Here is a 70,913-nt window from a genome sequence, read left to right as displayed (position 1 = left end):
CTCTGCCAGCTACAACACACGAATGGTCCACAGAGAAATGGTTATCCCTTACATAGGAGGGACACTTGCACTCATTTCAAATGAAACTTTGTTTGCTAAGCTGTCCTTCAAAGATTTAAGAAAGACGCCATGAAGAGCTGAATTTACAGTGTTTATCCTGACTAGTATCCGGTTTCCTCAATATTGTCACCTTGTCAGTTTCTCGATGATGATTGATACATTAAGACAGTGAATATTTTTATTGTTGTGACTCTTCTCCAACACATTAAATTTAGAATGTAACAATGATTGTTAGATCGTGTAGTCCCTCATTCGTCCAGGAGTGGTCCATCGTAGAAAAGGTTTCAGTCGTAGTCATCTGGACACTGTTTTCAGAATCAAGACGTTTCGGCTCCCATCTGGAAGTCATTCTCAATTGTGACCTAGGTCAGTTTCAGGTGAAACTAGGCAGGGTAAACAGCACTCAGAAAGACTCCTTCCTGAGGGCAGGGCTTAAGCAACACAGAGTAGCTTAAATTTCTGAGTCCTCAGACCATTTTCACAATTGAGAATGACTTCCGTATGGGAGCCGAAACAAGTTTCTTTTGTAATTTAAGTACAGTATAGTGGATGATTTTATAAATACCAAATACAAAATAAATAGATAAAATAATTTCATTAACTTCTGAAATGTAATAATTTAACCTCAAACAGTGAAACAATTGAACAGTTAAAATGGCATACTGATCGGAGAATATTGTGAGTGTGTACTTCTTATCTTGAACACATCGGCATGTGTGCTGTGTTGAATTCAATTTATTTGTGAGTGCTTTGAACAAAATAGGTGCATCCCAAAGTGCTTTAGTGCTTTACAGAGCAATAAATGACACAAAAGCAATTACTTTATGAAGGGAAAGATGCAGAGATAGTTAATCTGGTCTGGTCTGGAGGGCTTCAGGGATTTCTCTAGGCTGTGGATGGATGTGTTGTCGAGTCTAAGTGAGCAGGAATTACCCCTTAGGAAGAGAAGCTAATAGAATATGTCAAAGAGAAGCTCCAAGGGTGGATATTTCATCTCACTGTTGGTGGGGACAATAAACAGCTGCTGCAAGAAGAGCCACTGCAGCAGCATGCAGGTGAATAATTTACAATATAATAGATTTGTGTATATTTCTCACTTTACCCCTGATGGTCTGAATAACTCTCTAGATTTGTCGCTAGTCGCTTTTTAGATATAAAGTTGCTAAGAGGGTCTGAAAAGTCACTAAGTCTAGCGAGAAAGTCACAGAGACTGCAATGTAAACTGTGTGTGTGTGTGTGTGTGTGTGTCTCTGGTACCCACGTGTGTGTGAGGGGGCATGGATAGCTATCTTTGCCACAAAAGATTCAGTGGTTGTATGAGCTCATAATTCATATATTAAATATTTTGGCAGTAAAGCCCTGTAGTTAAAGGAAAAAGACCCGTGGCTATAGGCAGTTAGTGGACCAAACCACTGCGAGGGATATGAGGGGGGGAGGATGTAATCTTTCAAAACTTAAAAATGCATTGGACTCGTAGCAGGATCTGTTAACCGTTTGTGTACCACATACATTGACTAGACACTGACGGACAACAGTGGTTATTTTTTCTTATATATACATTTTTTAATCGAAATTACTGCTAGGGACATTTCAGTGGTTGCTGGATATTGGTACCCAATTCTACGTCCTTGAGTAGTTGAGGTCTAGTGAAGCCTTATAGTGTTTGTGTGTGTGTGAGAGTGTGAGAGAAAGACAGAGAGGGTGTGTGTGTGAATACAGCATTATTCATTACCTTGGGCTCCTTCAGGTAGCAGTACATGGCTTGAGTGACATCGGCAGCGTGAACAGCATTGTGATAGGGATTCTGGGAGTGGTAGTCCTCTTGAACCATGCCTGGCAAGACAGGACACAAGGTTAAACACCATTAAACGTTCACATTTTTTTGATCAATTACTAGATTCAAGTTAGAAATTCTGCCAATAACAGAGCTTGTCTAAAAATGTATGAAGTTGTTGAAGAGTCCAGCAAATCCCTAAAATCAAGAGCCTAAAATACTAGGATGCACTTTTACATCTCTTTTTGCTGGAGAACAAAGCGGGGCAGAGGGTGGATGGGTATAATCACTGACACTTCCTTGCAACTTACCAAGAAACCTGTGCAGTTTAACCATGTCCAGCTGGAAGTGGTGAATGAGACCGTAGACATTGAAGAGATGGCACATCAGAGTCACCAGGCTGTTACCTACAGCACACAAATGAATTCATGAAAAAACATTTTTAGTGCAGTAAGTCAATTATCAGAATTACATTTTACAGTACACAATGTATGTAATAACTATATTTAATATTATATTGTAGTAACTTTACTTATGACGCAGAGAAAAAAAATCTCTAAGTAATACAAAAAGCCATCTTACCATTTGTAAGACGATCAAAGAGGAAAATGTCAAAGTTCCATGTGCCTACTTTTGATAGCATGTGCTGTAACGAAAAACAGAATGCTTTCAGAACTGATTTGTGATTCACATCTGATACATACACAAGACAGAGAGCTGGAGACACAGGGCACCTGTACCTCTGCACATTTGTTGGGAGTTTTCTTACCGCAGCTTGTCCCAGGTAGTCATCGTCCAGCAGGTGTAGTGACCCGGGGGTGTGGGGCACCAACCCCCTGAACAGCCTGGAGGTGTGGCAGTATCTCTGAAAGCTCAGCAGACGCTTCACCTTTCTCCTGGTGCCAGACTCTACCTCCCCCTCCTGGGCACTGGCTGAAATTACAAAGTCAAATGATTTAAATGGTAAATGGACTGTACTTATGTAGCGCCTTTCTAGTCTTTCTGACTACTCAAAGCGCTTCAACTACATATCACATTCACCCCATTCATACACATTCATACACTGATGGCAACTGCTCATCAGTTGGATACTAATCATTCACACACACTCACAATTTGCAATTGGGTTCAGTGTCTTGCCCAAGGACACTTCGACTTGAGGGATGGGGGAAGCTGGGATCAAACCGCCGACCTTGGTGGACGACCCGCTCTACCATAAGCCACAGTCACCCAAATTTACTTTACCAGACCATGCAGAGTACCTGACAAATGTTATCTACATGTGACAAAGCAGTGTAGCAGTCACAGATAAGCATCTTAAAAACAGTTTTAAGATTTCCCGAATTGTATGTGGCTCTGTCCCAGGACTAGGATTTTTGGTCTTGAGCAATTAAGTGCAAGTTCATCCTCCATCAGGCAAGTAGACAATGTGCAATAAATATTATACATGTGGGTAAATTTGGAAAATATATAAACATTATCATATGAGCTTTCTTCTTATATTTTTATCAGGTTATGTCTCTTAATTTATTTACAGAACTACTCAATATAACGACTTTATTCCTTGCAGTTTCCCTTTATCTATGTACACTCAGTTGCCAGTTTATTAGGTAAACCTAGCTAAAACAGGAACACCTCTCTGTATAACGCGGTCTCATTTTTAAGAATGGAAAGAAAACCAAGAAATGTGCATGAGCTTCATTTACATTTACTTCTTCATAAGACTGAAGTACTATTATGCAGGTGTCACATTTATATCAACATTTATTATTGCAGTATGGGTATTCAGCATTTTTTTTTTAATTATTAGGCAGGGTGTGTTACTGTAAAACCATTAAAATTTAAATAAATGTAATAATTAAATTAAATGTATTTAGACTTTATTTTTACTTCCATTTTGACACTTGGTTTAACACATGCATTTACTTGTATAATGCAAAAAACAAGATAAACTGAATGCACAGAACACTCAGGTGGATTTAATACATTTGTTGTAATCATTAGTGTTCATAGTGTTGGAGAGTCTGAATGGAATTCCTGTTTTTGTTGACTAAATAGTTACTTTCTAGAAAAACAAATAGATGAGAGTTGTGTTAATGGTCTGACAATTGCTCACATTAATTGCCAATTAATGTATATTGTTTTGTATTTAAATGTGTCAGGAGACTTACTTTTGAGGATTCGCAGGTCAATCAGCGGGTAGGAGCCTCGTCTCTCAACCAGCAACACACCAGCATGACCAGTGTTCAGTCTGCCATCAGCTGCATACGAACAGAGAAAGAAAGAGGGGAGGAAAAGGAGAGGATGGAAAAAAAGAGGAAGATGGATGAACAAATATAAATATTTGGTGTTATTACTGATGTTCTGTTGTGGCCATTTTTGGCAGACATGCCCCAAGATCCATGAATCAAGTTTTCCAGGAGGAAGGAGAGAGAGGAGGTGAGTGTTTAGACTAGAGCAGAGGAAATAGAAGAAGAAGGCAAGCAAAAGGTTGATGGCTGGACGATAAGTCGAGCAGCCAGCAGGGTGATGAACAACAGAGCAAAGTGTTCCCCAGTGCTGTATATAGATGTTCAACATAATCAGCCTCATAAAAGCAGATTTAGAGTCGTTCTTAAATCAGCCTCTATGGAACAAGAGGATCTTTGACATCGCTGAATCACCAGGACATCATGCATCTGGTCTGAGTTTGCCCAAGGAGAATGGGTTTCATGCCACGGTGCAGCTGTTATAGTACATGTCTGAACATTTTTTATTTATCAGATTGGTGCTGCATTGACTGCATACATTCTGCTCATACAATAATTATTCTAGTTTTTACTGTAGTTTCACATTGATGCTGATCAGGTTGAAGTGGTTCATTTTGAAGCACAGGTATGAGGGCTCATAGTTCATAACCTGTGTCAACCAAGGACCAACCAGAAGGAGTTACTTTTTTGATACAACACAAAGGTGTTCAGTTTGAAGAGTTTGCTTCTAAAACATGATATCCACCATTTAAACAACTTCAATGTTTTCTCGCAAAGAAAAGAAAATGTGTATTACTCATATGTTTGAAGTGCCCATGTATGCTGACAGCACATTTTCTCCTAAACGGATATCAAGCGTTTTTGCCTACTGTATGAATTCTTTCCACAGGAAATGTCTGCAGAGTCCCAGAAGTAACCTTTTGGGTTTTTAATCCTTGCTGTGTGAGCACCTATCAGACAGAGACAGACAGAGAGGGAACACAACAGCACTATGGATCCCTGAATACTATCTCTGTTTAAAATGCGCAATTCACACACCCTGAGGCCAGTGACAACAAGACACAACAGAACTAGATCCTAAGTCACAGCGCACATGCACACACATGCAATTTACACTTGAATAAACTAAATGGGAATACTGAATAATTTACAGATCCGATGTGAGGAACTGGAGCGTATTATGTCCCCGAGGTTGCCAATTCACATCACCTCTGTGACTCCTGCTTACGAAAGCAGCTAAACTACCTGTTAATGGGGTTGGAGTCACTGTGGTAACTCCCTGGGGTTGCCAGATCTTGCCTTGGGAGTGCGGGTTGCCAAAGAGGCAGGCCGAGTTTGCAGGCAGGTATTGTGGTTTTGGTAAATGTGTGTGTGTGCTGCGTAGGCTAGGCAGCTATACATAAAACATATGGTGGAAAAGTGGCATCATTCCCTATTTATGCTATAACTATAGCATATAACTTATAATCCAACAAACAAATATAAACCGCTTGGAGGAAGTGACTCAGCCTGTGAGGCAGAAGAGTCCTGCTGGCCTAATTTGAGCAAGACAAGGAGAAAAAGGGGGGGAAGCCTCTTTGCATTTTTATCATCCTGCGTGCTGGTGGGCGAGGAGAGGAGGAAATACATCATCTGAAAAAAGCACCACAGCAACACTCAGATCACCCCCCCTCCAACACAGACACACACACACACCAGCCTCTGGCTCTCTTTCTTCACTTGAGCTATCTCTCTATACTTCCATTTTATGTGTCACTCCATCCTTCATTCCTCCCTTACTTCTGGCTCCTGTCTCTCCACATCCTTCTCTCTCTCCCTTACTACCCCCTCAACCATCCCATCATCCTTCATTCCTTCCTGTTCAACACCCCCTCTCCCCGTCTTGATCCATCATTTCGTCTCGCCCCCCACCCCCCTCCTCTTTCCCTTTCTCTTCCTTTAACGCTCTCTGTGGTAAATAGGTCATTGTCTCTCCACGGAGAGAACTGGGTCATTTAGGATGAAAACATGAATCAGTTGTTTAAAGACACGGCAACGCACATGCACCTTGTCAAGCACCCGTGCAAGAACACTCATTGCACATATGCACACACTTGCGCATGAGGTCCCTGATTTCAAATGTGAAAACAAGATCACACACTTGACACACATTACCCACACACACGAGGTACTGATACGAATATGTTCACTTGGGTTCACTTGAATCTGTGGGTGTTTACGGCACAAATTGTGCTTTGGGGTTGTTTTCCTTCTCAAAAAGAAAGACAAGGCAGCGCCAAGGCGCGAATACAAACACTTTAAAACACACAGAGGCAGAAGATGTTTCCTGATGCTTGCAGCTGCTGCTTCATTATCTGGATACATAGATACATACAGTGCATCCACACAGCTGGCTGGAATCTCCAGATACAGTTAACTCACTGGCAGTGCTAACACTTTTCTTTTTCTGTGTGATTTGACAGTGACAGCAGCCAGCTGCGAAAAAAAGATATGTGACATCAGAACATTGTGATGCTTTGTTCACAAACCATCTGAAAATCCATGTTTTACATGTGTGAGGGTACACTCCAAAGATATGTTTTACTGATTTATTTTTGCTTACACCACCTTTCTATCTAAACGCAAACAGGCAGAAAGATTTTAAAGAACTCCAGAACTTAAAGGAAATGTGGTTTCATATCTTCTTTTATATACATTACATGAGAAGTGAATTTTTGGCATTTTTGCTTAGAAAAATTAAAGGACGATTAATAGATTATCAAAATAGTTGGCAATTAATCTTCTGCTGATAGACTAATCGATTAATTGACTAATCATTTCAACTCTGTTTATATTCTAATGGTTTATTTTTCATTATCCCAACTATCTAAATACAAAAGAAAGAACCTGAAAGGATATATTTTGGGTGAACTGTCTTTATCTGCAGCATTGCAAAAATTTTACGTATTTCTACAGAAAGCTCCTCTACGTCAATGTTTTGCTATTACAAATGTCTTAATGTCTGAAAATAAGAATTTTTAATACATTTTAATAAATGTTTTGAAGATGAACAGTTTTTGAGTTGTACTTTTTCTACCTAAATTCACCTATAAATGCTGGTCTTTTTCAGCCCTTTTCAGTCCTTGCTATGGTAAATGTCAGAATGACTCACTATCACCGCTGACAAGTTATCTCACAGTGTCTCGACACATGTTGTATGTGGTGAAATCAAATATTGCCGGATAGCCTTTCAACCTCTGTAAGGAGTCATCAGATGAATATGGTCATCAGGATGCAAAGGGAAAGTCACAGGCAGTGTGCAACAGCGTACATTTTCCCATTTTCCACCTTATGAGTGAGTGCTTGCGCACAGGTAAATCCCCACAGTGTGAATCATCACCTCGTCATAACTCTTCAAAAGCACATTTAAGATGTATATGTACAACGTTAAATTTTTGTTATCAGCTGATCACTGATTAAAGTATTACTCTGTAAAGACAATTATTGTCAAACTTAGTATTCATTACTCTTTTTTATGTGCTAATATCAAATTCAGGTCTTCCACTTATTTCACTAAATGGTGACGAGATTACCATTATCACAAAACATTTGAGAGCTTCAGTCCTTGTGTCAATCTGACATTACCGACACAATGATATCAGTGTATAAGGCAGAAAGCCTGATCATCATTTTAATGTCAAATCATCCCTTATCTATTGAAGTAATTAATTCACATCAAAATGTTAACAATGTTACTTTGTGTCACCAGCGTTACACTGAAGACAGATGGACAGAGGCTCAATTTTCATGTCAGTGTCATCAGTACAGCTGCAGCTCAGCAGATGGTAACACAGCTTTATTTAATGGACACTCTTGGGCTTTACAGGCCAAATCCCTCATTTCACTGTCTACTCTGCCTGGGTGTCTGAACCGCTCTGAACCTCGTCTCAACCCACATCAGTTACGAACATACACACATCAAGATACGGCCAGAGGCGTGCTTGTCAAAGACAATCCATCACGCACACACACGCACACACACAAACACGCACCTACACATGTTACCCAGGCATGGTCAAACATTCAAATGCAAAAATTGATGCACAAAAACAAGGCCAGAAACCCTTATTCATGATCTGTGACCTGCCAAAAAACATGAAGATTATTTTAAAGAAGGAGATATATGAACAATAAATTATACACAAATGATTACACATCGTAAAGTAATGTTGGTCTGCTTTCTATAATGAATGTGTTTTCACGTAGCATACACAGTTGCCGGGTCAAACGAAAAAGGAAAACATATATTAGACGTTAAACATTTATCAGAAATCTAACTCCCAAAGCTTTACTGTACTTGTAACACGTATTATGTGCAAGTTACCTTCCAGATGAGCGCTCCTATCCTCTATGCCATTCTTCACCTCTTCTACCTCTTCCTTCTCTGCTTGCACCCAAGTGCTCGCCTGACTTCTCTCAGGCCCCAGGGTGCCTCCCCTGCGAGCCCTCCAGGCCGCCCTGAGCTGCCGTATGAGAGCTGGAAGCTCCAGGGCCAGCAACAGTCCACCGCAGGTAACCGGAGGCATCCTGAGAGGCCCCCAGACTGGCGAGCGGGGAGCCTCATCTTGACAGACCCCGACTTCGACCCCAACACCAAGACCAGAGTCCCGCATGCTGAGTTCTGGGCCCCAAAGCCCATCCAGCACTGGCATCCTCACTCCAAAACAAAACAGATGGATGACGGACAGGTGCAAAGAAAGAAAAGATCCAAATAAAGAAGGGGGTTGAAACTGAGGAAGGGGAGAAAAAGAGAGTGGGAGAGGAAGAGCGTCAGCGGACGGAGAAGCTCACTGTCAGGTAGCCATAGGTGAGGAGGACAGACAGAGATAGTAGCAAGTCGGGATGTAGGACAGAGGGATAAAGACAATAGGGAGAGACAGAATCAGTAGCAGGAAGGACAGAGAGATTGAAAGCAAATGGGTGGCAGAGTGATAAAAAAGACGCAGGGAAAGGAAGCAGGGAAAAGCCAGAAGACAGAAGTGAGAATCCGTCTCTATCCCTCTCTCCCAGAGTCGGTCACGGATGGTCTGCTGCCTCCTTCTGCCGCATTCTCTCTCCCCTCTACAGTCTCACTCGCGTCAGTGATGTTGTGGAGTCTAAAAGCCCCTCCCCTCCCCACTCGGAGCTCGCTTACACACTCTCTCACTCTCTGACTATATGCTGCTACACCGATGGCAGACCAATAGGATTTGTGCAAACACCTGTGGGGCTTTCAGTTCACGGACACAGCCTCTGTCTTATGGTCAGGTCAGTGGGAACACAACACATACACACCGAGTCACACCTTCCCCACATGAACTTCTAAAAAATTTAATATAAAAATTACGATCTAACATTAAGTCTGCAAAAATTTCAATTATTCGACTATTATCCTCACATTTGAGAGGCTGAAACTATTTGCCATGTTTTATTAATTACATAAATGTTTAATCGATCAATTAATCTATTAAGTGTCTAATTGTTTTAGTGCTAATTGCGCTAATAGTAAATACTAATAGTTTATTTAACCTTTTTCCAGGCACACTGAATAAATAACAGTGTCACAGGAGGAGCCTCCAACAGAACAGAATAATAAACTTATTCTGCTTGAAGGTAAAACAAGAAACATGCTGTGAGTCAGCCATCATTAAGGCTTCACTGGCATAGACACACAGCGAGTTTGTTTGGATTTATTTGTTCTGAATTCTCCTGTCCAGGTGACTAACCAGCCTTGGGCTTAAACACAACTAGGATTTCTGATAGAAGCAGAAGGACAAGATTTGACTGAAACGTTAAATTCTTGGAAGATGTTCAAAGAAATGTCAATACAGAAAAATGGTTAAATTCATAATGACCACTGTATGAACACTAACTGTACCCAGAACTAATCTAATCTAACACTATTTGTGCTCAGCTGAGTCTCATAAAATGAAATGATTTAATGGCCTTAAGTGAATCGATTTTAACTCAGATGAACTGAATATTTGGTTGGGACTGAAACCACACTCTTCCTGTTGTCCTTAGATGTCACTGAAAACCAGATATTAATTACAATAATGAATACAATTAAAGGACCACCGTGTAGAATTTAGTGGCATCTAGCGGTACATGTCATAATGAAGGACGCAGTGCTAACCATTACATTTTTCCAGGGAAAGGTTCCCTTTGAGAAACAGTCACATGCAGACGAAAGTACTGAGACACACACACAGGCACAGACAGACACACAGCCTTGAATGTGACATATTAGACGCAAGAAGCCGATTGCAAGGAATCATAAGACAAAGAGCGTTAAGATTAACAGATACAGGCTGTGAGAAGCAGGCAGTGAGACATAATGCCCCGCCAGGTGATTCAGTGGAAATGCACCATGGTTATGAACTCAATGTAAAGTTGTTTTGTTGTAGCTGTGATCAGCAGTTCATATTATAGTGTAAAATATTGTATTTTCTTGTTAGGTGTAGTGATATAATGAGAAATACAGCTCTCTGTTTGTTTCCATCTTTTTCTCTTCTGCTACGTCACATCAGCTGTGCCTCTTCCCATCGTAAAAGAGAGAGATCACGTCTTGCCACGACAAACTCATACTTTAAAGCTGCAAGAGAACAGTAGCAGTAAACAAACATAGCTAAGATTTGTGACTGTGTGAATGTGTGAAAAGAAGGCATGTGACAGAAAGTGAGAAAAAACAGTGATAATAGCACAGAATGAGAGCGAGAAAGATATCAGAGAGTCGACAAGGTCAGTGGGAGTCATGATGAGTAAACTTGGGAGTCAGCCAGTGGACTGCTGGCTCCGAACGATCCCTCCTTCCCTCTCTCAGACACACACACACACACACACACACACACACACACACACACACACACACACACACACACACACACAAGATGCACAGTATATACAGTACGACTGAGATTCCACTCAGTATTCTGTATTGTGTGTGTGAGTGACAAACTCTTATTTTTGATTCTCTTTAATGATGCCACTGGTCACGTTTTCTGGCAGGTGGTGGCAGTGGGTCAGCCAGTGAATGACATTTTTTATCATATGTCTAAGGCTGCTTCAAACTTGCATGCGACTAAGCACTTTTTCAGGGAACTTTTAAACAACTTTGACATTAATATGGAAAAAATAACTTTAGCTACATTTCAAGGTCTGAATCTTCAAGGTCTGAATCTTCAAGGTCTGAGACTGTAGTTATGATAAACAGCTACATTTCTTATCCAGTCCAGACAATTCTTCACACATGACTGAGTAAAACACACGCATACAGGCTTCTCAACAAGGCAGGTTCATGACCTTTTCAGAGTTATTAAACTTACTGTATTGAGCACCACTGTTATTCAACAAAGGCCATTCAACTGGACATTGTAGAGCATATACAGAGATAGCAGAAATATGCCTGGGTGTTTTAAGATTATACTAAGCCAAACATTAGTGACAGCCTTAAGCACTGTTGCCAAATATTTGGACACATTTTGCACCATCAATTTGCAGCCGACTATATATATTAACCTTTTGCATTGAGGTATTCAGGTCAGTTAGCGTCCTTACCCAGCATGCGAACTTGTATGGCATTCTGCTCCGACCTTTTCAATGCGACTGCTCCACACCTCTGTGGCAGAGAGAAAGAGGGAGAGAGAAGGAGAGGATGAGATTAATATTACAACACCCCAAAATACACACTGCTATCAAAGAGCATCAATGAACCTCGCTAATAAATAGAAACTGTGCGAAAAGTCACGGTGACCCTCTTTGCAAGGCTTCACACACACACACACACGCGCGCACACACACAGACCTCTCTTGAAAGAGGTCTTCCCACAAGCTCTCAAAATCTACTGCAGAGTTTAACTTGATATTTAGTTTTCTATTCTTTTGCATGCAAGCAACATTAAAACCTATATAAATTAGTTTTTCCACTAAGATACTAATTCAGGTTAAGTGATTGTGGGTATAAAATTAAAATAACTGAATCTTGAGCCCTTAACTTACACATATTTATCATACTAGTCAGTGTAATTCATATTATTCAGTGTTTCATATCCTTTGAAAGTGTGTCCACTGAACAGTTACTATGGTGATGTTTCACAATTTATGTTAGGATCGTTGTTAGGATCATCTGTTTGGTTATAAATCACAAACTGAATCATGCTTTTGGAAGTGGATAAAAGGCATATGTTTAAAGACTATTCTTCATCTTAGTGAGTAAGAAAGGATAGGTGCATTTAGCGACAGTGGCATCTGCCGTTCCAGTAGCGACATGTCTGTGTCTTGGCCAACAACACTGAAAAAGTGGGTCAGGCAGCATACTGGCAACGATATGCACATTAATCACATGCTTCCACATGATTTGTCCCCATAGTCAGGGGTCTTAAGTCATCTTTTTTAAGTAATTTTCTATCAAAGGTGTGTTTGTATCAAGTTCAAGTTAAGTGTTTTTGTTTTTTAGAAAATACTGACAGACATACTATAATAGATCAAATTCGCAGAATTGTACACCACATTAAGTCAATATAATTTTTTCATCATAACCCGATCTTACTTAAAGGTTGTGATAGTGAAACGCTCACCATCATTACTGAAAGTTGCCGAAAAGTGGTTAAGGACAACAATAATCATGAATCAAAATTAGGGCTGCGACTAACATTTATTTTCTTTACCATTTTGTCTTTAAAATGTTCAGAAAATAGTGAAATATGCTCATAACAGTTTCCCAGAGCCCAAGGTGGCATCTTAAATGCCTTTTTTGTGTTAAAAACCCAAAAATATTCAGTTAACTATCAGATGATAAAGAACAGCAGCAAATCCTTACATTTGAGCAGCTGGAACCGACAAATGTTTGGAATTTCAGCTTGATTATCAAAATTGTTACTGATTAATTTTCTGTCAATTGGCAAATTGATTAATCCGCTGATCATTTCACCTCTGATTCCTATTAAGTGTCCATTTGTGAGTCCTGACTGATCAAGCATTCTGTAGTCTCACTCCAAGCCCCTGCAAACTAATGTGTGTTGACAGACAAATATTTTCCATCAACAGCCCCGCCCTGTTATTAGATTAACACCAACAATACATGTACCTTGCCCATCTCTTTCTGATGAGGTAAAATTGATAAAGTACAATGGCAGTGTGGTAATCAGCCCCTGATCTGAGGTCAGTTCCTAAATCTAACTGCAACCAAAGTCCTGCGCTGCAGTTCAGGCAGACTCAACTCAGTACATTTCCCAATTGAGGTCATCTATTTATAACAGCTAGTAATGGCTATAATAGTTATAATGGCTCAACATCTGTGTGCATAGTGGACAAGAGTGAAAGTTGACTGAGTACACTGAGCAGTGTCGGTTCAGAGAAATATGAAGGCAAAGACAAAGACATGTACACATTTGATAGAGACAAGGTACCCCAGCTGACCTGATGGATATGTAACAAATCATCTGTTACCTCTTATTACATAGCGTTCAGTGTTACCCCTCTGAAGGAAGATAGTCATAAAAGTGTACCTTGAGTGGGAGGATTTGCATCTAAATTAGCACAAGTTGTTTACTGCCGGGCAGGAAACGGGTGGATGGAGACAAACTAAAGGCAATGACGCTTCACTCATTCAGCCCACATGGTTATTGCATGGTTACAGGCCGCTCTCTGTCAAATGTTTTTCCATGATCTCACATCATTATTCACCTCAACTAGACAGCTCTCTGTCTCTCTCTCTCTTTACATTGGCCAGGTCTGTTCACTGTCTCCTGCATGTTCACCAGAGCTGGCGAAAAAATGTATTTGGAATATAGTGTACAATGCTGATGCACACTGTTACTGTGATGCTCTGTGCAATAAATATTTATCTATTTGCACACAAAAATACAAGAAATGTATATAAGGGGATTCAAATATGGCTGAGAGATTGCATAAAACTCGAATTTCAATTTTCCGGAAAGAAATAATAACACATTAATTACATAAAATTTTAATAAAAAGGGACAAAGCAGCAATTAGGGAACAAAACCACAAAGGAAGTGTGTGTGTGTGTGTGTGTGTGGGGATTCTCCAACAATCAAGTACCCTAACAAATGATTATTTAAAATATTAGACAAAAGTAAACCCTGCATATGGTATACAATATGCAAGTTATGCCATCTGAGCCATCTCCATGACAACTGAGCAAACTCGAAACCTAGAAAGCTAGTCAGTGGAGCTTGAGATAAATTGTTCAAACTTGTTTTACATAGCAGTCACTCTACATGTACTTTAACTGTAAAATAATATTAACAATAATAAACTCCCTTGTTTTCATAATCAAGTTCTTGCATCACTTTACCTGTAGGCTTACTTCCTGTAGGCTATGGATTGTGTGTATGAAGATATCTTATTAAGCATTCATAACTGTTTCATAGCTCCACTGCACCCTGCCCCTACATGTGGTCTGCAGTGTCAAGGCTGCAGGTTGACTGCTGTAAAGCTGTCACTACACTAACGTGACACATTGCATTAAAACACAAGGCCTACTGTAGTCCATCACTAAGGTTTATAGAAGAAGCTAGAAGTCTGCACCAAAAAAACTATTCCTACCATAACAAATCAAGGTGACTATAAATTCACTAACGTTACATTTTAGCCCCCATGACAATATATTACAACATTCATATAGGAATATCATAATAACGCCATGGCACACACAAAGTAGACTTCAATGCGGTCATTATAAAGTCTCTTTTGAGCACTAAAGACACTTTATAGGTCCTTACAGTAACATTATATGAATGTAACTGGTTTTTCGTTAGGTTTTACCAGGCCTATTCCAAAACAACTCTCTGTGTATAAGCCTGTGTCTGTGTCTTTGTGGAGGCACGCAGCCTGTATAGCTGTAAAAGTCTACATACCTCGACCATTAAACAGGACATTTAACCATCGTGGCCGCTCGTGGACAGCAAGTGAATGCGCAGGAAGCAGGCGCGTGCGGAGTGTTTTCATGTCACGGGAAGCGCACGAGTGAACCGCATACAGCAGGACGAAAGGTGACTGTGCCCTGGCTGACACCTGTTTAAAAAAACTAACTATTTCATTCTCCTCCCACGGTTATGTCTGACATTATTTGCACTGTAAAGACAGTGTCGGCGTTTTTAAAAAGCAAGGTAAAGTTGCCGTTTCCCCCAGCCGCGCCTGTCCGCGTGCCGTGTGTATGACTTGGTATTGCGCCGCAGAGAGAGGAGAGGGGAGGGGCTGGTTGTAGCACAGGGGCGGGACTTGTGGGGATACAGTCACTGATTTGAGTAGCCTCCAATTGGTGGTGAACAAATAAATTGTGCTTTAATTTGGAATATTTTACTACAAGACTGGAAGAAGAGTGTGATGGAGATAGTTTGCAAAGGATATTTCCCAAATGAAAGGTTGTTACTGACCTGGATCAACCACTAGGGGGGCAAAAGAGCTGCAGGCCCTTGCTGACCCCTCTATTTCTCAGATTCTCTGTTCATTGTATATGTATTAGTTAGTGATATGTAATTCATTTGTGGTAACAAATGTATTTCGGAAAATGCAGCATGCAAGTGAAATATATACTGAAATAATAAAGGCCTTAGGGCCCCTCTACAAGAATAATACATGTGTCACCCTGTCATCTTAAGGCCCCTATCATTTCAGTTTATATTGTGCTTTAGTGGTGCATACAATATTAACAAGAAAGTTGCCTGGTTGGTAATCCAGGCTTTCATGGAACTGCTTATTGCTAGAGTATGGATTGCAATTATCCAAATTTAACGTTGTAGTTATATTATGATGAGGGAGAGCAATAGGTTAGCTGGAAGCCAAAGTAGCCATAAAAAGAAGAAAAAACAAGACACCAGGAATACATTCAGAGTGTTTTCTCAAAGCTCTGTGCGTCTGAATGATGAACATGACTGGTATGTCCACAGAGTTTGGTAATTTCCATTTTATTATTCTGACAATAACAAAATCATTGTGCAAAACATATCTTTCTTGTCTAGATTCTGGGTCCAAAATTTGTAATTCTGATTTCGGCCTCCCAAGGACTTGCAACAAATTTCTTAAATCTCAATTCTATTACAATAAAAGAAGTACAATGTTTCGTGCCCAAATCTGTGCTGTTTTTTTTTAAAGGAAGTGTTCACTGTTGCAAGTCCTTGGAAGGCAGACGTCATTAGTTTTGTTCCCTGGAAATGCAGACATTCTAGCAGGATTCAAAGTAGACCAAATGGCATAGTGAATATGTCAAGGTTTAGTGAAATAACACTCCTCATCATCATGTAACATAAGAGAAAAACAGGCTTATTGCAAAACATGTTAGTCAAATGTGCGTAACACCATATCCCAAGACTCTGATTAAGAATCACAATCACAGAGCCAGAGGCTGATGGTGAGGTTCAAAACTGTTGACATCCTTGTTTGGGACAGAAAAAAGTTATTTTTTCTTCTTTTTCTTCGTATTTTTTCTAACTGCACTAACCAGACTAGAGTCTGTTAAATCTTTCAGAACTTTGGAAACAGAAAACAAATATCCTATATATGATATGAAATGTATGTTTGATGAAACCAAATACAGCATGGCCATGGGCTACATTGCATTTACTGTACCAGCTGTTGGCCATTCTCATTTAGATCATTTGCAGGTAAGGAGAAAAAAAAGTCAGAACAGCAAATCCATGTGTGTCTGTTTGTCTTCCTGTCTGTATTTTTATGTGAAGATGTACCTCATAAATGTTGCATAACATTTCCGCTAATGCAACATACACACAACAGAATGGATTCCATTACAATATGCTCTGTCTTGTCAGTCCCTGGGAAAATATAAATCTGAATGCATTTATCCCTATAAACGTGCAGTATGTGTGTGTTTTTATGAGTGCTTTTAACCTGAGTGTACAGTGTAATCCCTGATTAGTGCTGTCACATTAGTGTGTGTAATGCTACTCACAACAAAATAAACCTACTGTCATGATCCCACTTGTGTGTGTGTATGTGTGTGTGTATGAAGGTATTTGACAGTCACGGTTAAAATACTGTCAGTCCAATCCAACTGAACACTAGGTGTTTGACTGAAAAAATATCTGTATAGTTTACATGTTTCTACCTTTGTGGAACCAGATGAAAATGAAAGACAGGGAGACTCAACTGCAGCACTGCAGCAAGCTTTAATGAACTGAACTGAGGGTTGGTTTAAACACAATACTGGAACACACTGATACTGCAGTTTTAATGGTCATTTGGATAGTGAACAGCCCGCCATTACTTCCTTTTGAAGTACAAGAATTTGTTGTTTTATTTTTGCATTGTCTGTAAAAATGAATAAATAAATAAAAACACTTAGCCACATTATGCTGAGTTTGCACAACCCTAGAAATGTGGTAACCATGAAGAACAAAAACCTGCTCACACTCACATTTATCACACTTATGAACACTTGAGTCAGCATTTCAGAAAAAAGTCCAGTCCACCAAGAAAAATCTACTAACTAAAAAGCATTCATTTGTAAAATACTCATAAAAATGCAGTCAATTCAAAAAATGTGAAAGCATCGTCTTGATAAGCAATACTGACACCTGCTGGAGTTAAAGTTAGAGTACTATGTACAGTATCTCCTGTTATGTACATGAGTGAGCCAAGGTTATTCAAAGAACTAAAACTCGTACATTTAGGTGCTGGATGAACAGCTTGCACTATAGCAGCACTAGTGGGTGAATAAAGAAGGACACAGAAAATTCAAATTGTGATCGGTTTCCTTTTATTCATTTCCTCTATTCTACAAAAGATAATACAGGCTTATAGCATCTTTAAATAAAGCAGAACAACTGATGCATATGTGTCACTTCTTCAATTTTTCATTTTGCTGCACCATTAAGCTTATAATTTAAATGGTAACATTTATGTTTAATATTGTACATACTCCCTTACAAATAAAACCAAATAAATAAATCCAAAGGTAAGCAGTTATAATAATAATAAATATGAGACTTTAAGTATTTCAAAAACCCATCATTCTCAAAAGGATTTTTGTATTTTGTTTTAGTGGGTAGAGTGTATGTGGGATATTCTGTCACTAGATGGTTCAGTGAAGGGAAGACATCATGAAAGGACTAATTGGATCATACAATAGTACTGCATTGGTTTACACAGAATTACTACTAATACTACTAAGTTTTGTGCCCTGAAAAGTACATAATTGAGCCAACAAATATAACTTACAGTCTTTGCTCTTACTGACTATTTGTACGTTATTGCAAACTTTAAGCCATCCATCCATCTCATCTCAACAGGCTCATAATAAAAAAGAAAAAATAAAGAATTGTAGGTGTGTGTGTGTGTGTGTGTGTGTGTGCGTTACTTTGTGTGCATTTTTTAAATTCATTTTGCATAAAAAATATTTTTTACCTTAATTTGGATTTGGAGGATTTGCAGTCATATTCATATTCTGCTGTTATCTGCAAGTGTGAAATGTCATTTTGGTGAATGTGAATGTCCTCGATAGTATGTGGGGATCTTGTATAACATATATTTTATGTTTCCTTTGTATGTTGACAGCTCAGAGTGAAATGTCCTAGCAGGATGTGGGTAACAGCAGGCTGCAAAATTGTTCTGCTGATGATTTTATGTTGTTTTATATATCCTGTTAGGTAGAAATTCAAAGAAAGGTAGGTGGGTTGTATTCTTGAGAGAAGCATGGTGAATAGGAAATATGAAGGCATTAAAAATGTAATTATTGGACAAATCTTGCAGGAAAGTTTCAGTCAATATGTCCAAGATTTTTGTTTTTTAAATAGGGGGCCACAGAGCCCATAACATGCTGAGAGGGGCTGGGCTTATGTATAGAGATACTTTTCTTGTAAATCCATCCATTCAGCTATAAATATTCCATTGTGCCACTAGTTTGCTTTAGTACAAATAGAAAGAGTGATAAAGTAGTGTGATGAATTTAAGCATGACATTTTCTTTCTTGTATAGGGCTTCTGGTAAATACAGGGACTCCGTTGGGTTTTACTCTGCAGGTTTAGTATAGTATAAAAGGAGACTATGCACTTTTCAACAGATACAGAAAGTGTAGTGTGAAAGTAACTAAGTTAAGCATTAGGTCAAGCAAAGAGGTATGTTTTGGGCTGGCTTTGGGTTTTATAGATAAAATATATGCAGGAGAAACTGAAAAGGCTTCATAGATGTGCATTTGAATTTTCAAAAATGTAACTTTTATTTTCTAATGCCATTCAAACATCCTGAATGGGTTTCAGTGTTGATGAGAGCTCTAAATTAATCTATGATGGAGCATAACCTTGCAGAATTCTTTCTGCACTAAGGCATCCAAAACATTTGCACTTCAAGCACTGTTACCCACAGTTTTTATCTGTCATTTGCTGGAGAACCTCCAACATAATAACCCAGTGGGGATTACAACTCAGTTGTTAAAATATCATTGTTTTAGCATCAAAACATGATCTGAATGAGCACATTTTTCAAATCACAACAGCTGTGAGTGTTTTACAACTTACATTATACCATATGAGGGTTGTTAGTCAGATTTCAAAACTTTAGATTACATTACATTGCTAGAAAACTGACTGACTTTCTCTGACTGACAAGTTTGAAAAAAACAAACAAAATTTAATCAATAATTGTTTTCATGTAGAAACAATGTATGTTTGTGATTATGCTTGGTACAAACTTATCATGTTTAGATTACAAATAGAAGCCAACAAATTTATAGAAATTAATCGCAATTTAATTTCATATTATTACATATATTTCATAGGTCATTTTGTTCACATACTTAGAAAGACCTACTGTATGTTCATGTTTTTTTGACAAGCGACCACTTGCGGTTGTGCCAATAATTACTGTCTATTGTAAGCAGCAATGGCAGAAGCAGCGTGAAGTTGCTTTACCTGACAGCAAAAGCTGACAGTAGAGTGTTGGTTGCAGAAAAACTGTGAATAAGTTTATGTGCTGTCACCTCCCAAATAGTGTTGGTTGGTTTGTGGGTGGCTGCACCTCACATACTACTGTGCAGTGTAATGTTTCCTTTGAGAACTGAAACAAACTTGCTCATCTGTGGCATGCAAAAGGGAAAATACAGAAGTCAGATTTCATTTTTGTTCTTCGCCATAGGCAAGGAGTTGGCCTCTTCTTGGGCTGTGAAATGATCTTAGATGGTATAATTTAAAAGATATCGCTAATAGATGTCTAATAGACATAGACATCTCTAATCCAACCAATGAGGATGGATGTTAATTATCTATTTTTTCAGCTGAGACGATGAGCCAGCGTGTACCAACGTGGACAGAAGAAAAGTCAGTAACCCACGTTCTGTACAAGGGTCTCAAGAAAAGAGGTATGATTCTTTTTAGGTTTGGGGGTGATAAGAAACTATTTTATGTACTTCATTTGGGAACACATGTTGAATCATGTGTCATCGGCGTATAGGGAATGCCTAGTTGGAAACATGCTTTAAAGTTTGTAGTTTTGGTGTTTTTAAATGGAGGGAGATAGTTACTTTTATATCTTTAACAGGAAGTGTTATTTTAAAAATAAATAATATTTTAGTTTGTAAGAGAAATTAATATGAGATTCGTCTCCTATAATAAAAAAACAAAAGACTGACACAAATGAAAAACAGTTAATAATCTAGGCCAAGCAAAGGGTTTCATGTAATTATTTAAATTAATTTTAATGAATTAATACAATATTGCATTCAATACGTAACACTGAAGTGATGAAACCACGCTGGTGCAACGTAACAATGTTTGAGAGGAAGAAGGAAGAAGCACAATGGCGTCTGTCGATGAAATACATGTACGTTTAAACATTTTAGGCTGTAATGAACCTGTACAAGTATTTGGTAAATTATGTGGAAGTACTGCAGTTTGGGAAGTTGCTGTTTGTATTTGGTTGTGGATCGATTTGGTGAATTGATTGAATCAGAGTCAAGTCATGTTGAGGAATTTGGCATTAATTTAAGCAATATGGTATTAAAACGGTACAGTATAATATGGGAATTATATGCTATATTTCATTTTCATAATACATTTTTGATGATATTGCAGATTTCCATCGAGTGTGTGGACAATGCTGACGGATTTCCTGGTGTAGTCGTCTATGATGATGAAACATTCTCCATTTCTGCTCAACAAGTAAGGTTTATACCATTTAGTTTTAAATGCATAGGAAAAATCTATTTAAATATATGGTCTTAATGCAACATTTTTATGTACTACATGTTATGTGTTCTATTTTGATTGTTTTTTTGTTTCATGACCAGGATGTCATAGAGCGAGCTGCTTCTGGTGATGGACAAGACCATTCCAGGTTAGGCAAGGCAAGGCAAATATGTGTGTATAGCACCTTTCAACAACAACATAAAAAGACAACATAACACATAAATAGGATTTAAAAGTATTAAAGCAAAGTAAAATAGAAGTTTAAAATAAGCTAAAATAAAATTAGACAGTGATAAACAGAAAAAAAAAACTTAGAGTTGGAGCAGACCTCAAGTTTTCTGGGAGTTTGTTCCAGATATGTACTGCCTCTCCATGTTTAGTTTTGACTTTGGGGACAGCAAGCAGACCTGTCCCAGACGATCTGAAAGGTCTGGACAGTTCACAAGGGAGCAGCAGATCAAAAATATATTTTTGTCCTATACTATTTAGTGCTTTATAAATCAATTTTAAAGTAAATTGTTTGACACACAGGAAGCCAGTGTAAAGATCTAAGAACTGGAGTGATGTGACCCACTTTCCTGGTCTTAGTGAGGACTCTAGCAGCAGCATTCTGAATTAGCTGCAGCTGTCTAATCGACTTTTAGACAGTTTTCCAGTCTGTCTAGTAATATGTTGTGGTGAACCTCGTCGAATGCAGTGACATGACATACACTGTCTGTGTTTAAGTGGATGTCTTTCAAGACCTTAACAAGAGCAGTCATGGTGCTGTGGTGTGGTTGAAATCCTGACAGGAAAACATCAAAACAATTGTTTAGGGCCAGGAAGGTGTTATGCTGTTGAAAAACAGCCTGTGAGAAATAGCCTGAGAGTGAAGAAGGGTTATCAAGGCAGCAGGAGGAGGATTTCAAATGTTATAAGGCTATATGGTTGATAGGATCAAATTGTGTCACTGAATTTGTTTTAAGTGGATGCAAGGACAATACAGACCCCATACCTGATATGGAGGAACTGACAGCTTGTCTGTTTTGTTTTGTTTTGGTCAGTGAAGAAGGAGGCAAATTAATTGCATGACTTAGTGGGTCCAGGGGCTACGGACACAGTCGGGTCTGTCAGCCTGTCAACAGCAGCAAAAGGGCTCATGCCTTATAATTGTTTTTGGCAATGATGTCAGAGAAGAAGGACTTCCGTGCATTTCTGAGTTCTAAATTATAAATGCAAAGTCTCTTTATAGATTCCATAATGAACCTGGCGATTTCCCAACTGTATCATTTTTATAATTATTTGATATTTCTTTAGCTGGTCCCATTTTTTTCTAACATTTATTGTTATGCCTTTATTTTTCCATGTATTTGTTATTGAATAGTCGGCCCATGGTGTTTACGTTTTCATAAGGCTACATATTACTGGATATAATGATTGTAATACCAGTGATTATACGATCATTGATGTTAAGTAATTCTGAACTTCTCTTGTATTTCTCGCAGTCTTCAGGAGGAGGAGGAGGGTGATGAGGATGACTGGAGGCATCTACAGCCATCAGGCATCAACATAATAATTTGTTGTAGATTTGATTATCATATCATATCTTTTATAATTGGAATATTATAATTGCTACAATTAATGGTAAATGTGTATTCTTGTATTTGGTCCCAACTACAAGAATTTGTTGTTTTAGCACTTGTGAAATTCATGTGGTTTTTCTGTAAGGGGGGTTATTTGATCATTAATGTATATTTGTTTCTGATCCAAACTGAGAAATACAAAACAGAATTTTATGTACCGGACTATTTCTTTTCCAGGAGCAGTTGCCAGGCAACAGAGATTCCAGGAAGTTACTGGTCTCGGCCAAGAAATAGTCCGGTACATAACCCCCTGTAAAGAGGAGAACTGGCCTTTTACACTTTGGTGTTTGTACGGATTTAACAAACAAAATATTCATGTTAATTAGTGAGCTTTAGGTGCCGGTAAAAGGATTTTGTTAGCTGGACAGAGCCAGGCTAGCTGTTTCCAGTCTTTATGCTAAGTTAAACCAACCAACAGCTAGGTCTGGCTTTGTATTTAACGTACAGACATGAGAGTGCAAGAAAGCAAATAAGCTATTTCTCAAAACTGTAGAGTTATTGATTTAAGCTTTACCCTGAACTACACTAAATCTTTGACAAAAGAAAATGATAGTTTTAAGTAAGTAAGTTTTTCGGGAGTTACATCATAATGTGAATTGGAACACTGAATGTTATTGTTGGTAGTGAGGCTACCCTTTTGCACAATCTGGATTTCAAATATAAAGTATGAATTTGGACCCTGTCCCAAGCAGCAGGTTTACTGTGTGATCTAGATAACTTTGCTGAGTTAAACCCAGGACCCTCACTAAACTAACATGGACTGATGTTGAACTTTGTATGCAGTTATTCAGGTAACTCAAACCTACTTCTTGGAACATGACTGTTTCACATGTGTAAGGGGTAAAAGGCCAATTACAAAGCCTCTTCACGGTAACAAAAACTGTACTCTACCTTCAAAAGGTTACAAAACATGTAAAAGTGCTTGTTAAATCTGTCAATAAAACTCTATGAAAAGATGCTTCTGTTAAAGCTCAATAATACATCTTGCTTGGCATACCTATCAAGAGCTTTTATTTTACAGAGGGCATAGACATACAAAATGTATGTCCTTATCAAAAATCAAGGTGTGAGTTAATAACACCAGATTTGACTGACCTTTAACTGCATGTGTAAAACTACATCCATCATAGTGACATGACAGTTAAACAAACTTCATTCTTGAGTCAAAATATAACATATGCAACTTGGCTTATTAGTTTCACAAGGCAGAACAGTGAACAGCAAAATACTTTGAAATCAGACTGAACTGTAAAGGCCACAGTTGAACATGATCAAATCCTCAACCCCACATAGTGGCAGACTTCCAGTTTTTTAGATTCAGTTTGAACTGTAACACAATGAGTAATCAGTAAGCAGCTGTCCTATCAGCTAATGGAAAACATTGGGGGCAGTCAGCTGATCATGTCGTAGTGGATGTCACGCAAGGGAGCAGGGAACACAAGGAATAGGACCCAAATGCAGACTAGAGGCAGAGCAGATGCAGTTCATCAATTTATTGCGGGAAAGGCTTACATGGGTAGTCGGGCAAGTAGAGGTACAAATCGAGGTGCAATTAATCAAGGCGGGGCCAACAATCTAAACTGGAGGGAAAGCAAACAAAGACAGGAAGTAAAACCACAAGACACATGAGGAGAGGAGAGGAGAACACTACAAAATAAAACAGGAAACAGGACAAAACCCTAAACTATGACAGATCATCATATTTGTCTGACTCTGCATCTTAAAAAAGGCATTATTAATGATTATCTTCTTATAAACATACAGGCATTTGTTCAATTTGAAAGAAAGTGTGGTTACATTAACTTTTACTAGTTTTGAAAAGTTTAAGTGGAGACTTTTGCCTCCAGTTCTCCCATGGTAATACCTTGCTAAAGGTCAGGGGGGACAAAGATTGTGATTTCAACACAAGAGCCTGCGATTTAAATGCCGTCTCCTACTAACAGTTAACAAACTATAGATTTCCATGAGGGCCTTCTTTCTCTAACCTTGACCAAATAGTTTTAGTTTACTAAATGTTTTGTGCAATGTTAGGTTTTCTTTGAGAACTGAAACTGGTTTTGTAGTGGGGAAATGCAGAAGTATTTGCAGAAGTATGTCCTTTCCATCCCAGATTCATTATTATTCACTGCTTAGGGAGTGTTGAATTTAGATTGTATGAATCAGACAATTCCTCTCAGTTGAGCTAGCGGACCAAAGCAGACCAACATGAAGGGAGGGAAAATCTAATCAACGTTTTGTGTAAAGATCTCAGGAAAAGAGGTATGTTATGTTTTGCCAAAAGTCATTTATAGACAAAGAAATACATAGCATGTTGTCCTACATGGTGATGTTAAGTGTGTTTGGTGTCAATTAGACCCCAGAGAGGTCTAAATCTCTGTTAGACCTTTTGTGAACAAACTGTTAGAAAACTTCAATAAGAGAAGTCCAAATAGACATATCTGGGACTTTGAAGGAGTAGTGCTGTGTAAGGCTGTAAGTGCTGTCTTCTGTCTGTAATAAAAACAACAAAGTCTGACACAAATGAAAAACAGTTATCAGAAATAACCTAGAATAACCTAGCAAGCAAAGGGATTCATGTAATTATCTCAGTAGCATTCTCAACATTGCTGTACATTAATTAATAAAATATTGCATACAATATGTAACACTCACGTGGTCTGACGCCACCACGCTGGTGTGACGTACCAATACGTTTGAGTGGAAGAGGGAAGACACAGAATGGCATTATTCGATGAAACAGTAAACCGTGTAAGTTTAAACATTTTAGGCTGAAATCAACATACCTGTACAGGTATTTGGTAAAGCATGTTGAAGTACTGCAGTTTGGGAAGTTACAGTTTGTATTTGGATGTGGACTGATTGGTGAATTGATTCAATCAGTCAAGTCTGTTTGTTTGATCGAAACATTAGCATTGCTAACATGTTGGTCAATGCGGTACAGTAATACAGTAATATGGGCATTATATGATACACTTAATTTTTATGATACGTTTTTGATGATTTTGCAGATTTCCATCGAGTGTGTGGACAATGCTCATGGATTCCCTGGTGTAGTCGTCTATGACGATAAAACTTTCCACATTTCTTCTCAACAAGTAAGGTTTCAACCAGTGTACATTGAAAGTGAAATGTTTTCTTATACAATGGATATATTTTGATGTAGTTTGATTTCTGTATTTTTTTTCTCCTTGCATGGATAGGGGACTGCTTTTGGTGCTGGACATGGACCTCACAGGTTAATGTAGTTTACAGGCATCCGCTATACTTTGCAGAGCAATGTGTGAACATCTTACTTTAATGCCATCCATTGTCTGGTCACCTGTTGATGCCACTAATCTATCTGATTTACTTGTCTCTCTGTGCAACCTTTTCTAATTAGTTCTGTGAGAACTTTCCAATTGCCCCATTATGAGGATAATGAAATTGCCATTGAGTGTGACCCTCCAGAGACTAAAAGTGATTCAAATGCCAGGTAAGATCTCTCAATCAATGTACATTTTCTTGATAGACCTTTTTCACAAATATTGTCCTCTTCAAAAGGAGAGAAAAGGACATTAATGCCACAAGAAAGTGTGTGTTTGTGCCTTCTGAATGCAGGTTGAAAATGCTTTGTAGGACTCTGTCTATCTATGCATGTATGATTTTTTATTTATTTAATTTAACTTTTATTATGTCACTGGCAAGACTTAGCAAAACATACAAGCTATCGGTACAGCAGTACCAGTCACACACACTTCCAGGACAGACCATGTGCTCAGACTACTCAACTGGTCTTCTTCTATGTGGCTTGCAGTAATGTTGCTCAGATAGCTTACTCTGCCACCTAGTGGCGAGTGCTATAACTGTGTAACTCTAAGTAACTAAGTATATTATTAAACAAAATGTTAAATTAAAGGAACTGGGCAGGTGTTTAAAAAATCTTTTTACAGGTTATGTATGGCTTACCAAAGTCATATTTTATATTTCCCATGCAGCAATGGGGCACCACCTCTACCCCTCACTGATGATGATGAAGTTCTCATGGAGGTAGACTAGCAGGTGCAAGAAAACAACACGTGCGTTTTTTTGTTTTTTTTTTAAACTTAGGCAACTGACTTTAATTACCACCCCTCCTACTTCTTACCATGGTTTTAAAAGTTTAATTCACTCCAAACTTTTCTTTTGTATTTCTCATAGTCTTGAGGAGGACGAGGAAGATGAAGTGGATTTACTGCGGACACCTCCACCTTTCAGATGAACCTGCAAGGCATAGTCTGGAAGATTTCCCTAGAGCTGCTAGTTTGGCTAAACAAACAAAAAAACCCTGTTATGATTTATGATGAGAATGTCTGTATCAGATTTAAAAGTAAAGTAATACAGTCAAGTAATGTCAGATTTCGACTTCTGTTCTCTGAATTTTCATTAAAGTGGAACAAGTTAAGAAGCTGTCTCTGTGCCTTTACTTTTACCCACAACTAGATATAATTAGCTTTAGTCTTAGCCAACATACATTAACAAACCACACTTCCGAAAATAACATTTGATTACCTTTATTTGTTTAAAACATACAAAGACGATGAAGCCTGATACTATTATTCCATTCTTTTTTGATCACACTCAGATTTCAATTAAAATACATTCACTTCACATGTAGGACTTTACAGTGAATGTAAATTCACACAACTGATCTCATTCTTGTTGGAACATGTAAAGTATTATGTAAATATAGGGAGACTGGACTTTAGACTAGACTTTAAAGAACTGAACTAAGGGTTGGTTTAAACATGATAATACACTGATGCTTTTATTGCGATTTAATTTTAATTTTAAACAATGTTTGAATAGTGAACATGCCATTAGTACATTCCTTTACCAAGTCTTAGTTTCATGTATGTCTCACTTTAGACTGTAAAGAAAATAAATAAATAAATAAAAAACACATATTCAAACCTACAAACGTGGTAACGATGAAGAACTAAAACTTCTAACACTCACATTTAAGCTGTTTAAAGACTTAAGTCGGCATTTCAGAAAAAAAAATTAAAGAAAGAAATGAAAGACATTACATTTTCTTGAATAAGAGAATGTGTATTACTAACATGGTAGAATCTGTGACTGTTAAGTCCAAGAAAAAAAAAAACACCTTTAAGTGCTCCATTTGTTGTCCTGTTTATTTTAACAGGACAATAGGATTTGATTGGTCTAGAGGGATGATCCAAAACAATAAACCGCCTCGTCTAGTTGCATTGGTGGCAGGTTTTAGAATGTTGCAGACCACAGTCTTTTGCAAGTTTCAACTCGTCTTGATGTAAATCTTTGGTGTAAACTCGCCCTAAACAAACGTCCCCCAAGAACATGAACTGCATATAGAGTTCTGCAGAAGTAGGTATTCTGCGGGTACAAAGGAAAACGCTGCATGCAGGGCTGAATTAGGCCAATATCCTTTTTTATTCTTTTATCAGTAGACACTTGTATTGTTTTCGTTTGTCTTTGCATTGTTAAAATCACATTGAAATTTAACAATACAAACCTGATTACTTATATTACTTATATATATTACTTTATGTCACGTAACTATTTCATTTTGTTCTACTTACTAATCTTGTTAATCACATTATTTTTGTTCATTGTCTATCATAATCGGAATTGGGCTTTGGCAACACATGCCAAATGTCATGCCAATAAAGCCTATTGAATTGAATTGAATACCTCAATGCCCCCCTTTCAAAAATATTACTTCCAGCGCCCCCTGACATTCTCTGAACATCCCCGTTGTCTAAAACAAACAAACAAAAAAAATTCTAATTTGATCATTTTCCAGAGACCACCATTGAAAATTATATTTGTAAACTCTGCAGTGGGTGGCGACTTGTCAGAAATGAAACCATGGAATTTTTAAAATTGTCTTAAGGATTCAAGGTTTTATTATTGTCATTAAACAATACCAGGATTGCATAATGAAATACAGTTGTAGCCACTTCTATGCTACACACACAGAAAATGTATCAACAGATATTCAAATATTTGAATTAGAATAGAATATTAACAATAAAATAGGAGATAAAATAGAACAAACTATATAAAAAACTAAATTATATTTACAAGGAATATATACAGTTAAGTATATGTATATATAGATATATATACATACATACAAAAATATATGCAATCTGTGTATAATATATATATAATACCAGTGTAATATGAGTGATTTAAATTACAGTGCAAATTGAAAGACTTGGTTATATTGGGAATGAGGGTAGTGCAAAAGATAGTGATTGTGAAGGAAATTCTTGTGAGCTGGTCGACTCTTATTGATGAAGAAGGTTTCAGGAAACTTAGGATGTGTTAAAGAGAAGTGAAGCTCGGCCGGGGGAAAACTGCAACAGCAGTACAAAGTCTAAACACCGTATAGTGACAAAACCAAATCTGAAGATCCCTCCTTGGTTCACAATATTTATCCCTTTACTGTCCCTATGGAGTCTACGATGTACCCCCTACCAGATCTTACACTGCCCAGGCTAGCCTTGGTTGTCAAGGCAACAGCTCTTCCTATCTAAACAGCTGTCGTCATGGGTCTACTGTAGGAGACAGCAAAGTGAGCTATTGGTAGAGAGAGACAGAGTCATTCTGTCTCTAGGCCTGTAAGTGACTTGTACGCTGTACGCGACATGTACAGATGGGTGACAAATGAAAAGAAAAAGCAACGTGAAGTGTCTCAGTATGGAGTCAGGCCACCACAAGCATTTAATCAGGTAATCTCACTGAGATGAGTACAGCAGATAGAAATAAAAACAAACATAGCCAGACATAACAAAAGGACATATAGCATCAGAGAGAGTCACAGACGTCACTAAGTAAATTTGAAGATTAACATTTATATTATTATAATTTGGTTTTATGGAGATGGTGATGGAGAGCATTTTCTTACATGTTGGTCCAAAATCTTCTTAGGGAGTGTTGAATTTAGTTGACAGGAGACTGCCATGGAGTGGGAATCAGAAGAGACCAGGTAAAAATGACTCTAAATCAATTTAAGTGAGAAAGTGTGTGAATAGTGGTTGCAAAAGCTTTGAAGGACCTTGTCCATCCAGTGCATTTACATGCATGGCAATAATTCTGTTAATTACATTAAGACAGAATTTTGATGTAACACTTAGCTGTGTCATTTTACCTGAATTAAGAATGAAATTGGATTAGGTATAATTCACTTATCTGAATTGTATTACTTCATTTCTGTGGCATGTATACAGCTTAATCTGACTTTTATTTTGTCCACACTGTATAACAAGTCACAGAGTGAATAGGATGCAGAACAATGGTTTCTATGGTGCAACTGACTGTTAACCCAGTCAACAGCTCAACATTGAAACAAATAATGTAAACTCTAGGTATTGGAAAATCTAGTTACTGTGAACTCTCTGAATAATGTAAAGTAATACTGTTACCTTAATCTTCTTTTTCACAGTTATTAATATGGGCATTATATGATACATTTAATTTTTATGATATGTTTGTGATGATTTTACAGATTTCCATCGAGTGTGTGGATAATGCTGATGGATTTCATGGTTTAGTCGTCTATGACGATAAAACTTTCCACATTTCTGAAATAAAGGAATAAATGTTAAAGCATATTATTAAACAAAATGTTAAATTAAAGGAACTGGGCAGGTATTTAAAAAATCTTTTTACAGGTTATGTATGGCTTACCAAAGGCATATTTTATATTTCCCATGCAGCAATGGGGCACCACCTCTACCCCTCACTGATGATGATGAAGTCCCCATGGAGGTAGACTAGCAGGTGCAAGAAAAAAACACGTACGTTTTTTTTTGTTTTTTTTTTAAACTTAGGCAACTGACTTTAATCACCACCCCTCCTACTTCTTACCTTCTTATGGTTTTAAAAGTTTAATTCTGTCCAACTGCCTTAATTGCTTCTGATTTAAGTCACTCAAAACTTTTCTTTTGTATTTCTCATAGTCTTGAGGAGGAGGAGGAAGGTGAAGTGGAATTACTGTGGACACCACCACCTTTGAGATTAACCTGCAAGGAATAGTGTGATCCTTGTAAAAGATGCTTTTGATCTTCCAATGCTTTAATAAATGCCAAATTAAGGAATAGTTTCTCTCCAGACTTTTCTTTTGCAAATAAAGATAATATAAATATAGAGCAGCTAGCTTGGCTAAACAAACAAACAAACAAAACCTGTTAACTTGTTACGATTTATGATGAGAATGTTTGTATCAGATTTAAAAGTAAAGTAATACAGTCAAGTAATGTCAGTTTTTGACTTCTGTTCCCAGAATTTTCATTAAAGTGGAACAAATTAAGAAGCTGTCTCAGTGCCTTTACTTTTACCCACAACTTGATATACAGTGATGTGAACAAGTGTTTGCCCCCTTCCTGATTTCTTATTTTGTGGTTTGGATTTTGTTTTCCCTTAATAATGACAACCTTCATTTAAAAACTGCATTTTGTGTGTACTTGTGTTATCTTTGACTAATATTTAAATTTGTTTGATGATCTGAAACATTTAAGTGTGACAAACATGCAAAAAAATAAGAAATCAGGAAGGGGGCAAACACTTTTTCCACACCACTGTAGTTAGCTGGGGAAGTTCATGTTTGTACTGTGAATAGGTGACTGGGATGAATTAGCTTGGACCATGTGCTCTTGACGTTAGCATAACGATCTTTCGAAATTCACATTAATTTTCAGTCTTTCTTATTACACCTGAAAGGTTTGGTATTGTAAAATGATATGACATGGAGTATATAATACTTTATTTTCATGTATTCATGTATTTTTTAATGATATTGCAGAATTCTGAGGAGTGTGTTGGTACTGAGGTGCGTGAGATTAGCTGTAGCAACTAATCAACCCTTGGAGCTAGCCATTCATTCCATGTGAGTTTTCTACCTGCTAGTTAAAAGTACAAATTCAAAATGACAAAGTCTCAATTAATGTATCTTTATCATATCATAATTTATATAGATGTGATTATGTGCTTTTTGCTCTTTGTCCAGATTCCCATTAACGGGAGTGCTTCTGGTGGAGACCCTCATGGGTTAATACTCTATAGTCTTACTGTCAGGTACCTTATACTTTGCACATGAAATGCATGAACATTTTACTTTAATAACATTTTGAATCAATATCTGTCTTGTTACCTGTTAATGTTATACTTTGTGGCACATAGATTTGAGTAAATACTTTGTCATACCTCATACTTCTAATACATTATAGTGTGTTATAAACCATTTATTAAATGTTTGTGTAATGCTTATAAATGCAGTGTTACCCACTACCACACAAGGTTATGTCAAAAGTATTGTGACGGCTGCTGCCTAACTATTGAGATGGACTCACTGTTTTCTTCTGTGTCCTTGTGGTACCTCAGGAACGCAGTTGCTGCCGACAGCCTGATTCAGAGCACCTCCAACTTCAGCATTGCTCTGTCTCTCTCTCTTCCGGTGTCATCCCAGGCAGCGTCTGCACACTTTGTTTTATCTCAATAAACACCTTTAATTTACCATCACCTTTCGTTTCCATTCCCGTATTTGTCATGACCTAGAAGCTGGGTTATGACAGTATGTAAAGTGATTATTTTAACTTGTTGTGGCTCTTTGACTCCAGCTATGCAGGTAACAAAGTAAAAAAGAACTTTGGTGTAGTGTGCAAGACTGATGACGAGCCAAATAATATATTGTACTCAATATGTGAGGGTGAGGCTATGATTAACTACTATCATTACTATGATTAAATTGAGATTATAATTAACATTAACATCCACTCAACGAGCACTCCACCGATTCTACATATGAAGTTGTTTGCTCATCACGCAAACTCAGCCTGTGAAAACAGTCATATAATGTCTCCTGCAGTTCTGGAGGGAGCTTCCCAAAGCTTGAAAAAATAAGCATCTAATAAAAGATGGTGTCCAGTTGCATTATGTGAAATGTAGGACCCAGTGTTTTTGAAGCGTGATCAATACTCGCTTGCTATTCACACAAAGCAACAATCCAAAGCAATGACTCTGGATGTTTTGTAATCTTTGTTACAGTTTGAAGATCAAAGGCGACAAATTTCTACTAAAACCTGATTTGGACATATACTGAAATATTAGAAAACATGAAAACAAGAACAAGAAATTGATCAGTGCACTTTTACACTTTAATAAAATAAAAGAACTTGAAACAGCAGTTGCATAGAATAGAGCTGTGTAAATCTCAATACCCACTGTTATTCATTTCACTTGGTGGAGGTAAGAATTACGCCTCACAAAGTGACAGACATTAAGGCAGGTAGCTACAAGGTACAGTGCCTACCTGCTTAAATACATTATCACATTATTTCCTTTAAAAAGATATCATTACTGTATGAATAACACTGGAAATATACAATTCCACTGTACTAAAAGAAAACAATTGTTCACAGCAATTGTTATAACTAAAATATACATTCTAACCTCCCAGCAAAGAGATACTTAACAGAAACAAGCACTTTGTTCAATGTGAGACAAACACTCCTACAAGAACAAAAGACAAACAAAAATAAAAATGAAATGTAAGTCAGTAGCTGCAGCAGCAATCCGTTTGTGAGGCACATCTGTGGGAGCTGTAATTGGCTGATGGGATGTGTGACTTTTGACATTTTGGGGTCAGAAGTTATTCAACAGGATCAGATGTGGAGGCGTCCCTGACTGCGTCTGGTGTGGAGAGGAACCTGGAACAGAAGCGTCAGATTAGTGGACCAGCAGACATCTTAAATCTTGCAAGCTCAGTTTCTGCAGTAAGATACAAGGATGGACAAAACTAAAAAAGCACTATGCAATGAATGGTTATTGTCAGGTCTCTATTAGGCTTAAGACATAGTGACTGGTAATGTGAAAATGCTTAAAAAGGAAGAAACATGTAGGTAGGTGTATCTTGACAACAGGAAGAGTTTTACTTAAAAATGTTTTGTTGTTGTTTGTTCCAAGATAGAGTACAGACCAGACACTGGAGTTTTAATAATGATAAATTGTAGTTCTTGGAAAAGTAATCATTGTGTACAGGTACTGATCAACAACATTATGAATCCCTGAGATGTAATACGACTTTTTCACAGCAGACATTTTGACTTGTCTGCACAGGTGTTACTAATCACAGTAACTCCATTTTATTTAAGTGTCCCAGTAAGCCATGACAGTGTGAGTGAGCCAGCATGAACAATACCAGGACCCTGAAACTGAAGAAGCTAAATGGAATTCAGCCATCATTCATTTTATAATTTACATGTCAAAATGTCTTTGTGAAAAAGGCCCATATTGACATTTTGACTTGTCAAAGCACAGATGTAAATAACATTAACGATTGCTCTATTCCATGTCAGTGAGTGAGCATACCAGAGCCCTGGAACTGGCTCACCTAAATGGAATGCAGCCATCATTAATGTTATTAATTCCACTTGTGCTTTTCCTGCTTTGACAAGTCAAAATGCCTGCCGTGAAAACGGTCTATAGGCATTTGAGCTGTGGAGCAGTGAGACTTACTGCATCTTTAAAGGCACCGTACTACACTAATGATACTGTTCTTTCTTGAAGCATGACTTTCTATGATGCTGAGTTCCAAAAACCAATTTTTCAATATACCAAAGATGAATATATTAAAATAAACAGAGGTGTGTGAGTATGGGGATGTGTCTAAGGGATGCAAACCTTGGGTGTTTCTGGACTGCCGAATGGTGAGAGTTCGAGTGAATTCTCTTTGTCAGAGGAATTGTTATGGCGATGCTGGGCGAACTTTATCTTTAGTGCTTCAGCAATAAGAGCCGCTGGGTCACTAAGCAATGCTGCGCCTCCCTTACTGCGTCTTCTTCTGACTGGTGTGCCCCCTGGTGATCTACAAGGAAAAGAAGGGAAAATGCTTGGTCAAAATGAACTGAAGAGATCATTCTGCAACATTAGGACATCGTATTTTAGGATATTAATATTGGTATAACTCAATCAAACATTCTGGCACACCCATATTCTATCAATCCTAATGCCTACCTCTCCACTGAACGCAATTTAACTTGATTTAAGTCCTTGAGAACATCCAGCATAGATGGGATCCCTTTAACTCCCGAACCCCTGCTGAGGCCCCAGTCCTGACCCTTGTTAAGGTCTTTCTCGTCCTTCCTGCGCTGGCGGATCAGCTGTAATACAGACGAAGTCTCAGTGGAGGCGCTAGGGCAGGGAGGAGGTAGAGGTGGAGGTGGTGGTGGAGCAGCACAGCGAGGCGTGGAGGTGAGAGCTGGGTGAGGGGGAGGAGACATCAAAGGCGTGCCTGGTGCATTCTGGGACTCGGTCAAACCTAACAAAATGTTGAAAGAGCACAAAAAGGTTATTACATTTGCTTGAACTGTAAAAATCACAGTACAACATCCTGAACTAAGGTGCATGTTTTGTGAAAAGAGTTGAGACAAGGTACAAAGAATGTGAACCTGAGGCTGGAGCAGCAGTAACAATCATGGCTATCTGAGCTCGTAGTTTGAGCAGCTCGCTCTCCAGCACTGTGATCTTCTTCAGGGCGTCTGGATCAGATGTCTGTCTTACAGATCTGCCTCCTCTCTGGGCTTGATTGATGACCGGTCCTGGATATCTCACCACGTCCCGATTTACAGTACTTCCTTTCCTTGGAAGTAAATGGTTCCTATGGAGACCATACATCAGTTTTCTATTTATTTATTTATTTCTATGTATTTCTGAACGAATTCCAAAATACTCGATTCTGATTGGTCAATTACGGCATTCTACGGTCTGTTATTTCTGAAGAGCAGACTGCTGCTATGAATAATAGACTGTTGCTACGGTCGCAGTTCTGATCATAGACTCTGGAGTCCAATTATATCAATCAGCAGAAAGAAGAAGTCCTGCAGCAAAAAAACGTTTTAAAATCATTTTTAAAATCAATAAAATCAATATCATTGATTTCTTTAGTAAGTATCCATGTAATAAGCGGGATAATGTACAGCAAGCCAGTCACTATTGCATAATTAACCCGGCTTGCTGTACATTATCCCTTACATATATGCTTTCATACCAGACAGGAACCAGCGTGGGTATATTTACCTGGCAGCATGAGCTACTTACTACTCCTGCCTACAGAAAGCAAGCCTTTCTGCTTGCTTGAGAAAATTTGAACAATGGCTCACATTGTACAGTTCATGAGGGGCACTTAGCAGCTACACTAACCACTTTTACTTACAGTAACCACAGAAAAAGTATATTACCTTGCTAGCACTCTACAATACACAAAAACATTAACTGGCAGAAACACTTACTGAGTTGTCTAATGCCTTGTTGTTCCTCTGGGTAGAAGTTGTTTCACACACTCCATTACTCCCTCTGTGCTGTTTTTGGCATCAGAATCTGACAAAAACTGTCCAAGGTGAAACTCACCGCAGCAAAGCACCCAGATTTCTGCTGGTCACCACAAGTCTTTGCTGGAGTGGCACCCTGAGCTTCTGCCTCTCTTTGATCCAATGCTACAGTGGACTCATACATGTACTCTTTGACTCATAACATTTTATGAAATATACTTTCCACTGTTTTGCTCATATTAGGACAAAAGATGTTGCCTGCCAAACAGCAAATATTGTTTTGTTCTCTAGTTATTGTTTACCTTAAACTTGCGCTAGGAAACATTACCTTAACCGTGTTTGTATTGCGTCCATTTGTGTTCTTACCTGGTCTTGGCAGAGCCGTCCCCCTCGTCCTCAAACACCCACATGACGTCTGCGAATGAGGGGATGGCAGGTGTATCCACTGTGATGTCAACATAACCACTGGGCCTATAGGTGAGCAGGGGGATCTAAGGACCAAACATGGACAAGGAGGGATTACACACTGTGACACCGACTACATGACAAAATAATAGACAATCACAGAAGTTTTGAATAATTATAACTTCTTTAAGTACAGTAATTGTTGGCTTACATTTTGTCAAAATGCGAACATGATTCTGCAGTTTACACATTACAAATGAGCACTTTAGCTCAGCTTAGGACACAGCATTAGTTCTGTTCATGAAGTACTATGTGACAAATATGTAATTTAAATCAGGTTCCACAAGTTCTGCAAGTGTTTATAAAAAGCACACAGTTCCACTTGATTTGCTGAGTTGAATTTGGCCAGGTAAAGACAAAAATATAATTTCATGACATACAAACCTAAAGTTTTATCATTTTAACTGCAGCGGCCATTACTATCATAATTAACTAGACTGATAACTGATAACTGAGTGATAATCTTCAGGCTGTTAGAAAACACAAGTGGTACAGGTACCTGAAAGTGGACACGTGGTGTAGGTGCCAGTGGGAGGTTGGTCCCGATCATCCGCACAATGCTGCGATACTGACCGCACAGCTGACTGTCCCACACTGGAACCAGCTACAGGCAAGACGACACACACACAAAAAACGGAAAAATTGCCTTCCTTACAAACTCACTTTTAGGGAGTGAAGTAACACTAGTAGTCGTGCTACCCATAAAAACAACTAGTAAGCCCCTTTATATCCCTGGATCCTAGTGTGAGAATTAGTAACATAAGTATAACAGAAGTGTGTGTGTGTGCGCACTCACCATGTCTGGAGGCACTCCAAAGTACTCCAGGACGATGCGCAGCACATCCAGAATATCCTTTGCTAAAGACATTGGAAGGACTTTTACATGCACCAGCTGATGACTGCAAAGCTCCTCTTTCTGCTGACTGACTTGATATGAGGCCAGCACAGAATGGATGCCGCTAAGTCACATACTATACACCTGAAACAAAACATACAGCACTTAGGCTATAAAAGAGAACAACTGAAAGTCAGTACTTGAATCTCCAAAGACTACAAATGAAGCCAGAAATCTTAGTGTAGTTATGGACATAAATTCTAACATCCACATTAGGAAAATAAAAAAATAAAAAAATCAGCCTAATATCACTTTTAAACTATCGCAAGAATTTAAGTCTTGCTTTTAGCTTTAGTAGGCACGACACTGTAATGGCGGAAAGCAGACCACATGAGTCCAGTTCTCAGAGCTTTACACTGGCTTCCTGTGTGTCAAAGAATTAATTAATTATTATTTTTTAAATACTATTGGTGTACTATAAAAAAATTAATGGTTTATGGCAAAAAATAAAAAATACCACATCTCAGATCTGCTTCTATGTTATGAACCTTCCAGACCTGTCCGGTTGTCTAAGACCCCAGAACCAAAACTAACCTGGAGAAGCAGCATTCAGTTTCTATGCACTGCCGTTTATCAAATTAAAGTAGGGGGCATTCAGTCTATTCTTCATTGCACTTTGAACTGCACTGTTTATTCTATTTTGGCTTAGTTTTTAATCTTCCATTTTATTCAATTATTTTTAAATCATATTCATAAGTGTGTTTATTTTATATTGTCTTGTGTAAATATCTTGTCTTAATGTCTTTTTATGTCTCATTTAAACACTTTGAATTGCCTTGTTGTTGAAAGGTGTAACACAGATAAGTTTGCCTTGCCTATAAATTGAAGTTGCTTGCTTTGTACTAAAATAGGTTCTTTAAATGCCAGTTACTTGGAGAAATCCAACCTACACCAAATTCATATGTTTATGAACATGTACAGCTACGTTTGTGAATTTAAACAGGTCGTTTAGTTGTAAGACAAATCCTTTAACCTGTCCAATAGCCTGTTAACTAATAATGAAAGAGCTGCAAACAGAGAAAACATCCATTGTGGTTTCATTTTGAGGCGCTAAATTCAAATAGAACTAAGTTGGATGTCATAATTCAAACAACATTTCTACGAGGTCCTGGAGTCCATGTTATTGATCCAAGTGTCAAAGTGTCACCTGGCTGCATCACAAGCTGATGCTCAGGGAGGAAGTTGTCTCCGTCTGTAACTTACCGTTGGATGCTGACTCGGCTGTGGAATCGCACTGGGTCAGCACAACGGAGGGTTCATTGTGGATTTTAGTTTTAACCTAAAACAGTAACGTTAACCTTGTGTTCAGGGAAAAGCACAAGAACCGCAGTGTCCCTCTGTAAAAAAGCTGCATGGCTCATCAAAAGTAAAATGCGCGACGCCAGGAAACATGCGGGATAAGCGTAATTAAGTGTGTAACGTTACTTACCGTGGACTCCTTTTCTTGTAAAAACGTGCATTAGTAGCTAAATTTGTACGAGATCTTCATAATAACCAATAATATAAACTGTAACTGCAGATAAACACTGAGAACTTGCAGCTTCCCTCTTAGCTCACACACGCATCCAGGCAGTACGCCTGTGAAGTCAAATAAAGCCGCAGCAGAAAACCTCATCTGATTGGCTGTAGATGCAGAACTAGGATGAGAAACCAATAGGAGTGGGCGACCGTGCAGCGTAGCCAACGCCTGGTCGACCAATTGTGTGACGAAAAAAACTCTAGCACCAAATTTGTATTTTTGTACACGAGCTGCTTCTTCTCCTGGGTAAGAAAACATCGTAAAACCTAAACTAAATGTAACATTTATCACACTTTTAGGGCATTATTATTCGTTTTAGCAATCACATAATTTTATGTTCAAATGGTACAAGGCAACAAATGAAAATGTGTTTTTGTTAGGTTGGCTAACGTTAGCTTCTTCACGTTTCAAAAGCTACCTAGCTAGCTTCTTTAGCTAGCTACAACATTAGCGCTAGCACTGTAACTTGACAGGGCAATTTTAATTTAGCGTTTATAAACTAGCTAACTTTGAATGTTGAGGTTCCTATCTTAAAAACCTACACTAGCGACCGTTGCGTTAACTTATATATATATATATATATATATATATATATATATATATATATATATATATATATATATATATATATATATATAAAACACAATTATATAAAATATATATAAAACACAATTAGTTAACGTAGTTCAGCGTTCTCATAACACATATTTTGTCGACCATTGCTTTAACGTTAAAGCCACACTTAAATAACGTTACCACTCTCCGTTTCAGGTCTGGTAAAATTAACAAAGATGATGGATGCACTGTCGGTGGTGAGTCAGCTGCGGGACCTGGCGTCTGAGCCGCAGAACCGAGAGGTGATAGTTCAAGACCAGGGCTGTCTCCCCGGGCTGGTTCTCTTCCTGGACCACCAGAACCCAGAAGTGCTACTTGCAACTCTTCAGGTGATGTGCTGTACATTACATTAACTGCCAATTACTTTCCCATATACAGTAGTTTTATAATATTCCTTAATGTGATTTCCTACTATTGAGACAGTTTGCTGCGAGATTTCACAGGTTGTTGTGAATGATAATCCATCACAGGAAGGCATGGATTATTTTGAATCCTATGTTAATTTATATCAAAGTTCTGGTTTTAATGTGAGAGTCTGCTGCTGAACAGCTATTGTGTATCTTTTGGGTTGAATTTCAGCTCATGAACGCATTAATGTTTATCTCAGATAAACATTGAAAAATAACCTTTTTCCACAAATAACAACACTATAACAATAATGTAAGTTTAAGAACTAGTAAAGGCGTCTAAATGTTCACTGTTGTGGAGAATCAATATTAAGCATGTTTTTAGTCTCTGAAAAGTGACTTACATACCTTACTGAAATAAATGAAAATCTTTGGGTCTATGCTTAAAAAGTAGAAATTCATTCACTTGTGCAAATAGTGCAAAAAAAAAAACAACTGGAAAGGTAGGAGAGCTTTGTAAATTGGGAAAATAATGAAGTTAGTTAATAATTCAGAGTAGCTTGTGTAATAGGTAAGTTGTAACATGACTGGGTGTACCTGTTTGGACAAATGCAGTGTATATTTCAATCCCTCTTCTGTCTTCCTTTGTCCTCAGACTCTGCGCTACTTAGCTGAGTTGTCCCCCAACATCCCCACCATGAAGAATGAACTGGGTATGATGGTGAGCTTGGAGAATCTAATTGGGAGGTGAGGATATGTTATTTTATTTAATTTTTTTACACTATCAGGGTGAATGTTGAATGTTGATATGAGCTTATGCTTTCCTGAACTGTTTCTAGAGTATTTTCTTAGCAATGATACTTGCTTGAACTGTCTACTGCGTTAATTCCATTTGTTTTTTTCCCCTTTTCTTATATGCATTTACTATTTCATGTTATAGCATAGCTACATTAGAAGTTTAACATTACTAGTGGATGGAAAAAACTAATAGTTATAAGTTTATCTCATGTAAAAGGTGTTCAGTCACCCTAAAACATAGGATTAAATATAGCCTGATAATCAGACTCAGTTGCCATTTCGTTTCACTTTAGTCATTTGAATTGTTGAACAAGGTCTACATTAAATATAATATTTCTCCATATAGGGAGGGCCTGTCTGTTGACATCACAGCCTTGGCCCAGGAGGTGTTTGACATTCTGAGTGCACCTGCTAATCCTGTGCCACACACACTTGAGAGGGAGAGGACAAAGAAATCCCAGTTCTTTATCAACTCTTCCAACAAGAAGGCCAAGTCTGTCACTCTGCACATCCAGGGGCTGGACAGCACTGTGAGTAGGCTGACTGACACACACACACAGTTCCTATGCGGTATCAATTGTTATTATTGCCAGGAAGTTAACTAACACAGTCTCCCTCTCCCATAAAGGACCATCGAGGCTTGTGTGAGGAGGCTCTTCTGAAGGTCAGAGGAGTGATCAGCTTCACCTTCCAGATGGCTTCCAAGAGATGCACCATCCGCATCCGTTCCGACCTGCCCACTGAGGTAACACACAAAAACCACAAAGAAACATTTACTATCTGCATAGGAGGCAGCCAGCCTGTTTTAAAGTATTAGTTTATGTCCCTCTAGTTATATTCAACATTTGTATTGCATTGTGAAAGACACTGATGGTGTATATCTGGAGTATGAAAAACAGTACATCTGTTCTCAGGTTAATGTTTACTAATACCGATAACCTCCTTCTGATGTTTCTTGATTCACAGAGTCTGGCATCGGCCATCGCTGCCACTAAGGTGTTGTCAGCCCAACAAGTGGTGAAGAATGACGCAGGAGAAGAGGTCAGTAATGGTCATAGAGCGGACATTTAGACTGTGTTGAAGACTTGACAGTATACTATTTGAGTATCCACAGGAGAATTAACCAAGAATTGTGGGTGTGAGTTTACTTTGAGAACTTTTAACTTGTCTCCTCTCAAATGGTTTCCTTCAGGTTTTTATCCCTCTGAACCCATCTGGAGTAAAAGTTCAGCAAAACTCTGCTCTACCAGACTACCTTCCGGAGGAGGAGGAGAGCCCAGAGAGGGAGGTCGACCGAGCAATTTCCCGCACCGCAGCTAAGGAAGATTCTAGTGGAAGCTGGCTCAACACTGCCGCCAGTTTCCTCACCAAAACATTCTACTGGTGAAACTGGTGCAGTTTGATTCCCTGAGGATCCAGTGACGCAAAGTTGTTCTGAAAGACTTTTCCCTACTGGAGTGGACATTGTGTGCATGGTCTGACCTTCACCAACTTGCCAACTCTTGTGAAAAACTACAAGTGCTTCAAAACCATTTCTTGTTTTAGCTCTATTCTGCTCACTTAGTAGAATGGAAGCACACACACACTTGAAAAATATCTTTCATCTCTGGACTTACATGATGCTGTTTTCTATCCAGTATTGTCACTAAATGTAAATATTTTCTGATGGTCTTTCCAAACTAAAAAAATAAATTTAAGAGATTTTTGCTACTTTTCTATTCATTTGGAAATATTTTTTTCTGTGTATCCTGCTGTTTGTTGGTAGTTGTATTGGTTTATGCTGAAATAAATCTACAAAATATTACATGTTTTCAATATGTACTCTAAATTTTGTTTGATTATTTCCCCACTATTCTGTATTTTGGATCAAAAAAGGAGGACAAAATCATTGTGATACCACATCAGTGAATAGGTAATCAATTCAAAAGTTTTATTTACTTGCCAAACAGTACGACTGCAACAGTTTTACAGTGCTTTAAAGATGTCATCCCACAGCCCCTCCTCTGAAGTAAAGGGCGTGTTAGTTGTCAAAGCCTTGTGGTCAGTCTTAGTAAAATATATCGACTTTTAAACATAATTTATAGGATATCTATATAATGTCATTTACAAGTGATTTTGCTTCTGTTAAAGCAAGCTAAGTCAAGTTACCATGTTGATAACAGCATGCTATGTACGGCTGGCAGAGACCAGTGCTACATAACCACGACATGGGTAATCTTTCTGAAGTTTCCTTCCATTTTGGTGGTACTGCAAGATTTGACCAAAGAGGAAACTAAGTGCAAAGTTAGTCCTATGTTTTAAGGACCAGTTGTTTTACATGATAGCTCTTATATGATATCATTTACAGACTGACATAACATTTCATTGTAATGTTTCACTTTTAACATAAATAAAGAAAAAGAAGCCACTGTAGACTTTGGGCATGTGGCCAGAATGCCAAAGCTCATGCTGGGAATGCATATCTTCATTTCATTGACAATGAGTACAGACAAGTCACCTCATTCTTCCTACGATGCGGTAAGGCAAAGGAACATCAAAATTAGCAGCATTTCTTCTCAAATCCTTAATCAAAAAGATCAAATGAATTATATTATTTCAGAATTAACATAACCAGTAAAATTATTTTAATCCATTTCATACTCACTTGGCCAAAACAAAAGTCAACCACCAACGCAAGGTGGCTAAACTACAGCGGAGTCCTCCGACAGTGCTGGCCGAGTTAGACAGTGTGACAGGATGTAGGATGCGGCAATGATGGGGTAAATGTAAAGGGTATAACAAATGAAAGGAAAGGGCAGGACTAAACGTCAAAGCAGATTTTTTTTTCTCAATTTGAACAGAAAGTGAAGACCGGATGAGGAAAAAACAAAGAATCACATTTTATCTGTACAGCAATTAAATAAAACTAAACCAGAAAATCAGTAGTTTACAACCTAATTCTCAGTTGAGAACAGTATTGTTCTCCATGATTGGCCAAGAACCCTGCCTCAACCCAATAACAACCTCTAGTCTTAAACACTGGAGACACAGCAAAAATATATTACATTACATGACACTTTCCTGTAGACTTAATACAACTTCATGCACTGAACTTCATTCCTATTTCCCATCTCTTTTGTAACATTTCAATAGAATTGTTGAAAATGAGAATTATGAGGTTCCACTTACAGGGCAAACACGTTGATGAAACCTTGTAATTCGGAGCCAGTGGTGCGAGCTCCAGTTATAACGTCACATGATTATAGTGTGTTCTACAGCAACAAAAAAACCTCTTCAAGTATCATGGCTGAAGACTTTACAGCTGATCTCAGTTTACATTATGATCAGTCTTTCATTCACACACGTACACACACACACACACACCACGAGAGTCACAAGATGGAATAGGCGTTCAATGCCCTCCTGTGATTTCAGGACATTCACTTCAGAATGAGGGGTAGGGGCTGTACACAGAACATCATGACCGAGTGTAATCATGGTCAGAGACAGAGACTGTCTGCTCCCCAGAGAGTTTGCTGAGGGACACGTAACTTCGCTCTGGAGATGATTTAGGGAGATCTTTGGAGACACCATCTTTGGGAAATTGCTGCGGTGCTCTTCTGTCGCGGGAGGGTGAGAAAGTAAACCTCTGGAAGGGTTTGGCTGTGATGCTGCGAGTTCTTCCTTTGATTCAGTCCGGCAGCTCTGCGTTACCTCTCTCTGACTTTCTCACTTCCTGTCTCTCTGGCTATGGAATCATCTCGGTCTACAGGGCTTCACGCAACATCTAAAAACCAAGGGAAACAAAGAAAGAAAGGAAAACATCAGCTGCTATGAAGGCTAAGGTAAACAAAAACAAAAAACACCTCTAAAAAATTAATGCAAATTAATGTTTCATACCCAGTCCCACCTCCTGTACTAATTACTTAATTACTGGGATTCTTTGATAACTGCCAATGTCTGTTTTCACCTGGTCTGATGGGGTTGTCTTAATATTGAACATTGAGTAGTATTTTAAGTTACTCTGGATAGGACCATCTGCCAAATGTCATAAATGTAAATTTTAATGTAAATGAAGCCAACTGCCCATTTCAGCTGACAATGAGGATACAGTGTGCGAAGCAAAGAGGAAGAAAAAAGGATGGATGAAAAGCAGAAGGAGATGCAAGGATTAAATAAAAGTAAGGACACATTCTAAGAGAAAACAGGACACTGTTGAACTTGCAGTAGTCATCGGAGGAGCAATAAAAAAAGTGCACCACCAGTTTAATGTTGATATCCTAATGTTTAGTAACATAGTATGGCTAAGGCTCCTAAAACATTAGATCCTACATTTCCCATAAGGCACCTCAAAAGCGTATCATTAAACCCTCCCTGCCTGGTAAATGCCCAAGCCTTTCAAATCTCAAGCTCAGTCAGAGATAACCCTGATGCCATCACTATGACATAATCAGGGTTATTTTCAGAAAGCCCACAGGAGACAAAATACAAGAGTTTTCAGAGGTTCTGTAGTTGCTCAGTAATTTCCCCCAGTGCTGTGTAACAGCATCAACTTTATCAGATCAGATTTATTATGTAAGATGATCACACCAAAAGCAAACCACAGTGAGAGACTTCCTCAGTAACGGTATCAAGAGATTAAGTGGAGAAGAAGTTGTGCAGTAGATGATAACAAATGAAAGAAGCAGGGGCAAAGCAGAAGGTGGATGCTTATTGACCTGGTCCCTGCTGGGCTGATATATCTTCTATTCCGCTCAGAGGCTTTAGCAGACCGTTCTCCCTGAAGGCTATGACAGAAACTCTCTCGTCCTCTTGCTGCTGCTGCTGCTGCTGCTGCTCCTGTCCCTCAGGAGGAGACAACCTGGAATGTGAAGGCAGTACAATCACCTCTTCAAACTCCCCGTTCTCCCTGGAAAAACAGAGGATGGAAAGGAGAAATGTTTAAATGTTACCCTCATTAAAGTCATGGATAACATCAATGTGACAACTGATGTGACATTTACCTCTGGTCAGGATGGCTCAGTGCGGAGGTGTTGGGGTTTGGGTTGGGGTCAGGTTGGCGAGCGTTGCCGTTGCTATTGTGCGTCAGTGACACAGTCGCTGCAGATGGACTGGGAGCGGCAGTCACTGATGATGAGAGAAAACCAACACAGCGGTCAGAAACAGCATCATGGAAACAACTACAGTAGATATATTGTAAAGTAAAACAGGATAGCGAAAATTATATTTCTACAAAAGTGACTATTCATTTTTCAAAATAATGTAGATGTAGATGAAGAATGTACACAAGTATGATTATAGAAAAAGGTCAATGAAGTTACCTGCATTGTCTCCGTTCCTGTTAGGAACAACTTTCTAGAGATGGGAAAGAATAAAAAGAGAATGAACACTCAGGAATAACATAGATTCTTCATGGTTATTTAGATAACATATTTCTTTTAGCCACTACCTTCTCCGCTGTGTCTGAACGTCTTGTTCTCTTCATGATCTCCTCCAGACGCTGGTGAAAAAAAAGGAGCTTTTACATGCACTGTGCATGAGGAATTTTATGAAATATTACGTGTGTGTGTGTGAACATGCGTCACCTTTTTTCTCTCCAGGCGTTCAGCCTCCTCTTTCTGGAAGTGTTTCTCTCTCTCCTGCCTCAGTCGCTCTGCCTCCTCTCTCTGTCGAGACTCTTCCTCCTCTTTCTAACACACACACACACACACACACACACACAGTTTTATTTTACTGTGCGATCAACAGACTTCTTGGGTGGGTCTGTTAAGTTTAGTCTTTAGTTAATTTGTACACTTTCTCTGACCTGTCTCTCTGCCTCCTCTCTCTCTTTCTGAAGTCTCTCTTCCTCCTCCTCTCTCTCCTCCTCCTCCTTCCTTCTCCTCTCTTCCGCCTGACGCTGAGCCTCCTCCTCTCTCTTTGCTCGCTCCTCGGCCTTACGGCGAGCCATCTCCTCCTTTGCTAACCTGTACAGACACACAAATGAATTAAGGATGCAGATAAACACCCCTTCAGTATCATCCATCTCCATGCAGATCCTCCAGATCACACACATATTTACATGCAGCGCAGCGTACCTCGCCTGCTCCTCCTGTTGCCTGCGCTCCTCTTCCTCTCTCTCCCTCTGCTCGCGGGCCAGCCGACGATTCTCAGCCAGGATACGACTCGCCTCCTCTGGATCGGTGGTGCCTGCTGAGGGCTTGTAGGTTGGAGGACTGCTTACACTCTCTAGAAGGCATCATAAATTACATTTTAACCGGTGTATATCATAAACTGACTAATAAAAAACAATCCAGGCTGCATGATTGTGTAGATGTGATAAGGTTTTGGGAGTGGGTAACTGACCGCTGGCTGCTGTTGGTGTTGCTGGTGGTGTCTGCTCACTACTGGTCTTGTTCTGACCCAGTGGCTGAGGTCGAGGCTGAGGAGGACTGAGGACCTGCTCTTCTTCCTCCTCTCCTTGGGCTCTGGTGGGTTGGGGGCTCTCGGGTGTGATCCTGAAAGGACGAAGGTTTCCAGGGTCCTCTGCCCCCGGAGACTTAAGCAGCTTGGGGGTCGGAGGGCGCCCTGCTGACTTTTGATTAGGTCTGTGTGCAGGAAGAAAAGCAGCATTTGGCTACAAGGTGATTCTACTAGTTACTAGTGTTTAACAATTCTAATGGTTTTCATGAAATTTAGTTTACTGATAGTTATCAGCGATCTTACCTTCATTCAAAAGTTTTAAAAGAAGCATGCATGAAAAACCAGCCCTACTGTGAACAGCCCTCACAGTAATACTCGCCCAAAACCTTACAAAACTGTTACACCCTCTTCCTGCTCGTAGTAATCCATAACTAATCTGTCACAAATCTTGTTATGTACCTCATGTTGTCAGCTCTCACGGGTGTGTTCTCCTACCTGCCAGGAGAGGGTGCTGTCACTCTGCTGTTCTTCTTGCCCGGAGAAGAGGAGCGCTTGTTGGGAGGCAAAGTCAGAATGGGAGCCAATGGGAGTGACAGGTTGCTCCACGACTTCCTGACATGGTCACAGTCCTTCTGCTATTGGTGCAGGAGATGGAGGGAAACAAAATGATAAAATTATTATTCTAAATGGGCAGGAATTTTTTTCCCACCTAATCAGGACCCAGGTGAACCAGCAGCATAATGTCTCTTAAATAATATAATATAATCTTCACAAAAATGTCCTTAGCAACACACAAAGTAATCAGGTGGTACAGAAGGTTCCCAGACCCAGGTGCCCTACTGACAGCAGCAGAAGATGATCAGTAACAGGATTAGACTCAGACAGCCTTCCTTTGGCCGTGCATAACCCTCTGGCACCAAGCCATGACACCAACACAAAAACAACTGTTGTCAAAATTAAAAATCAACCATGTCACATGGCATTTATCATCTGTTTGCAGAGGAGACAAAAAGTAGTGTAGTTTGACGGCACATAAGAGGTATAACTGTTATGCTGGACTGGGACTAGATTATGAATGTGTTTGTGGTCTATGTGTGGAATATAAAGTACAGAAGATGCCCGCCCTCTAACACCTTAATGACATAAGCTGTGACACATCAGCAGACAGATGGACAGTGGGTACAGTGGTGTGTGTGTGTGTGTGTGTGTGTGTGTGTGTGTGTGTGTGTGTGTGTGTGTGTGTGTGTGTAGCAGATGATATGATATCACTGATATGGGACATCATCAACATGAAAAAGACAAACAATAGGAAGACGAGCAAAAAGCAATGAATCACTTGTGTGGGTGAGCGTAGTAAAATACCAAATATGAATAGAAAAATACACCACTGTTGTGCATGCACAGACTCACAGACAGTAAATCTGTCAACATCAAGATCAGATATATTATAGTAAATAGATTCAAGTAGATTATTATATGAAAAAATAGGACAATTTGAGCTTTCTCCATCACAAACACACAAGAACCTCTTTTGGGTACCTAGCATTTGTCAATGCTTATATTTCTGACAATACTGCAGTTGTCTTATATAGAACACATTCTCTAGATATTCAGTCAAACAAAGGTGCAGGTCAATGACATGACCCACCGGTGTGGTGCCGGTGGTCCTCCTGCGGGCAGTCTTGGAGGAAGATGCGGCCGTCTCCCTGCTGAGGCTCCTCTCATGGCTGCGGCAGTGAGGAAGCGGCTGGGCCTGCAGGGCCTTGAAGGACATGGAGCCCATGGGGTGGCAGGACACTGAGCGAGGACACACAGGCATGGCTAGGGTGATGTATGAGGTGGGAGTTTAGAGTGTTTTGAGGAAGGTATGATTCAGGGCAGTGTGAGGATTTATGGAACATCAGCAAGGGTTTGGGTAAAGAGGAGCACGGAGCGAGAGATTGGGAAGGAATGAGAAGGGTGTCAGATGAATTAATAAATGGAAGCCGTGAGTTTGAGAAGACCGGCAGAGGATTGAGAGGAATGAAAAGAAGACGTTTGGTGGAAACAGAGAAGAAGAGAAAGAAGGCATTAATGCTACTGATTGAAAGCGCAACTGCTAATATACTGCAACCATCACTTGGGAATTGTACGTTACAAAAATGTATGTTATGCTTTTAGGAGAAGGATTTAGTAGGGCTGATTCGCCAGGTTAGAGATTGAGAAAAAGAAATAAACGTAACAACTTTTAAAACCACAACAAAATATGGAAAATGTTCCATTCACTTTGTGCTATATTATACTTTAAGGCATTCTAGATAAGAGTGGTCTGGCAAATCAATCCGTGCTCTAAAAAGTCCCAGTGTTGGAAGCATCTCTACTTTGTAAGACTTTGTCATTCAGTCAGAATAAACAACTAATTATGGATGCATTAGTCACGACACAACATAGAAGAAGTGAGCATGCACCTTCACACACTGCATACAATGTTGAATGTATTAAAGTGGTCAGAGTAGAGGAAAGCAAAATGAGACATTGTGTGTTGTGTGTCAATGCGAGTGAGTTCTTGTGTATGTGAGCGTAAGAGAGTGAGCTTTGAGTGCCTGATACAGGCTGGTGAAGGAAGTTTCAGACGGTGTAATGCTTTAAGTCTGGCCAAATCTGATTAACATCCAAAACTGTTCTGGTCAAGAGACCAAAATATAAAGAGCATAAATACTTCTAGCATTATGGGCTGTGATTCCCAGTTTTGTGTGCACTTGTGAACATCGTCTGTTTCACTCGCTACTGACCATAAGAGCCAGGAGGGGTCTTTCATGTGGGATGTGAGTATATTACCTGTTTGCTCTCCAGACAGACTCATGGCACTGCGGCTACGAGCCAAGTAGGAGTGTGTTGGCTGCTGCAGGCGGTTCACCACATTGCTCTCCCATGGCGTCAGTGGAAGACGGCGCAGGCCTGAACACACACACGTAAATTTGAGGTTTGATAACAACTTTTAATTGCCCACTGATTAGCCAAAGCAATCAGTCAAAGCAGAATATAAATTATGCATAATTACTGTATTTGTTACCCATTCCTTCCCTTGCACTGCGCTGTACAACAGTGTAGGCGAGAGCTAAAGTGAGGTGGTAACCATGCACAGGCTGCTATGTTACACCTACACCTGCATGCACCAGTTTGTTAATTATGAGAGGAAGCAAACAGCCTGGAGTGAAGCACAAACCAAGAGCAAACACAGGGAGGAGAGCATTCAAATAAACAGTGCAGAAGAAAGGAGATATTGCAACTGCATTTTAACAAAATGGTCTTCTATGAATTAATCTGGCAAATAATTTAATAAGTGCTGAAAGTAATTTATGTAAGCAATTTAAAACATTTGGCCATACAGGGTCCTTTGTACCTGGGTAGGAAAGTTGGCATATTGTACATAATGTGTAGCTTAATAGCCAGAAGTGGACAATGCGACAGTTAATTAGTCTTCATGATAACCTGATTTGCGACTTAAGAGACAAAGGACAGTTTATCAGGCAAAACATGTAGCACTGCTTGCTCTGATAATGAAGCAGAGTACAGGTTTCAGAGTGAGGGGCAAAGATACAACTTGGCTGGAAACTGTGCAAAGGAATCGGAGTCTCTAATCTACGCCACTTTGTATTCTAGCAGTGAAGGGTTTCAGAGTTCGTGTGACACTCAGTTAATGTGTGATGCTTCTCAGTGTCCCTTTGAGTGTGCAGAGTTTGTCTTGGCAGCATAAAACTTGGCACACGATTACATTTTATCTCTGTAATTATGTGTACGTCCGATTGGTGAAATGTGGGTGTTGATTTTTCAGCTGGGATAAAAACAGCATAGAGTGTTCCCACAAAAACAAAAAGATTATCCTACAGAGGATTAGAGAAAGGGGTCACGGTAGAGAGGGAAAAAAAAAATCTTGATCCCTCTGATGAACCACAGAGAAGTGCATTAGCCGAGTGTGGACACTGAATTTGATTATCATATTGTAAATACTGCAGATCACATCATTCTGTAAAGTAGGACTTCTCTATTCTTTTTCTGTTAAAAGGACTATCAATGTTTTTCAATTTAAGTGAGACAGTACGCAGGGTAATCACAGTTCATTTTTGGAATTCCTCAACAGTTTCCAGCCCATGATCTTTTTGCTTAGCAACATAATGTGCAACATATAATATGAAGTACCAAACTGCAAATAATTTCCTAGAAAACACCTGTGTTTTTGTGCTGGATGGTCTTTCCCTGGTGTAGGCGGGGTTTGGACTGAGCTTTGTTAATGACAGGAGAGGAGGCTGTTCTCATCTGTAAGCCTGTCAGCAACATATGAACATCAAAGAATACAATATCTAATTGTTAAATTAGCACTTAAAAAATATATGCTTCAAAGAATCGGTTGACATTATGAGAATTATGCTTATTCGCTTTCTTGCAGAGAATACCACTCCCATATCTGTCCGTATAAAGATACAGTCTCTTAGCCTAGCTTAGCATGAAGACTGAAAAAAAAAACAAAAGGTTGGTGGTTCTGGTTCTGTCCAAAGGTAACAAAATAAACCTACCAGCACCTCTAAAACTCACTAATTACAACATTATATCTTGGTTTTTTTTTTTTAAATCCGTACAAAAGCTTAAGTGTAAAGATGACAGGTGGTGGTTTTAGGGGGACTATTTTTTGTCAGGGTGTAGTAACTTCCTGGAGTCTCCACAGCCTGGCAACCTCACGGTGACAACAAGACTCTCATAAAACCACAACTTGTGATTGATACACTTGATACACTGTACTTCATATTAACTGTACAGACATGGGATTGGTACCAATATTTTCATCCAATTCTCTGCAAGAAAGCATACAAGTGTATTTCCCAAAATGTTCAACTACTCTTTTAATGTATAATTCAGTTTTTTGTCCATATCAACGTCATTGTACCCCCAAATCTCATTTAGTAAATAAAAGAAAACAACGACGAGTGCTTAGACTGTCAAGAGTCTAGCTTAAAACAAACACAAATGACACAAGATGCAGCCAATGGCAGACCATCATAAGTGGATACTGTAATAAATAATATTGCCATTTGTGTGTAATGTTCATTTTCATTACCTCGGTCTGGTGAGTGTAGAAGTGTGGCAGAGGAGTAGGAGAGGCGCTTGGTAATAACAGGGTCAGTATGTTTGGATAAATTCATTGTGGACACTGACCGCCTGTCAGCATCTAGAAACAAAGAAGAAACATGATCAAATCAAATTAACGGCCTATTTCACAGGTGATATAAAGACAGAATGGGGGAAGAAAGAGAGCTGGAGCCAGCAATCTCTCTTTGAAGGATTACTCTAGTCTATTTTGGTTAAACCAGGTTAGATGTGGAAAAACTACCAAACATGCTGCTAAGTGGGAAAAAAATATTAGAAAATGATTTAGTGCTAAATGGGTCTTATGTCATCTAAAAATGAAGCTAAAATGGGTTGAATGAATGATCCTGCGTCTCGGGATATAAGTTCAAGTGACAAACTGGATTGCTACATGCAAATAAAACAACAAACACTAATAATGCCATTCACATTGGCCTATATTTACACTAATGCCAGGTGAGCTAAAACTGTGCTGTACAGTTACAGTGCTAGAGCCAGCGGTCTAACACTGGCTTGCTAACTGACAGTGCTAAAATATTCACATTGGGAGGTCATTCCGTATCTGCGGTAGAGACTGAAAGCACTCTGCATGTGCTCCAGTCCAGCAAGGTCGAGTGGATAGAGAAAAGCCGACTCGACAAAACCTGGACCAGGAGGTGAAAGGACAATGGCAGAGAAACAAAGAGGAGAGAGGGTAAGAGAGAGAGAAAAAGTGAGAGTTTGAGAATAAGGGAGAGAGAGAGGGAGAGACAGAGCAGGGTGTGAGTCAGCAGTAACAACAGGGCAGGGGATCTGAAAAGTTCAAATACAAACATGGCACGCAGAGGCAGGCAGACATATTTACACAAGAGACACACTGTCACATATCAGCGAGATGAGATATCAAAAGTATTCCATAAACCTGAAAGCACTGGTACTTTCAGGAGGGAAAGTACCAGTGACTCAACAGTGGCTCTAGACTGTAGAGCAAGTCTGTGTGTCTCAACATACTGTAATGACTGTGGGAGAGTGTTGTGAGTTTCTGCTGGTGTGTTGTGATGTGTGAAAGTACCGGCTGGTGTACTGGGAGTGTTTGTGTGCGGTGCCCCTCCCCAAGACCACCGGTTGGGCTTCTGTCTGGTTCTCTGGCTCCTCTCCAACGTCCGACGTATCACTGCCTCATGACGGGCCTTCAGTCACAAAAACAACAATGACAACAGCGTCACATAATCAGATTATTAAAAAAAAACAATGCCCCAACATGCATATACTGCTGCAAGACTGGAACAATGTTTTGCGGTGGGTTAGGTGGGTTTTGTGCACACCAGTTATACAAGTACCTGGCAGATTAGATTATGCAACAGGCTCAAAAAGAAAGCAAAATCACTCAGTTTATCTCAAACTTGTCTTGAGACTTTGTGGCACCCAGGAAGTGAAGACATTTTCTAGGCTGTTGCAATGCCAAAAATCACTGCGGTCCATTGAAACTTTACCTTCCTAAAATATTCCCAGAATGCATGGTAAAAACTAGTCTGGTGGCCTAGTGATTAGGACTGAGTTCCAACCAGGGACCTTTGTTGCACTGTGTCTCTTTCCCTCCATTTCCTGTATATGTGTCTGTATATCTACTGTCACTATTAAATAAAGGCAGAATGCAAGTTGCACAAAAAAAAACACACATTCCAAACTTCATTTACAATCTTTTTAGCTACATATGTGTAACAGTTTGTCCAAATTATTTTTAAAGATTTCTTTTAAAAGACCTTTTGCAGCATTTTGCAATAACACAGAAGACCACTAAGCCACAGGGACTCAAACTTTAAGTTTTTTCTACCCTCTGGGAAGATATGATGTTGTTACAAAGTCATCAACATGTACTGCCTCAGAATCATGTTGTGGGTTTCTGACTCAGTGTTCATTAAATCAATAACCTAATTAGAGCCTGAACGCTGAACAGGAAACCTGCAACTCCTTTAATAAGACGTTACACAGACATTGATGGCTGCAAAAAAACTTTTAGCCTTTGACAAGATTTGTATTTTATAGCTTCAATAACTTCAGAAATAAAACCCAAATCAAAGCTTCAACTGTGTTTCCCTACAGTCTATGAAGTGATGTGTGAGTAAAAATAAAATAAGTGTGCAGATAGGAGTTGGCAATAAAGTTCAAACTCCACCTGACTAAAGAGGGAAGGGACATAGAGCGTGTAAATGGTTCACTAAAAACAGATATTTATTAGCCTGTTCATGAGGATGGGAACTATGGTGCACTCACATCTTGTAGTGAAGGTGTGCATACATGTGAAAAGATCATACTGCACAGGTGTGTACAGGGCCATGTGTGTCAGACCTTGTCCTCCTCCAGTTTCTGCCGTCGTTTCTCCTCCACGGCAGCCCGTCTCTTGTCCTCCTTTATCCTCTGCTCCTCCAGCCTTCTCCTCCTCTCCTCCAGGTGCTTCTCATAGTGCTGCCTGGCTCGCTCCTCACGCGCCTGCCACTGGGCCTCCTTGACAGCTGAGGCATGGTGCACGTGCGCACACACACACACACACACAAATGTTAGAAGAAAAACAAATACAAGTGTACATAATCATATGCACAAACACATACCACATGGACACACACACAGGCTTATAGCAGCAGTGTGAAGGGTCAGCTGTAGATCATGTGACTAGGCTTTAGCTCTCAACACAAAGCAAATCCCTCAGCCCGTCAGCTGGGGCCAGAGGTATGACCACTGTACAATACTATGAACACAAACGCACTTCAGCATTGAAAACATACAAACACATACAGGCCACGACTTCCTAAAACCCATCTGTTGTGGTGTGTCACTCACATTCCCTACAAAAACACACATTCAAAACACTAGCCTCCCTAAACCCTGTCCCATGGTCTGACCCATTATGTAACATTGGTGCCATGGAAACAGGGGTGCCTGGCCTCGGCCTGGACTTTATGTAACAACCAGAGAAACGGGCACTTCACCACAGCTACCAACCAAGTTCAGTCATGAGGTGTTGCAGGAAAGATAAAAAAAAGAAAGTGAGGGATGCATTTAAAGCCTTCTACATACTAACGTACAGTCTACTCTCTGTGTCACAGACACGCACACACACACACACACACACAGTTAAAGAATACACACCATTCTGCTTCTCACGCTCCCCCCGGCGCTCACGAGCTAACCTCTGTTTCTCGTCAATCTTGTTGAAGAGCAACGAGTCTGCAACACAAACAACTGTTAAACAGCAGAGTAAACGACAACTGGGTTGAAAGGGTTAACATAAGAGAAATATTTCCCTGTATGTCAGTGTGACTTACCTGTTTTGGTGGCAGCATTGTTACTGGGGCTGTTGCTGGTTGTGGTGCGAGTCGGGGTGGGGGTAGGGGTCAGGATGGGAGTGTAGGTCTGCCCAGAGCCCGAGGAGCTGGGGTGGGTGGCTGAAGACGCTCTGCCATCCTCCGATTTATACTGGGAGTAAGACGCTGCAAAGAAAGACAAACCAGACAAGTGTCAATAACAAAAACTTTGCGAGAAAGAGACACCAAGAGGGGAAACAAGAGACACGAAGAGAGGCCAAGAGATACACAAAAAGAATTGTACATCACTGACAAAGTTTTAGTGACTTCTCATGCAAAACAATCTGCATAATCATCCACAGATGCAATAAAAGTTTTGCAACTGAGTAAAACTCATCGATTCAGCAGCATCTCCATAGTATCTATCCTCAATGAGGTATGTCAAGGATAGGTACAGGATAGTGTGTCCATAACAAACTGCTTTTTAAACACACGAACATATTAGACACTCAAGTCTTGAATGCTTCATAAATCAATTTCCAGTGACACACTTCCAGACCGGCTGAAGGGCTACAGTTTCCCCACCCTGTACCTATAGACCAACAAAAGATTTAGCCAGCCTCTTTACCAACACTGTGACACAGTGTAAATCAATAAAATAGAACCACATCAATGATGTACTGAAGTAAAGTATGTAACAACATGATTAGACTACCAAAATACACCATGTAGTTAGTACCTTTAGTTAATGTTAATGCATTGTTTCTAATATAAAAGATAGTATTTCTTCAATACTATTCACCTCTTTCCCAATACAGCACACTCAGATGTCTGTCTATTGCTAGAGACTGATTTGTACAAATAGCTGCTATATGAATATGACAGCAATTGCTAATTAGCTCAGGTAAATCAGGCCTTGTTGCCAGAGTTTTACTGGTGTCCTCTAACGCTAAAATGATACTTTTACTGGAAGAATACAGAGTTTGATCAACCTGTGTTTTCTCACATGTTCCGGTGTGTTGCAGTGTTTCCACTCAGCACAGAGCTTGACTATTGATTAATGGCACTATCAGGCTCAGGGTGACTCAGCACTCCTGGACACAGACACAGAGCTTAACAATGAGCCTTATGTGAGTAAGAATTGTATACTATATGCATAAGTACTGTGGATGTTCAACACCTCTGTGTTTGTGTGGTGAAGAGTGAGAGAGTTAAATCTCCACAGAGACCAATCTGTCTCAGAAAGTTGAAGACTAAATCAAATAAGTCCCCCCAGACTACATTGACAAACTACAACACATGGACTCTACCTGAAATAGCATGAGCTACACACGCTATGTTTCTACATGGTTTCTTTATCTCTTCACTTCAGTGGCATGTAAGCTCAGTCGGGTAATTAATGATGCCGGTGGAAGAGAGGAGCAAAGTACAAGTTTCATATTCACGGCTGTAAGTGGACTGTCTTACACCTTGATTAACAAGCTCAAGTACACTTTCCATTTAAATGTAACAATCAATCCTCCCAATTCAATGCTACCACTGACTTTCCCCCTCAGCTGAGTTTTGTATGAACAGACTAGCCTGTGTGGTATTTATGCTATTAAGATAATAATGTGGCAACTATGACGCTAAAGTGTAATCGGCCACAAAGGACTGAGAACCACTGCACTAAGCCACATGCGTTATACTGAATACTATATCTATTAAAGCTGCATGCTATGTGTGCAAACACAAGTAAGATCTAAACTAAATTCCAGCTAATGAATAAATAAAATAAAACAATCAGGTCTAGGATAGACCAAACATTTGTGTTCCTCTTGCTGTATTTGACAAAACAGTTTTAAGTCAAGGTAAACTTACTAGGTTTTTCCTGTCTTCCTGTCAAATGCTTTCATGGCCTTCATCACAGCGGATGGACTTTGCACAGTTATTGAGAGTATGAGAATTTGAGAGAAATTCTTTTTTTCCATTTGCTACAGTTTTTGGGTTTACTGGACTTTTGCGCCTCTGCAACAGGCAAAAAACCCAAAGCATATTATTTATTCATTTACTTCTACACTTTGTGGTTTGTGATATGACATGTTATAAATCAAAACTGCCAATTATGTCTCCACCCTAACACACTGAGTTGTTTTATGGTAATTCACAAAGGACATACTGGACAAAGACGTGAGGTGTGTACACAAGTATTAAAAAGGTGTACCCTGCCTCAGGTGCACCAGCCTTGGAACTGGTTTCATAATGGCTATTGTTGTATCAGGAAAGGCTGGGCTGGGCCAGGTTACAATAATGTCTAGTCAATATATTCCTTCTTCTAAAATCATTTTCCTTAAACAAAAGATTAGGTCATTGAGATAGTATATTGTGCTGCAGTCAAATAATGCACAGGAAATTTGTGAATGACTTTCAGGTGAGGACCATAACAATGTAAACAGGATTAAATTAAAATATATATGTAATACATCCAGTGGCTCTTTATCAAGCAACTTCCACAAGAGGTCATACGACCATAAATTTGCATCAAAAAGACACAATCGGCTTCAAAATAAGGAGCTCTTTCCATCTGTGCGAGATAACTTCAAGTGACTGATGAAGTGGACCTTCTGACAAGCTGAGTGGTACACAATAAGCCAGTGGTGACAGGCTAAGGGCAGAACCACTTTCCTCAATTTGACAGCTTGAACTGGAACACTTCACTAAAAAGAGCTGGGAATGCTCTGAACCACACAAATAAGAAATAATTCCCTTCTTTGAAAAGTCTGGCACAGAAACACAAAGACACAGAGGAGAACAAGAGGGATAAAGACAAATAGAGACTGGTCAAGAGAGAGGGAAAAAATATGCTCCATTTTATATGAATGATAAATAGCAATTCATAAATCTAGCATGCATGCATCTAGCATTGAAATGATTAATGATTGATCAATATAATCTACAAACCCACTTCTAAAGAAACTGGCTGAAAATTATCCTTGTGCAGCAGGAAGTAGTAATTTGATACAAGAAAATGGAGTATATATATATATATATATATATATATATATATATATATATATATATATATATATATATATATATATATATATATATATATATATACACACACACACACACAAAGAGGAATAGCAGTGAAAACAGGTGTGTGTATTAAAGCATTAATACAGTATAGTAGGTGTGCACGATACTATGTGGCCCATATTCACATTACTCACACACATATACACATTATAATATTTTACCAATGCAATTTGAATAAGAGCCAGATGTCCCCTCATCAAACTATTTGCACATATGACAACACTATATTCTGTGATATAAAGTATAAATTGAACGGCAGTTAATGGATGTCAAATGATGCCATGTCAGAGACGTGTGTGTATGATACCACACCCGCCTTGTGAGTCATGAGATAAAAAGTACACATCCACTGTCATAATTTTTGGATTCTAAAGTGGCAGACTGATGATGGCAAGAGTATAAAAAGACACATACAAACCAGTATAGATATGCATGAATTAGAAAAAATATGAGAATGTACAGTAAACTGAAAATTTCTTTTATTTCCCAGTTAGACTGAAGAAAACAAGGCCCACTGCAGCAGCAGTCTCACTTGGACTGAACTTAAGAGAAGTCTATAGATATGGCTTTGCATAGCCCAGTTTCCTAGACAGAGGGTCTCTGGGTCATCCTGCATATAGAAGACGTCAGCTGAGGTCAAAGGGCATCCTGTGGCTCGGCACTGCAGATGAGGCTGCGTGCACATCAGGACAGCATAGAGTTTTAGTTTGGCTATACCATTACCCTAAAGAGTGAGTCACTAACTAAATAAAGACTTACAAAGAGAGAGACAAAGAATACAGGATTACACTAGGACTTATCTGAGTCGTGGTTAATGAAACTCCATCCTGGATCCATGTACTCACTGTTCACACCTGTTGTAGAGGTCATTAAACAAACATTCATAAGCAGCGAGCAGATTTGCTCGTGCGCACTAACTAGACAGCCATTCAACAGCCTTTGCAAACACACCAAAGACAATTTTATTTGGAGCAAAGTGCTAGCTCTCAGTTATAAATGTCCACCAGTGACCCTCCAAAGATCCCGAACACCTTTTGCCACGCTTACACATTAGCTTCCTCCATACTTTATCAACCAAAAAAAAATGTGGGAAACTATGCCATACTAAGAGAGGGCTTCATAAAACACAAGGTGCGACAGTGTTTAAGTACTGCAAGTTCTTTTAATGAAGGAAAGAAACCAGACAATCTCCCCAGTCTAGGCCTGTATGTTCACAGTGTAGTCCTGTAATGTTTTTTATGTTTTACCTTTATTTCAACACACTGGATTTAAACAGAAACAATGACTTTAAGAGTGTTTCGGGGTTTTTAAATCCATATTGGGATAACAGTGTAGGACTCATACACTTTCCGATGCTTGAGGACTACGTATAAAAATATACATTTTGAAGTGGATGTAAACAACCTTAACTTAAAGCTGAATGCCTGTACTGTAACCTCATGGTCATGTTTCATTTCAAATCCAATGTGCTGGAGTACAGAGCCAAAACAAAACTGACCTGTTACTTACAGACTTACAGACACTGTAGTTGTGTTTATTCCCTACTCTGCACCTTGTTCAATCTGTGCCGATTTATCACTGATTTATGCATAAATCCTGGGATTAAATCGCAAGTATTTACCTGGATTTTGTTTCATGATTCCAGGGGTGTCAATCCCAGGATGGGACCTGTTTGACCCCTGGCTAGAGTCCCACTCAGACTAGTCGGATCGGAAGGCCAGAATCAACGTTCCTACTTCCTGAAAACATCCTACACAGCGGAAGATAAGCTCAAATCCAAAGTCCATGGTGCAGTGAGGGGGACAAAGGAAAAAGCAAAATGAAGAAATTCCAAACATCCGAAAAAGAGACCACCCAAAACTCTACTTTTTTCAGAGTAAAAGGGAAAGCAGGAAGGGAGAAAGAGAGAGGGGTCAGCTTTGGTCACTGTCGTTGAGAGCTGACTGAGTGTAAGACAGGTTGTGGCGACGCTCCTACCCCCATCCTTTTGTCCATAAGTGTGCGTGTTTATGTGTGTGTGTGTGTGTGTAAAAGAGACAGAGAGTGAGACATAGGGAGAGTGTGACTGTTTAATCTGCCCCTCCCTCCCCTAGTGCTGGTGTGTATGTGTGTGCGTGCAAACACGCTCCCCACCCCCAATCTATCTGCATTCATTGGCAGTCAGATTAAATGGTCAGAGTTAGCGATTAATGCTGTGCTGCCCAGGCCAGTGGGTAGCAGGCAAGCACGCTGTGTGGCTCCTGCCTCCCTTGCAGCCTGAGAGGATTAGCTGCTGCTAATGCTAAGCTAAACGCTAAGCTCCAGCCAACAGAGAGGCAAAGGGGGCAGGGGGTAGGCGTCCTCCTTTCTAGCCCCAGGACAGGCAGTCAGGCCTGGATAACAGGTGCCTGAGAGGAGGGTGGTAATGCATTTGTTGCACATTATGTCTAGAGTCACCCCGTCACTCATTATGGCTTCTGAAAACAGGGCAATGAATAATTGAAACTGCTGTTGTCCAATATTGACATTTTGCCATCTCTTCTGCAAGATGTTTTTAAGAAGTTGTAATGTTAATAGAATTTTTTTTTAGTAATGTTTCATTTATATTAGTTTAAAGTTGGTATCAAAATTGATCTGAGATTACAAAGTCAAATTAAGGATCACTAAAAAAGCAGTTTTCCTCAACCAATGTCTGTAAAACTCCATCTCATCCAAACTACTATTAACATGATTTATCCACCCAAACACTGAAGACCACCTCTAAAAGCACATACAAATTCCATACATTTTTCTGACATGTAGATGAGTAAAGAAGGCCACAATATTCCTGATAAATTAAAAAGGTAGGCTAAGGTTGAACTCGACAAAACACATAATGAATATGTGCACATACTGTATGTTTGCTGACTATTTAGCCTACTCCAGGCATAACGCCTAAACTTGGCATCTTTGAAATAAAGACAGTATCACAGCATGACTGTCATTTTAAAATAAAGACAAGTGTCTAACAATTTAGCAGTTACCTGATACACTGACATCATGCTTGCTGCAAGAGCTGACAATCATCTCTTCATTTCCCCCCTTCTCTCTGTCTATTCGCCTATTATTTATGGTTTAAGTGAGCAGTGCATGCATGATTACCCTATTAAGTGAATAATGTGAAGATCACTAAAATTTTATCTTTATGTCACATTACTATCTTATCACCTTCCTGTCTCCCCGAGTCAAAGAACAAACCCTTCCTCAATCAATCTGTTACAAGTTAAATCTTTTAATAGCACTTGAACCAACAGAAACACTTTTAAAAAGAAAAGGTGAAAGGAGGATGAATGGACAAAAAATACATTTAAAAAATGGTGCAAAAAGTAAACTAAATTGCTGCTCCACTGCATCACAATAGTGTCACTGCAAACCCCTCCAAGCACTGCCGACTTAACATGACTACTTTACAGTATATTACGTTTTCTGTTTTAAAGGACAGCAGCATGCAGCAGATTCAAAAGGACTGTGAAAATTTACTTAAATTTATATTCTCGTTACTTGACCCACATTTGCCCAGACCACAAACCCAATGAATTTCAGGCTGTTATACTACAATAGCCATAAAACATTGCCCATAGCATTTCCACTCCACTCAGTACACTACTAATTCTTCGGACCCTAATCCCAAATCAGACTTGAAATATGACACAACAGCAGCTCTCGTCAACACTGGATAAAAAGGTATGAAATGAATGAATAAATAAATGAATAAACAAAGCAAATATTTTACTTTCAGATTTCTGAAGTTCTGGAATAAACCCAGAACAGCAAGAGAAGTTCAGTTAAAACGTTGCACATTTATATCTGCTGTGACTGCAGACACATGCTGTCCTGTTGACTGACCGCTCTGCTTACTGATGCATTATAACCACATACACGCGTGACGTGAACTGCACCTTCACTCTCATCAGCTGCCCTTGTGTTGACCCAATCTTGCCTTGTCAGCTGTTTTCCACACACACACACACACACACACACACACACACACAGCAATGTAAAACAATTACTTCCTTACTATCCAAGCTCCTGGCACATGTATTCATCATTAATATCCTACTAACAATTACACATGTACACCTGTCTTTAATGCGCCACAATTTCAGATCTTTTTTTCAAATTGTCTCTCTCCAGAGACTAGTTAAATATCTCTCTGCCCCAATTGCCTCTCTGTCCTAGATATAAATGCCCTCTCACTCTCACACACACACACACACACACACAATTTAATAGTTTAAATGAAGCTCAAACAGCACAAAGTACCAGAGCATGCAAACTAATTTAGCTCTCTACTTTACACCCATCTGTTTCCCTCCATACCTCTTTTCTTCCTCCTGCAAGCATATCTCCGTCTCTGTCCCTCCTCTTCCTCAGTGATGGTGAAGAGTGCCGGGATGGCTGAACGGCTGCCTCCCTTCCTCAGCTTCTGCTTGCCCTGCGAGCACCCAGTTGCACCTCGTCCTTGTTCTCGTCCTTTACTCTCTGGCATCGCCTGCCCTGTTGCTAACCCTCGAGTCCCTGGCTAACTAACCCAGCCCCTGCCCATCCCACCCTGCAGTGATAGGTGGGTGGGGATGGGGGGTGGGGTGTGGGTCTTCTTCTTAGTGAAGACGTGGATAGCTAATAGCTAATAGCTAACAGCTAATTCCTCTAGTTGCACATTGGTGCTCTGTGTCTGAGACAGCAGAAAGAAGAGAGAGGGTGAGAGAAGGAGGAGGACAGAACAAAAAGAGGAGAGATGAAACAAATGAAATGATGACATGTGATGGATGAGAGAAAAAAGGAGGCAGTAAAAGAAGAATAAGTGCAGAGAGGGAGAGTATGAAAGAGAGACAAACAGAGCTGCTCACTGTGCCAAGTCCATACTGCCTACGGTGGCAGTGCCAGGCATAGAGACAGAGTGAAAGAGACAGAGTGTGCGACAGAGTCTGAGGATGAGCTCTTGTAGTCTGGCTTAGAAAAGAAGACTTAATCCACAAGACTGGCTCAGTTGAGAGCTGGAAAAATTGGACTTCTCTTGACTCCCTCCCTCAAGAAATGCTGCTGCTGTTGTCACTACTGTTACTGCAGCTCCCCTCTTCCCTCCTCGCCTCTCTCATGCGTGGCCTATTCTGTAAATTCAAACTTGTCAGAAGAATCACATCACACAGGCACTGGCTGTACACTACACTACACAACACACACACACACACTCTGGCCCACAGATACACGGGTAACAGAGGGCAGCAGGGCCGTTAAAATATTCAGTGCAAATCCAGCGGTGGAAGGTAAGACGGTACCGGTAAAGGGTTTCCCTGACAACAGCAGCACATGGACCAATGACGCAGTAGGAGAGTGGAAGCGAGAGCAGAGGACAGGCACACTTTAATTTAATGTATACACACACACACACACACACACACAACTAGGGATGTACGCCTATGCACACACCAAACCAAACAATGCAGTACTGGCGCTGCCCCTGTGGAAGCGGTGTGTTCATAGAGCACATGGTATATGTCCCCGCCCCATTCTCCACTTAAAGAGCCATCAGCTATATGACATACCACGGTTGTACATTAAATATGGACATCTTTCCATTCATGTCCTGCTGGCTCTTTAAAATAAGCTAAGTACAAAGAAGTAACAATATGCAGCGCATCAATATTTATATCTGAGAAGTATTATTGCAGTTGCACGGCAGTAACGGATCCTAAGTTGCACCAATAACAGTGCTAACATCAGCCTGAACAACCATTACTAGTGGCATGTGCTTGCGCATGCTTATTTTGCATCTACCAAAGCAAATTACAAACAAAGATTAAACAACCAGCATGACAGTTTGAAATCTTCATGCCATGCTGTGGCTCAAAACAGCAAGGCCACAAAATGATTAAAGACACAACCACTGATAGGCACCTTGGCTGAAATCCATTACAGGTGCGTTTCTTCTTTTAGTTAGCTTCACATTAAGGTCAACTTTTGTAAAGAAAATAGCCTAATACAGACTATTTCAGTGCAGAGTATTTATTATAAAACACATCTAATATATAGGAATTTAAGACAAGACTTGCTGCCTCATCTCCTTAGGGAGCACATGCTGTGCAAACACATATTCATGAAAGAGCAATCTGATCTTTGTCCCTGCAGGATATAGTAATACTGTAATCCTACACTCTGACTTAAACCGGATAGGCTAGGCTACACACCCTTCTCACAGCTATTGGGAACAGACATGGGAACAGATGAAATATTTTGACTGTTGTATAAATAGATGCATTTAGCAATGCAAATATATAAGCTTATTGTTACATTCAATTCTAAAAGATAAGACATTTTAGCAAGATATAGCTAAAAGCTCATTCTTATCTGTGTTTCGTACACTGGGGCCCTCAGTGACATGAGGTTTGACACAGTATAAAGTACAAAAAACTACAATAGCAGTATTATAAATAGTGCTAACGTATATTGATGAAGTCAAGCAACATTAATTCCCAACTGAACACCTCAGCATTATTTGATTCTACGGTTTACCACTGGTGTTAGCAGAGATACCTCCACACAATAAAATCCTACAACCCACATCATGTGGACGAGATGACCAAACAAAGGGGACAATCCAGATTAGGAAATATTATTATTATTATTATTCCTTCTTGTCAATCTGGGCGTGTGGGGATAGTTTTACTGTGACTTCTTACAGTACAGGTGTAACAATGAGCAGAGAGTCTAAGGGCTCAGAATAGAGCAAGGATAGGATAGGATCGATAATGCATATGGAAGGAAGTTGTTTAGGAATACTAAGATAGCAGCAGAATTGAAAAGCTTGAAAGCATCATGTTACAGAAAATGGATGCCGAGAGTTTGCAGCAGGGTCATATTAGACTAACATAAGTAGGCATTCATGGGAAAACTCAAAGAAGATGATAATGGCGAAGATAGAAAGAGTTGAAAAAATAGTGACTAGGGAATAAAGCTGCTGTGGTAACGTTAACATGTTGAGTTTTTTTTGTTATTTATTGTTTGTCATTAAAAGCTGTACGATAGTTTAACAACAGTTAAGTCATTTTAGTCTGCACTCACTGACTGAACTGCTGATTTTACCATTTGAAGCCAACAAGGTGAGCTGCCCTTTAATCCTATTATTTCAGCTCATCACATTTTTAGAAATTGTTGATGAAAAATATGAAATTGTAAGCTCGTTGTAGCATAACTGCAGGTGAAGTTACATCAATATGGGATGCTTCTGGGACAGCAGAGCTGATCGCCGAGTCCTCTGGAGGTGTTGTGGACCTCAGTCAAATAAACGATAAAAGATTGTGCTCACTAGATAAACTCAGTGACACACCAACTCAACCTACAACATCTGTCACGTTTTTGTACATACAGTGCAGTACACTGACATAGTCCGTTTTTCTGCACTTGGTGCAACAATTTGTAGATTAATACATCATTCTTTTAGCATCTCAACTGGGGTTCCTGTATGAATGCTAGCAGTGAAATACTGTTTGTCACCTCATCACATTCTGTGTGTTAGAAATGGCTATTCTCACTTCGTGATGACATATGCACCTGTCTGAAAAACACTCCCAAAATACGTTCTTAACCTTTCATCTCAAACTTTAAAAACAGTATGTAAACTAGTTCAACTCATGAAGCAAACGTATCCTGATTAGACTAACCAAACATGTCACACTATAGAATATTTACAACCAGCACATTTCCTTGAGAAAACAAGTTGGGCTAGTTAACAACCATGCAGAATTTAAAACACTGATCAACATTTTAGTGTTTTATCAGCCCCCACCATACAGATGGATGGAGTTAAGCTTTGAGAAGCAGGCTGTTACACTGCTCTGACAAAGTCCCAATCAGTGATGTCACAGCAGGTATTTTGCCATTAACAGCTAATGGAAAACACCTGTTGTTTACCAACTGGTGCAACTATGCTTCCATTTTTCAAACAACACAGAAGTCTGCAGGAGAAATGTACATCCCTTTATGATACAGTATTGAATTACAAAAAAAGGGGGATTATCCACAGTACTCTTGTTGTTTCTTTGATTTTGGCGACATCACTGGCCATTGTTTAGATGCTTGGCCCTGAACAGAAAATTAGACTGACAGCAGCTCACACACTGTCAAACACCATTTTATTTTGCTTTTAGGCTTATATATATATATATATATATATATATATAGAGAGAGAGAGAGAGAGATTAAAGTAACCAAAGCTAAAAAGCGTACTGTAGTTAAGTTATGAGTAGTCATTTTCAGTCCTAACATTAACATAATAAATGACGACGCCATAAATTGGATCACAGGTGTCCGGTTATCCGGTGTTGTAGAAAGGTTTGGAGTATTAACATGCCAGCAAACTGTGGACAGAATAAATCATGTTTAACAAAACCTTTAAAAGGCAGCGAACAAAGTTGTAGCCTAAAGACACACAAAGCCAGCTTCTGCCATTCCAAGAACAACAACCCTCTGTTCATTTCCATTAATTCACCTGTCACGTCAGCCGAAGGAGCATTTCGACGAGTTGACAAAATGTCAACAACAGGTGCCAGTACAGGGAGAGCTCAAATATCTATAAAAAACGACAACAAAAAGGTAAAACTGAAAGAAAAGTGTAGTTTAGAGAACAGGTCGTGTTTAATAAACGTAAAGTGAGCCGGTTGATAGTTAATCCCACTCCCGTGACCGACCGGTACTTGAGTCTGTAATTCTGCGTCAGCGTTCAAACGCTGACAAAATCAACTGAAGACCCTCCGCTGCTCACCGCTTAGTAGTTTAAATAACAGTCCGTGTTCTGAAAAGTTTGTGAAAGTAAACTTTTCTGTCGGTATGAACTCACCTTGGGACTCGGGAGGAGATGCGTCGCTGCCATCCTGGTCCGCCATTTCTCCTGACGTCAGCTGAGAGGGATCAGCGGCAGGAACCCGAGGAACCTGCTGGATCGATCCTGAGACAGACCGGGCAGCCTCCCACGGACAGGTGGGGGACGACACAGGCAAACGCCTCATCTAAGAAGTACAATAAACTGATAATAGTGTGTTATAATCACACTCTATGGGCCGAATAACAATTTCACACACTTTTAGACTCATTCACTCACACATTTGCTTCATTTTGAGCCTAAAATGCACCTTATAAACCAATAAACCTTACTTGTTACCCTGTAGAATTTGTATTCTTGCCTACGTAGCTAAGAAATGTTACATTTGGTTCATCTGTCTGAATAATGATATTTGTACTGCTTGTAGTACAAATATTGAGATGAGGCAAGGTGTGCAAGTGAAACTACTGGCCTCAGCTCTGTCTAAAGTATTATGCTGACATCTACTGGCAATGTGGGTATGTTAGTATAGTGAACTCAATGATATGGCCTTTTCACCATAGTTTGGTGTCTGATAATTCATCAGTACAAAACAAAACAAAAAAACCCCCACATTAATTATGGTTAAGACAAACTCACGGGGACACACAAGGTGTTTAAGAAAGGCCTATAGGGCCTTTAAAATCAGGAATTCAGCTTTGCCTGCAAATCCTAACAGCAATTAAGCAACTTTATCCTAATTGGTGGACAAAAATAGGTTCTGGGGATTAAAAGAGAATTATCTCAAGATTGCCAGACGTTTAAATATGAATATGGTTTACTTAAAGGCCCTGCACACCCACACAGGTGTCTTCAATAACTCTGGCTAACTGGACCTTAAGTCAGGTTGAAGCTGAGTGGAGCTATGCTGGGAACTACATGATGTCACCAAACTCCATGAACTAATAATGATAGGCCTTTTTCACAGCAGACATTTTGAGTTGTCATTAGTGCACATTAACAATGGCTCCATTCTATTCAAGTATCCCAGTAAGTCACAACAGTGTGACAGTCAGGCAGCATGCACAATGCTAGGCCCCCAAAACTGAAGCAGATAAATGGAATTCAGTCATTTTATTATTTACACCTGTGCTTTTCGTGTGACCTATCAAAATATCTTCCATGAAAAAGACGTATAATATCTATAACGGTGTAAATAGTCTTATTTCCCAGTACTGAAGATAAAGTTGTGCCCTGTTACAGCTTTATCCTGACAAGTATGAGCTATTTGTCAGGATAAAGCTGCTCAGCTGACATCTCATAACCCTGTGTATATGTACGTTTGTAGCTGTCCTGTGAAAATCATGTATCTCCCAGAAAAACAGCCCTGTTTAGCTTTGTGACAGTGCATTTTTCTGTAATCCAATGGTAAGTATTATTTAGCTTAACAAGTAGGTGAATTGTTTGTAAACTCAAAAAGGAAATTAATGTTTCAGTTTGTATGAAAAATTCAAAATCACCAAATTTGGAGATCCATGGTTTTTCACTGGCCAGCGATTATAGAACGCATTTATTGTAATAGCCAGAGGTTTTGAACTGGCAACCCAAAAATCACACCATTCATGTTGAATGTATTACTATTGCCCCATATGACCAGCAGAGGGAGCCCTACTCTTTCATTAAAAAATATTTGACTCGTCAAAAGTACATTCAATCCCTTTTTGGGATTAATACCTCTCTCATTAGGTTTCATTGATACATCAATAAGATGTTTAAATCACAAGATTCAGCTAATTGCAGAACTATTAAAAATAATGAATTGTTTAATGCATGAATAACAGTAACTCTGATGCATCCGTTATGTCACATTATGACAAAATGATCAATTCCCCAAACACCAAAATCTGGTATTTGCCAAAAATGTCAATGAATAACACAGTGCATAGAAATATATAAAGGCTGTTTTACCCCACAGTTACCCTTTAACAACAAAGCATTTCAATTAGACAAAATGAGACGCGAGACAAAAATAAAACAAGTCACTGTTATTTGAACTAACCTAGTGATATTTGAGCAAGGATTTACTGTTCCTGGCTGAATGTATGCTAATCTCCGCTCATATCGCTGCTATTTGCCAGACTGTGCAGGCTTACCCCCCTCTGGACCCCCAGTAAAATGGCTGCTGATTGGTGCACAGAAAACTGCAACCATGGCAACCAGCTGTTTGGCAATTCCCCTGATGGAGGAGGTGGAGGGAGCCTGTAGGTATATATTCCCAAACTCACACACTGACAGACAGACAAACACACACTTCTGGGCACCTCTGTGGTGCCTGATGGGGTTGGAGAAGGAAGGGATGGGGAGATTCTGATCACAAACAGGGAACTTTACTTATTCAACCCTCTTGTATAAGGTTTAACCCAAGCCCCTCACCCCCCTACTTATTTTTTAGACAAACCCCCTCCAGACAAAGCCACCCCCTGCTCGTCCTCTTAAGTGTTTAGTGTCTGTTTTTGTGTTTGTGCTTGATTTTTATTTGCTGCTTGTGTCAGAAGCCGAGAAGGTTAGTCACGAGGTACAGAGTTAAGTCAGGTGGTTAAGCCTGGGGTCCTGTTCAGGGTCGTGTACGTTTGACTGTGTTCACATGTGCATGATGAAAGCCTCCCCGAACTATCTGTAATTTGTTCCCAAAGGAGAGGGATCTTGAGATTCTCCCTACACAGGAATAAACCCACACCATGAAAAGAATATATACGCTGAGTGGCATAGAGTGTTTACCTGCTGAACTGATGTGAGGGAAGGCACAGAAAGATTTTGTGTGTTTGCTTGACCTAAATGTGTACAAGATTTGAAGGAAATGGATGTCAGACATTTCCACTTTGGGATGCTTATCCTCTGTTGATTAACGCTCAGGGCTCTTCATGGAAGATCAACTAAGGCTGGGGGTGGGCTGCTGAGGAATAAGCAGATCGAGGAACTGATTGATTTTGAGGACAAGCAGCCTCTTGGCTCTTCACTGATTTATTTGGATTAATTTGTGTGCTTATGCGTTTGTGTACGCGCTTGCACAGGACCCAGAGCATAGGCTCTGGGTCAATCCCTCCTCTGGAGGAGGGATTCAAGGGCCAGGTGGGAGACTTGGGGCGGACGGCCCGGGGGCTGGACAGGTGCGGAGCTGGGGACCTCGGGCGGACGGCCCGGGGGCTGGACAGGTGCGGAGCTGGGGACCTCGGAGCTGATCCCCCGAAGTCCGCGATGGAGACCGACACCATCCGAAGACCAGACAGAAGACCGGCAGCGAACACCGAGAGTCACAGGAGGCCGGCGGCGAACACGGAGCCCTTCTGGAGGCCGGCGACGAAGGCGGAGCCCTTCTGGAGGCCGGCGA

The 70,913-nt window shown here is 39.5% G+C and overlaps 4 protein-coding genes and 2 long non-coding RNA genes across 26 annotated transcripts in view; 2 read left to right on the top strand and 4 right to left on the bottom strand.

The window, feature by feature from the left end:
* Positions 1–15,293, bottom strand: part of LOC122863390 (cAMP-specific 3',5'-cyclic phosphodiesterase 7B-like) — a 21,285-nt gene extending 5,992 nt beyond the window's left edge. Inside the window, exons 1-9 of one of the 2 annotated variants that reach the window (XM_044169863.1) lie at positions 14,982–15,293; positions 11,659–11,719; positions 8,447–8,779; positions 4,006–4,095; positions 2,604–2,767; positions 2,417–2,480; positions 2,146–2,241; positions 1,793–1,893; positions 1–9 (exon numbers count right to left, since the gene is read on the bottom strand). The exon at positions 1–9 is cut by the window's left edge and continues 123 nt beyond it. In XM_044169863.1, the coding sequence (XP_044025798.1) occupies positions 1–9; positions 1,793–1,893; positions 2,146–2,241; positions 2,417–2,480; positions 2,604–2,767; positions 4,006–4,095; positions 8,447–8,779; positions 11,659–11,719; positions 14,982–15,002 (939 nt within the window). In that variant the 5' untranslated portion in view covers positions 15,003–15,293. The remainder of the gene's footprint in view (positions 10–1,792; positions 1,894–2,145; positions 2,242–2,416; positions 2,481–2,603; positions 2,768–4,005; positions 4,096–8,446; positions 8,780–11,658; positions 11,720–14,981) is intronic. The other variant, XM_044169864.1, reaches the window with a different exon arrangement.
* A 4,865-nt stretch (positions 15,294–20,158) lies between these two features.
* Positions 20,159–27,302, top strand: LOC122863391. Of its 4 annotated transcripts, XR_006374998.1 has the most exons (10): positions 20,238–20,255; positions 20,351–20,434; positions 21,147–21,233; positions 21,362–21,408; positions 22,745–25,141; positions 25,891–25,977; positions 26,083–26,117; positions 26,262–26,354; positions 26,857–26,937; positions 27,059–27,302. It is a non-coding gene; the product is annotated as an uncharacterized LOC122863391 (long non-coding RNA). The 4 variants fall into 4 exon arrangements; XR_006374996.1 differs by having other exon boundaries at positions 20,159–20,434; XR_006374997.1 differs by having other exon boundaries at positions 20,167–20,434; positions 21,362–21,431.
* Positions 27,303–30,299: 2,997 nt separating this feature from the next.
* LOC122863392 lies at positions 30,300–32,359 on the bottom strand. The gene is made up of 3 exons (XR_006375000.1): positions 32,236–32,359; positions 30,575–30,660; positions 30,300–30,468 (listed from the first exon to the last, which is right to left on the bottom strand). It is a non-coding gene; the product is annotated as an uncharacterized LOC122863392 (long non-coding RNA).
* A 658-nt stretch (positions 32,360–33,017) lies between these two features.
* On the bottom strand, positions 33,018–39,153 carry mtfr2 (mitochondrial fission regulator 2). Of its 2 annotated transcripts, XM_044169855.1 has the most exons (9): positions 39,000–39,153; positions 38,774–38,849; positions 37,472–37,654; positions 37,175–37,279; positions 36,577–36,701; positions 35,332–35,540; positions 34,898–35,201; positions 34,565–34,748; positions 33,018–33,591 (listed from the first exon to the last, which is right to left on the bottom strand). In XM_044169855.1, exons 3-9 carry the CDS (start codon positions 37,541–37,543, stop codon positions 33,547–33,549), a joined length of 1,044 nt encoding a protein of 347 aa, XP_044025790.1. In that variant the 5' UTR covers positions 37,544–37,654; positions 38,774–38,849; positions 39,000–39,153; the 3' UTR covers positions 33,018–33,546. The 2 variants fall into 2 exon arrangements, with proteins under 2 accessions (XP_044025790.1, XP_044025789.1); XM_044169854.1 differs by lacking the exon at positions 38,774–38,849.
* Positions 39,154–39,189: 36 nt separating this feature from the next.
* Positions 39,190–42,666, top strand: armc1l (armadillo repeat containing 1, like). Its single transcript, XM_044169860.1, has 7 exons — positions 39,190–39,335; positions 39,861–40,033; positions 40,707–40,798; positions 41,196–41,379; positions 41,478–41,594; positions 41,816–41,890; positions 42,042–42,666. The coding sequence occupies exons 2-7, from the start codon at positions 39,881–39,883 to the stop codon at positions 42,234–42,236; spliced, it is 816 nt and encodes a 271-aa protein (XP_044025795.1). The 5' UTR covers positions 39,190–39,335; positions 39,861–39,880; the 3' UTR covers positions 42,237–42,666.
* Positions 42,667–42,758: 92 nt separating this feature from the next.
* On the bottom strand, positions 42,759–67,748 carry map7b (microtubule-associated protein 7b). 16 transcript variants are annotated; one of them, XM_044169835.1, is made up of 20 exons: positions 67,565–67,748; positions 55,654–55,818; positions 55,478–55,570; positions 54,680–54,843; positions 53,403–53,520; positions 52,894–52,995; positions 52,323–52,433; positions 51,439–51,534; positions 50,048–50,167; positions 48,879–49,051; positions 47,726–47,865; positions 47,174–47,415; positions 46,906–47,056; positions 46,635–46,794; positions 46,414–46,518; positions 46,278–46,328; positions 46,150–46,183; positions 45,832–45,955; positions 45,547–45,737; positions 42,759–44,615 (listed from the first exon to the last, which is right to left on the bottom strand). In XM_044169835.1, the coding sequence occupies exons 1-20, from the start codon at positions 67,731–67,733 to the stop codon at positions 44,605–44,607; spliced, it is 2,520 nt and encodes an 839-aa protein (XP_044025770.1). In that variant the 5' UTR covers positions 67,734–67,748; the 3' UTR covers positions 42,759–44,604. The 16 variants fall into 16 exon arrangements, with proteins under 16 accessions (XP_044025770.1, XP_044025772.1, XP_044025776.1 ...); XM_044169837.1 differs by having other exon boundaries at positions 47,726–47,862; XM_044169841.1 differs by having other exon boundaries at positions 48,879–49,027.
* Positions 67,749–70,913: the final 3,165 nt, after the last annotated feature.

The sequence above is a fragment of the Siniperca chuatsi genome, linkage group LG16, assembly GCF_020085105.1.
Source record: "Siniperca chuatsi isolate FFG_IHB_CAS linkage group LG16, ASM2008510v1, whole genome shotgun sequence".
In the NCBI taxonomy this organism is placed as follows: domain Eukaryota; kingdom Metazoa; phylum Chordata; class Actinopteri; order Centrarchiformes; family Sinipercidae; genus Siniperca; species Siniperca chuatsi.
This window is presented reverse-complemented; position numbering and strand designations above follow the sequence as displayed.

Bases quoted from the DNA above. Each gene is read 5' to 3' on its own strand.
- armc1l (XM_044169860.1), top strand. From the start codon at position 39,881: ATGATGGATGCACTGTCGGTGGTGAGTCAGCTGCGGGACCTGGCGTCT. The intron at 41,595-41,815 runs GTAACACACAAA...CTTGATTCACAG, and splicing joins GTTCCGACCTGCCCACTGAG to AGTCTGGCATCGGCCATCGC. The intron at 41,891-42,041 runs GTCAGTAATGGT...GGTTTCCTTCAG, and splicing joins AGAATGACGCAGGAGAAGAG to GTTTTTATCCCTCTGAACCC.
- mtfr2 (XM_044169855.1), bottom strand. From the start codon at position 37,543: ATGTCTTTAGCAAAGGATATTCTGGATGTGCTGCGCATCGTCCTGGAG. The intron at 37,280-37,471 runs GTGAGTGCGCAC...TCTTGCCTGTAG, and splicing joins TTGGAGTGCCTCCAGACATG to CTGGTTCCAGTGTGGGACAG. The intron at 34,749-34,897 runs GTAGGCATTAGG...TTTTCCTTGTAG, and splicing joins AAATTGCGTTCAGTGGAGAG to ATCACCAGGGGGCACACCAG.
- map7b (XM_044169835.1), bottom strand. From the start codon at position 67,733: ATGAGGCGTTTGCCTGTGTCGTCCCCCACCTGTCCGTGGGAGGCTGCC. The intron at 52,996-53,402 runs GTACTTTCACAC...CTCCTGGTCCAG, and splicing joins CACTCCCAGTACACCAGCCG to GTTTTGTCGAGTCGGCTTTT. The intron at 45,738-45,831 runs GTAAATGTCACA...CTGTTTTTCCAG, and splicing joins CTGAGCCATCCTGACCAGAG to GGAGAACGGGGAGTTTGAAG.